Source organism: Juglans microcarpa x Juglans regia, chromosome 2D (genome assembly GCF_004785595.1).
Source record: "Juglans microcarpa x Juglans regia isolate MS1-56 chromosome 2D, Jm3101_v1.0, whole genome shotgun sequence".
NCBI classification, from domain to species: Eukaryota; Viridiplantae; Streptophyta; class Magnoliopsida; order Fagales; family Juglandaceae; genus Juglans; species Juglans microcarpa x Juglans regia.
This window is the reverse complement of record NC_054596.1, coordinates 29158649-29230737: the sequence shown is the minus strand read 5'-3', so window position 1 is coordinate 29230737 and position 72089 is coordinate 29158649. Positions and strand designations below refer to the sequence as shown.

General features: G+C 39.2%; 2 protein-coding genes across 2 annotated transcripts; one reads left to right on the top strand and one right to left on the bottom strand.

The window, feature by feature from the left end:
• The first annotated feature begins 23319 nt into the window (after nt 1-23319).
• LOC121248036 (F-box/LRR-repeat MAX2 homolog A) lies at nt 23320-25890 on the top strand. Its single transcript, XM_041146389.1, has one exon. The coding sequence runs from the start codon at nt 23552-23554 to the stop codon at nt 25670-25672; it is 2121 nt and encodes a 706-aa protein (XP_041002323.1). The 5' UTR covers nt 23320-23551; the 3' UTR covers nt 25673-25890.
• An 82-nt stretch (nt 25891-25972) lies between these two features.
• On the bottom strand, nt 25973-71307 carry LOC121248034 (serine/threonine-protein kinase EDR1-like). The gene is given in 19 exon segments (XM_041146388.1): nt 25973-26186; nt 26296-26368; nt 26482-26770; nt 28139-28295; nt 28457-28476; nt 28572-28695; nt 33553-33853; nt 35271-35385; nt 36752-36844; nt 48761-48856; nt 50446-50535; nt 50694-50813; nt 50962-51218; nt 51346-51534; nt 52065-52084; nt 52087-52203; nt 52206-52266; nt 66011-66422; nt 70896-71307. Coding segments are annotated over 18 exon segments (2454 nt in total). The 5' UTR covers nt 66260-66422; nt 70896-71307; the 3' UTR covers nt 25973-26103.
• Between the last annotated feature and the right edge of the window lie 782 nt (nt 71308-72089).

Here is a 72089-nt window from a genome sequence, read left to right as displayed (position 1 = left end):
ACCTTAAACTCATCCTTAATGGCCGTTACACATTATTAACTCTCGTGTGTTAGGGTTAGCGACTATTGCAATCAATGGTTCTTTTTGTAGCTAGCAAATAAGAACCGAACCACAAGAATGGGCTATCACTATGTGCACTGCCAGTAATACATTCCAACATTGCCATCCATCCCAACCTCATGGTACATTCATCATCCTCATATGGCCCATTCATTAAACCTTATGAATTACATGTAGTCTACCTTTTTATTTTATTTTATTTTTCTCTTCTCTAACCTTTCATTCTTTAAAATAAATAGTCGTACTATATAATATTCAGCCACACATCAGTTGTGCTGTTCTAAATCATATAACATCTTTCATCATAAACCTTTACTACATCCATACATACATACATACATATATATATATATATATATATATTCCTTTAAAGCCTTTACTACATATATACATTTGCAAAAGAGATTTTATTGTTTACCATAAAGCAAGTATAGAAGAATATGATCAGTCACTTACTTCGGTCATTGTGCAAATTAAGCTAATCATACGTGTTGCCAATCTTTGATTGAACCTATAATATTTTAGGCGATAGTATAAGCGCTCTAATCCATTAAATATGACGTGTGATATGCTTTATGCATGAATCCTCAACCTTTGCTTGGGATTTGGTAGTGATTGAAGCTTTGGAACATGCAATACTGGGTTCTATAGCCCTTGTTCATGATAGTTAGCATGCAATGCACCTAACATGTTACTAGCAATATGAATAGGTCGCAACAAAAAAATAACAATCGCTTGAGCAATACATCATAGTACCAAAACTTAATATATTAATCCCAAATCACATTTTAACATCCTTACAAAAGTAGGGTCCCAAAACATTGACCCTTCATGTTTACCAAAATACTATATTGTGATAACTAGTAAAAACATTATCATTCTTTCCGTAAAATTTCGTAGATCTCTGTTAACAGCTTCAAAATGGTCTCTATAAATTTATCAATCCCCTTGAGGGGATTCTCGAACGTAAGACCTTCTTCAACTACTGGCGGCCAATGGGGCTTACATTTTCATATCTTACGTGTTGTCTTCTCTATCTATCACAACTTCTACAATTTCGGAAAAAATAGTAGTGAAACTACTACAATAAGATTTCGAAAAATCTCAGCAAGTTATGCAAAAAACATGTATAGAGATAACATAAATATACATAAAGTAAAGTTGAACATGGATGCATGAGCATGAATGTGAAATTTCACGAACTGTATTTTTCACCCGTTCAAACTTCTTTTTCAAAAACATTTGAACTTGTAAGAATGTAACATTTTGCATGAACTTACCATTTCTTATTCAATCACATACATTCTTATTCGATATAAACAATTAAAGATACCTTACAGTTTTCCCTAAGAACCGCGTGCACCTACTAGTTACCGCACCACATCACAGGCCTTTTGGCTAGCTGTGAATATGACATAGGAAAGACACTCAGGTAGAACAACACGCCTTCACCAAAAGCTTACAATCAATACGAAAATTCGTAACGCCTTCACCATACTTACCATATTTTGTATCCATAAGCGTCAAGCGCTACAATTTCACTCCAAAAACCTTAGGGTCCAATTTGAAGCCTGTTGATTGTACTTCATCAACTCATAGATTACCACTCTATTTTTAGTCACTCCAGAGTGGACATGGGAGTTCCATTAGGACATTTCCCCATCCTAACATTTGGCATGTCAAAACTTACTTTAGTGCACAACCCATCAAACTTTGCATGACATGAGATAGTAACATGTAATCATGATGTGGCATGCGAAATGCATGTAGCAAGACAACATAATGATGAGAATATATCACATGATTATGGCCTTTACATTGGGACATACTATATGGGCACAACTTATGACAATACAATATATCACTTAAGTATGATTTCCAACAATCAAATATGTCACATGAGCAGGATTCCAAGTATTTACAAGATTCGGACATATCACGACAAATTGAACACACACATGATTCAATCATGGCAAAAAACCAAGCATGTGATATATCATTATAAGAATTCAAACATCTATAGATCTGCACAAATAGTACGTATGCATCGTTTACATAAAAATATGAGTACATTATCCAAGAGAAAGTTAGATGCTAATTTACAAACTTTCGATTTAATAACAATGCCGACGAACAAGTAAGCTGAAAAATATATGTTCTAAACATTAGAGCTTGATTCAAAAAGAAATCCTTACACTGTCATACTAACCCGTGTACTTAGTGGATCTAGAAATCCATTTGCTAAAAGTTCATAAATCCACTTATCCATAGTGGCCACTCAACCCTTCCAACCTTAACCTTTAATCATACACTTGGCTTACTCATAACACACACGGGCAAGAACCCTAGTGAGGCCGAGTGATAATAGGTTTGTCACAAAACATTACTTACATGGACAATAACCCTAATAGCGAGAGATGGCAATAAATTCTTCATCTAAATCCTTCCTTGAAAGTCATTAAAACAAAATATTAACACAAAGAACCAAGCCAAACAGATTTGCATGTCCTAACCATGACTTACCTAGCATAGGTGTCTTCCTTCATTCTCTTTCTCGACTTTAAAACAAACGACTTTAAAACAAACAACTCAATATACTTAGAACTTTTTTTTTTATCCCCATCCGAAAACTTTGGATTAAAGGATTCACACCCCACAAAAATGGAAAAGAACATAGAAGAACGAAAGTCTCCTTACCAAGCTATAGTCCTTCACGAGGTTTGACTTCTAAAATCCAAACCTTCAAGTAAGTTGGGCATAAATGATGATTGTGTTGAAGAAAGAAGAAATTAGAGTTTCCTTAGAGTTGGGTGTGAGAAGGGGGAGGAGAAAGTGCGAGAAAAGATATGATGGAGACAAATTGACCTTTCAGTTTCTCCTCTAGGGGTGTATCTGAATGCCGTAAATGCCTCCCCCTAAATACTCTCTCACCCACCAATTCTCTCTCTTCCTCTATCCTCATGATCACTTGCCTTGGAAATACTAAGAGTCAACTAAGCCTCAATGCATGCTTGTCACGTGTCTCTCCCCCTTTCATCCCTCTTATTGTATGAAATTTTCTGAAGGCCTAAGGGACACCACCAAATAAGGGCTTCCAAGTGTCCTTTCCCGTTCCCTCTTCATTTCCTTTTGTTGGAACTCAAAGGATTCAATGCAGGGGTGCAAAGTGGCAAAGTCTAGCCAAAACCGAGCACCACTCTCTTTCTTCCTCGTGATTGCTCTCTTGAAATTCTAAGCAATACATTTCATGTGTGCCAAGTAGCGAAATTTGGCCAAAACTAAGTACCACTCTTCCATCTTCCTCATGATTGCTTTCTTGGAACCCTAAGAGACACATTGCATGGGTGCCAAGTGGCATTGTAGGACTCCCCTCTCTCTCTTCCTTATAATTACCTATCTTGCATTGCCAAGATCTCCCTCTCTCTTCCTCATTATTACTTCTAATCCCTGCAAGTCGATAAAGACATCACACATTCCTTTATCTAAAAGACTTCCCACTATGAGAACTCAAAACGACCATACAACCCTAAATAGTTAGGGCGGTCACTCACTCTAAGTTTTGATGAACACACCTAACATAAATAATTAAATAAATAAATTACTCACCAAGAATTCAAGGCCCAAATTTAGAACAATCAATCTCTTTAGCCAGAGTTAAGAAACACTAACGAGTTGGACTGAAGATTTTCCTTTAAGTATAAGTGACTTGACATGTGCATTCTAAGTTTCCATAGGCCTAAAGTCCACTAATTTTATAATTACTCATGCCCAAAATTGACAGTCGCGACTTCAAAACTCTAGTTTTTTACCAGGGGCATCGCACCTAACCTCGGTCTCTTTATTACGTTGCTCGCCTAACCTTTATCAACTTATTACGCTGCTCACCTGACCTCGGTCTCACACTACCTTGCTAGCCTAACCTTGCTTTCCTTCCTGTGTTACACCACTCCACCTTAACCTTAAGTCCCTCATGTTACAAACCCTAACTTGAGTCATTCTATGGTTTGAGACCACTTATATGGCATGTGAAATACCTACCATCTAAAATCACTAATGGACTATTGTAACGCACTCCCATGCAAGTCGTTCATGAACATTTGTTTTAATCCTAATCCTATGCGAACTCTCTTTCCTTTTAGTTTACGCTAATATGCCATGATATGCTTATGGATTTAATGCATATAGGGAAAGAAAGAGCATTTACCTAGTGCAAATCGGAAACACCCAAGGAAGGTGGTAACCAGAATATTTAAGGTTTTGAAACTCTAATTTTTTGTAGCTTGAAAATTGGTCAAGGGCTACTCCAATGAACCTCAGTGGCTATGACACAGAGTGGATGTGGTTAAGAAGCAAGATACTGTGATGTCAGTGTTGATAGTCCAGGCGGCATAGACGTGTGTGTGAGTGCACGGGCATGCGGTAGCTCAACCTATTGCGTGTGTGTGAGGAGAGGGAGTTTGGGGAACAAAGAGACTTATTAACAATAGGGGTTGTGCACGGCGTGAAGGGGCTGAAGGTATTATGGTAGATGAGAGATGTAGAGTGTTTTTCAGTACAAAAATCTAGGTAGCAAAGTGTGTTTGCAGTGCGACATCCTAAGGTTTTTATAGGCAACCAGGTTAGGTCAAGGGTTAATGGGTCTAGGGTTTTTCCAAAACAAGTCTTGGGCTTTTCTTAGGTTAATGGGTAATAGTTTAGGCCTAAATTCTTGGGTCCTAGTTCTCCTTTTGTCTAATTTCTTATTTCATAAATTTTAGACCTCAAGACTCAACTACCCAAGCATTACTCACAACCGAGTTTTAATGCTTCCTTTTACCCTTACAAAAATTTTCAGGCCTAATGGTTTATCTGACCTGATCTAGGTTATAATAAAATCTATCATACTCATCAAATAATACATGATAGTAATTTAAGTTTGTGCACGATATAATGCAACAAAGAAGCGCCTAAAGCATGTTGGGGGTTACAATCTCCCTTTCTTGTAGAAGCCTCTTCCTTGATATTTGCACGTATCTTAATCGAATAGTGAGGAGTACTTGTCCCTTATGTCCTTCTCACGCTCCGATCTGGCCTCTTGGTGTGAATGATTGTTTTATTGTACTTTCACCATCGAGATTGTTTTGTTGTGAGTGTTTGTTAACTTCGTTCCAAGATCTCTATGGGTATCTCCTCATATGTGAGGTATTCCTAAACTTGAAGCGGAGTCTAACCCAAAACATGCGAAGGATCAGAGATGTATGTCCTCAACATAGAGATGCATAATATATCATCTATCACGGACAGTTGTGGCAGTAATGCCACCATGTAGGCTATGATTTTGACTCTCTCCAATATCTCAAATGGCCCCATATATCTTGGCCTCAACTTGCCCTCCCTATCAAATCTCATCACTCCCTTCATCGGGGCCACTTTGTGGAACGCGTTGTCTTGTGGTTCGAATTGTAGTTCCTTGTATATATGATTTGCATATCTCTTCTATCTCTCTTGTATTGTTGCCAATATTTTTTTGATCACTACTATTTTATCACACATGGTTTGGATAAGCTCTGAGCCTAACATCTTTCTCTCACCTACCTTATCCCAATACAAGGGTGATTGAAGCTTGTGCCCATACAATATCTCATATGGTGTGGCCTCAATGCTCTCCTGGTAGTTAATGTTGTACGCAAACTCGACTAGTGGTAAGTACATGACTAGACTTCCTTTGAAATCCAATATGCAAGCCCGAATCATGTCCTCCAAAATCTGAATGGTCCTCTCAGATTGAACATTTGTTTGGGGATTAAAAACCATAATGTACGTCAATTCCTTCCCCATATCCTTCTGTATGCTCCTCCAAAATGCTAAGGTGAAACGAGCATCTCTATTAGATACTATTTTGGACAGAACCCCATGGAGTCTAACAATATATTGGACATAAAGCTTTACCAACTTCTCCATGGGGCATGTCATCTAAACATGAATGAATAGGTTGATCTTGATAGTCTATCTACAATCACCCATGCTGGGTCCTACCCTTCTGGTGCTCTTGGAAGTCTTGACACATACATTTTGGCACTTCCCGAGTGAACCATATACAATGATTAGTGTGCCTCACATAAAATCTACTCCTGAGTCTCGTTCTTGTCAGGTACACAAATCATGTTACTATATCAATGGACACATCAATATTGTCCACGGTTAGAGCAAAAACGCAAGCTGGGGCCAAGTCTTTCCTTTTTCCGTTGGATGTGGCCTGAGCCATAGGGTTGTGAAGTTGAGGACACTCGCAGGACATGTGGCTTGGCTTCCCACATTTGAAAGACATGCTAGACTTGATTAGACATCTAGCCGCATGCATCTTGCCACAATTGTTGGCATGGTTGGCAGGTACTAACTTCAATTGCAAGGGCCTAATATTCAAAGTATTGTTTTGCGTATTGCCTTTGTAAGGCCTTTTGTTTTGCATGAGTGTCTGTCTTGGTGGTGGTGGTAGCTAGCATTCCTTTGATTACTGGCTTCAATATTTGCATTGATGTCCTCTTACACCACGGTGACCCTTGTGATCAACTTATAGAAGTCTCAAATACGGATGGGTATCACTTGACTACAGGTCCTCGAGTTCAGTCCATGCTCTAGCTTCTTGACCTACTTCTCCTTGTCTGGAATTCTTAGCGCAACGAGACAAATGTAAGAACTTGTTTGTATACTCCTCTACGATAAAATATCCTTGCACCAGATCCATGAATTGTAGCGCCCTTGCCTTGCAGAGAGTCCGTGTAAAGAAGTGCTTGAGGAATGCTCTTTTGAAACTCTCTCAAGGAATAGGAACTCCCTCCCCTGCTCTTGCTGGAGGCAGCGATGAAGCTAGGGGGGCCCAAGGCTTTGGGTTCATGTTTTCTTTCTAACTTTTGTCAATTTTACTCATTTAAGTTTATAAGATGGCTACTCTCTCATAAAAAAATTAAGGAGTGTGTATTATCTATAATTTTCTAAGTAGGTCATTTTTTTCATTATTAAATTAGCTTTTAGTCTTCAATAATTTTTTTCTATTGTATTTAATTTGAAGAAAAATATAATTTGATACTATATTATTTCTCTTTTAAAATTTATAATTATCTGAATGAAATATATTTAATGAAAAAATACATGTTTGTCTCGGTAGCTAGCTACACATTATGCAATTAATGTACTACTTAAAACCTTTTAATATAATTTACTATTATACATTATTTGGAAAACCCAAGACCTAGTTTATCCTTCACATATAGTTTTCTCTCTCAGTCTCAGTCTCTCTCCCTCTCTTTTCCCTTATAATTCATATATAACTTGCTTCCAAAGTCCAACCTCTTTCTTTTAACTACAACAAATAACAAGCGTACAAGTAAAATTTTTGAAATTATTGGGAGAATAAAATTTCAAAATTTATATTTTTCCTTCTTATATTTTTACTCAGCTTATTATATATTGTATCAATTTTTTGATGATATTCCTAAAAATCTTTAATTGAACTATTTATTCTAGTCTAAAAATATTTGGCCCCTCCAAACTTATAATCCTGACTTCGTTCCTGGCTGGAGGAGTCTTAGGGTAGGTCTCCACCACTTGTCTACCATGTCTACAAGTGTGTAGGTGGCAATCTCAACCTTCAGCTCAATAGTGCACAATAGTGCGCTATAAGTCTTCTCCACCCTTTCTATCCAGTTAGTTCTTCACGTCCAGAGCTCCTAATCGGACATCGAACATCGGTGGTTGTTGGTGGGTGAACTATTCTAGCGTTCAGCCTACTTGTGGGTTTTGGGGTGCCATCATTTGCCCGTCCACCATATTCTAGAAGAACCTTGCTATTGTAGCAACTAAAATATTGGGCCGCTCAGGGCTCTTTCCTCTTGCTTGCCTTGCCCGTTAGAGCTCTTAAGAGTAAGCATATTACGTATAGTAGTGGGAGCAATCTATCATATACGAGTTTAATGTACACAACTCAAACATACAATTACTTAACATAAATGATTTTCAACCATACGGAGTAGGATCTGACTTAAGGAGACGTCGACACAACGCTCACCTACACGTTGCTTGCTTGTTACCTTGCACGTCGAGCACTTTGCTTGCCTACTCCTTGCTCGCTCACTACATTGCTCACAGATTGCATTCATCACCTAACCTCAATTTCCTTATTACGTTGCTCACCTAGCCTCAGTGTCCTTATTACATTACTCGCCTAGCTTTGGTCTCTTTATTACATTGCTCGCCTAACCTTGCTCTTCTTATTATGTTGCTTGCCCTCTCACTACCTTCTTGCCTAACCTTGATTTCCTTTTTGTGTTCCACCACTTCACCCGAACCTAAGTTCCTCGTGTTACAAACCCTAACTTGAGTCATTCTAGGGTTCGGGACTACTCCTATGGCATGTGCAATACCTACCATCCAAAATACTAATAACTATGCATAACACGCTCCTATGCATGATTTAACCCTAATCCAACGTGAACACTCTTCCTTTCTGTTTATGCTAATATGACATGATATGCTTATGGATTTAATGCATATAGTGAAAGAAAGAGTATTTACCTAGGGCAAACCAAAAAAACGCAAGGAAGGTGATGACTGAAATAGTTAGGGTTTTGAAATCCTAATTCCCTGCGGCTTGAGAATTGGTTAAGGGGGGCTCCAACAAACCTTGGTGGTTGTGACATAGAGTGGATGTTGTTAAGAAGTATGATGTCATGATAGTGGTGTGGTTGATGGTGCACGTGTGTATTAGAGTACGGGCATGCGGTGGCTCAACTTGTTGCATGTGTGTGTGTGCGTGTAGGGGGCGGGGGGTTGGGGGTTGGGGAACAATAGACTTATCGACGGCAAGGGTCATGCATGGTGTGAAGGGCTTAGAGGTTTGATAGCCAGACGAGAGATGTAGAGAGTGTTTTGGACAAGGATGATTGTGGCACAAAAATCTAGGACAAAGTGTGTTTGCCGTATAGTATCCTAGAGTTTTTGTAGGAAATTAGGTTGGGACAAGGGCTAACAAGTCTAGGGTTTCCCCAAAACCGTTCTTGGGGTTTTTTTGGGGTTAATGAGTCACAACTTAGGCTTGAATTCTTGGGTCCTAGTTTTTCTCTTGGCTTAATTCCCTATTTCACAAGTTTTGGACCTCAAGACTCAGGCCCAGTTTGTATTCGCAAGTCATCTCAACTCATTTCAACTCATCTCACTACTATTCATTATTATTCATCAATTTTAACTCACAAATCTCACTACTATTTACAACTCATCTCACTACTATTTACAATCCATCTCAACTCATTTTAACTCATCTTCAAATCCAAACGATACCTCAATCACCAGCAATACTCCCAACCGAATTTTATTGCTTCCTCTTTACTTCCAAAAAGTTGTTCAAGCCTAATGGTTTATCTGACCTTATCTAAGTTCTAATAAAATCAATGCTACTTCTCAACTAATACATAATAACAGTTTAGGTTGTGCATGAGATATGCTACTGAGAAGCACCTAGAATACGTTGGGGGTCACATTAAAATTCTCCCAAATATCTACGAATCTTCTATTTGTATTTTGCTGCTTTTATAAAAAGGTCCATCCCACTAGAGTCACCCCACGAGTGATGAAAGAGCCTTTTACTAAATTATTGGGTGGATTGCATCCCAATGAGTCGAAAGAAGGGTCACTAAACTCACCACTCCATGCAATGCCTTTGGAATCTGTATGAAGAGAGTTTTCTAAGGAATGGTTGTACCCCTCATTATCATTGTCACCTTGAGAGTCGTGGCCACGGTAGATGACAAGATCCCATTCTCCTTTTTGAAAAAAAAAAGAAAAAAATTATTTTTTTATTACTTAAAGTTTTTAATTATCTAATGCGTTAGTATTGTAAAATGAATTTAAAGTTTGGTTGTTTAAAGATAACTATAGAGTTTTTAATGGATATGATGTTGCTTGAATTTTTTTTTAATCAAAACCATCATTTCTATAACAATCATGTCATACATTTCAGCTCTCTCCTTACAATAGCATCAACCTCATTGGGGCCCTCTTCAATCCATATATGCTCTGCATACATCTGAATAGCTTTCTTTGTAAGAGTATGAGCAGTTTATTCCCTTCCATATAAATAAAGTGCACCTCCCCACTCTTTCTTCATAGAAAGAAGATACTTCAGCTCTTCCACCATATGTCCTAGCCATGAACAGTCTGTCATAAAATCTTTGGTGGCCTGGATTACACTTCTTGCATCACCTTCATAAACAACATTTTTAATATTCAAATCCCTCCATATCTCCATTCCTCTCCAAAGTGCATAACCTTCTGCCAAGCTAACATGACCAACAAAATGTCTTCCTACACACGTTGTAAACATAACTTCACCCATATGATTTCTTGCAATTAGACCAATACCCAGCTTCTGATTTACCTCATCAATCGCAGCATCAAAGTTTACTTTAATCACGCCTTTAGATGGTGGTGACCATACTGTACTAGATCTGCTTATCCCTCGTTTTTCCCCTCTTCATCATTCCTTTTTTGGGCCTTTCTATATTCTGCTAAGTGTGTAAGGGCCATATTAATTACCTTTGCTGGACTGTCAAAGATGTTTTCAAATATATGTATGTTCCTTCGTAGCCAAAGACCTCTAAAGATTACAATTATTTCTTCCATCTGCTCATTCTGAAAACATTTTTGCATCCTCTCCTATAATTCAGTTAGTTCCACTCCATCACAACTCCATTTGTGTACTAGACTTTATTTTTTTGCCAACACATTAGTTACAGCTAGACATGTCCACAAAACATGTTGAATTGTTTATGTTTCCCTACAACAAACTGGACAGATTTCATCTTTAACTAATCCTTTCTTGAATAAATTCTGCTTTGTAGGAATAATTGATTTAAGGGCCCTCCACATAAACTGCTCTATTGGACCTGAAACATTCAGCTTGCATAGTCTCTCCCATACAACTTTTTGTTCATAAAACTGTGATGATTCTCCCTTCTCATCCTTCCTTTTACACATCCCTAGGTGATAGTGTTAGGGACCCCGGTCTTATCCCTAAACATTAAGTTCCCGAACTCGCCTTGGTGATGATGGTGACCGAGTGATCTTGCCAACTTTCTTGGCCTTCACTAATGGGTAGGTGTTTAGGAGTGGAATTGTTGGTGGAATGGGGTAGGCTAAGTGTTTTGGGCTTGCAATTCACTATGGACGACAATGGTTAATTCCTTGAGTTTGGCACCAAGTGATAGGGTTGGAGTGGTGAGAGGAAGTGAGGCTAGGGTTCGGATGGAAGGAACTAGGGTTGCCGAACTCACTAAGGGAAATTAGGGTTGGTGCCCAAGGGAGGAGGAGGCTAGGGTTTCGGATTGGTTAGGCAACTAGAGTTGCCGAAAATAGGTGAGAGTTGGGGTTTGGAAAGATTCCTAGTGGATAAGAATCTTGAGGATTCGGTGGAGCTATTTGGGAAAGTCAAAGTTGACTTGAGTGATTCAAGGGATTTGAATTGATAAGGGTAGGACTCCTAAAAGGAAAATGTTTCCTTATAGAGGAGGGAGAGTTCGGCTAGGGCAACTTGGGATGGAAGAAGGGTATTTGTGGTAATGCCGAATATGGAGGTGGGGATTAGGACAAACATATTAGTGGGTGGCACTATGTGTTAAGATGGATCGAGTGAGGCTATTTGGTGATTTCGGCAATGCACACAAGATGAACACAAAATATTCTCAAAAACAATTCAAGAGCAAGTCATGAACAATTCACAAGAAAAGATAAGATCCATGAAAAGTAAATGGAAGACAAGAGAATGAATGAATAATTCTCATAAGATTGATAAACTGAATCACACTTATTCAAGAATTGCAAAGTGTGATTCTCTCCTTAGGGATTCATGAATTGCACCCCAGAGAGCCCAAGTGCTAAGCACCGATAAATGATCTCAAGAACAAAGCCGTCCAAAAGGAATTTTGTCAAAAGATGTCTAAGAAAAGACTAAGGGTCCTATTTATAAGAGTTACAAGTTGGAAACCCCCACTAGGTCCCTTGAAAGTAAATAATAATAAAATAAATAAAAATCAATAAGATAATGTCATGGACCCATCTTGGCCGTGACATGCATGGCCCATGGTGGGCTAGAATGTTGCATGGTGGTCTTCGGGTTGGTCCATGGTTAGGTGGCCCAACATGGTTTGCTGATGGGCATGGCCTGGTGCCATGCACGGGCCTGCTGATGGGCATGGCCTGGTGCCATGCAAGGCCTGCTGGTGGGAAGCCATGTGTGCGTGCTGCATGGCTCAGGCTGATGACCTGGGCGCTGGACTGCAAGGCATGGGCTGGAGCCACGCGCTGGATGGCATGCTTGGTGGGCATGCCACTGGCCTGCTCCGCAAGGCACAGGCTGGAGCAGTGTGCTGGATGGCATCCCTGGTGGGCATGCCACTATCCTCGCTGGCGTGCGGCACGCGCCTCATGCTGGGGCGCGCGCAGAAGGGCGTGCGCGGGGGTGTGCGCCTAAGGGTGTGCGCAGGGGCGCGCCCAGGCTCATGTGTATGGGGGTGTGCAGGGCTGCGCGCATGTACGTGCGCAGATGCATGGGCGTTCGTTGAGGCGCGTGCAGGGGCGTGCGCTGAGGTGCGTGCAGGGGTGTGCGCGGAAGCAGGGGCGTGCGCGTAAGGATGTGTGATGGCGCACATGCATGGGCGTGCGCAGGGACATGCGCAGGCGCGCGCGCATGGATGTGCGCATAAGCGTGTGTGGAGGCGGGCGGGCACCAGCCTCGCTGGCCTGCATGCTGGGTGCCCCGTGTGTGTCAACGGGCGGGCCAAGGCATGCATGCATGCTTGGCGCCCGGTGCATGTCACGGCACGGGCCAATGCATGTGTGTAGACTAGCCGTGGTGCTATCCTTGCCTTCCAAGGGTAGTGTCGAGGCATGTTCCAAGGCCACTTTTCTAGGGGTTTTAACAGATAGGCACTCGTTATAGTGAATTTTCCATCCTTTGTATAGCCCCATATTTTTTTTTATCTTCCACCTCTCGACTGCTTAAAGGAATACTACAAATCTTTACTGCTTCATCCCTGTTAAAAACCTCATATACAAGGTCATGATTCCAACAGTTCAATTCCTTCACAATCAATTCACTAACTGGTGATGTTTGATTCAGAATCCTAATAGGAGAATAGACTTTTTGAGGATGTGAGGATGGTATCCATTTATGTTTCCATATTGATATATTTTTTCCATTCCCAACTCTCCAAACAACACCTTCTTTTAAGAGATCTTTAGCTGACCATACACTTCTACAAATAGAGGATGGAGAATATCCCAGCTTTGCTTCCCAGAAACTTCAATTCTTGAAATATTTCTCCTTAAAAATCCTGTTGACAAGTGAATTTGGTTCCTGTAAAATTTTCCATCCTTACTTAGATAGCATGACCCTATTGAACATCTGTAAATCTCGAAACCCCAACCCTCCCAACTACTTTGTTTCACTTAATTTTTTCCAGGTGTACTCCATTCCCTTCCTTCTTACTAATCCACCAAAATCTTGCTAACAAAGCATTAATTTCCTTGCACAATGTCTTAGGTAACATAAACACATTCATGGTGTAAGTAAGCATTGATTGAAGTACTACCTTAATTAGTACTTACTTACCTACAGATGAAAGGATTTTTGATTGCCAACAATTTGTCTTTTTCTATATCTTCTCTTTAATCCCTCTTAAGGTTAAATATTTTGATCTTCCAATCATAGTTGGCAATTCTAAGCACTTTCCATAATCACCAAATACCATGGAATTAGCTTCTTGAAGAATCTGTTTCTTAGCTTCTTCATGTGTGTTCGTGCTAAACAAGATTAAAGTCTTCTACTTGTTAAGAGCTTGACCTAAGGCTTCTTCATACAGTTTCAAAATCCCTTGGATTTATGCCATTCTAGCTTAGAAGCCCTGCAAAAAATGACACAATTATCAGCAAAAAGTATGTGAGTAATTTGAGTACCCACTTTAATTGTAGATGTTGTGAAGCCCATCCCATTTGAAGCCTAAGTCTGGAAATGCATGTTTTAGTGTGGTGGAGCCCAAATATGTGGATTAAGTGGGTTTCATTTTAGTGTGAGAGTATTCAAATTTTGGGCCCAATCCTTGTGTGAACCCAAAAGCTGAAACAAGAGCACAACCCCCCTCCCTCTATACAACATCGTTTAGGCCTAAAAGGGTAAACCCCAAAATTTCTTTTTCTCCCTTCTTCTCTCCTTTCCTGCACCGCACCACCCCCAACCCCTTCTCTTCCATTTTCTTCTTCCCGCAACCCCTGAGCCCGCACGCCACTCACGCCCACCATGAGCTCACCGGCCGCACTTCTTCTGCTCTGTTCTGTCTAGCCCTCTTTCTGATTTTTCTTTCTCACACACTCTCCTTCACTCTCTGTTTGTTGTCAATCTAGTAAGCTATGAATTCCATCCACCATGCCTTGACCACGCACCCCGTCGCTAAGCATCTACCAGCCCCTCCCTTCCCACTGAAAGTTCTCTCTCTCTCTCTCTCTCTCTCTCTCTCTCTCTCTCTCTCTCTCTCTCTCTCTCTCTCTCTTTGCAACCCGTTTGCGTTGCCGTCAGTGTCGCCACCTTGTCGTCACCGCGTGTGACGCTTGACTTCCCCCACCGTCCTGGGCCTCCATTCGCAGCCTAGGTTGTGTCCATCGTGCCCTAGCTCGAGGCCTATAAATAGGCCAGATCTCCACCCTTCGAAACCCATCCAGAGCCACTCTCACTCTCAGTCCAATCCCCCATCATCGATCCCTCAAGCTCCCCATCTCTAGTTCTTTATTTTGTGAATTAGGAAAATTTCTCCCTAAGCTCCGCCAGTCACCACTGCATGCCACCCCTTCTAGCAACTTCGTACTGGTTGTCCGACCCTTTTTCCTCTGCTAGACTTCTTCCCCTCTCAGATCCACCCAACCCGAGTTTGGATCCTCATTTAGTGTTCAATGAAGGTCGTCAAAGCATACTCACCCCCTCCAGTTCCCACTCGGCCTCTCTCCTCTAAGATCTTCCCCAATACTGAAACCACATCTCTTAGGGTTTCAAACTACTACCAACCACCACCAGCCACCGCATGTCATTGCGGGTTCCCCCTTCCACACCCTCTATTTTCATCATATTTGCCACCCACTATATTCCCAATTGTAGAGCCCCATGTGCTACCCAGATCTGTAGTTATTCATCGTGCGCCACCTCTGCTACCGCCGTGCTCCGCCACTTTAGGCGCCACCAAATGACGCGCATGTGCACACTCACGGGATACCCTAGGCAATGCAGTTGATCATCTAGAAACTTTCCATCTTGTGTTGTAAGTAAAACCCTACACTCACTCTTGGAATATTGACACTGGAAAATTGTGCTCTTATTGCATTCTAGTTGTGTTGGTTAAGTGGACGAAGGCTTGTGGAGCGTTGGGATAATAACTGTAGTTGGTGATGAATTGTTGGTCTAGGGTCGGGTGAAGTGTTGGGAATCACGTGTAGTTATGAAAATGTGAAAATGTGAAATTTGTGTTGTTATACTATATTTGTTGCCATACTTTGCTATGCCATGTCATCCAATAACTGCTTGTTACACAATTGCATTTTATTTATTGCATATTAATAAATTTTATGAATTGTGCTATGTTTTGTAGGTGTGCATATCACAACCCTAATTTGAGATGGATATTATCTCGGTAGAGCTCTTCTATTCACTCAGGAGCGTGTAAAACTGAGTGACGTCCCTTGGGTTGTTGTCGGGCGACAACGGGCTCGGACGAGACAGTAATGCTCTCGTGCCTACTTTGTGGCCTCTTTGCTGGTGGATGTTAGAGAATGTCTGGTCACGTACGCATCGGGTACGGAGCTGGACATCACTCTTTATGAAGTTACATGCATGGTCGTTACCCGTAGTGTGACGAAGGGAGCTAGGGTGTGCGGATGGTCCTTATGGGAGACCATGGTGCATACAATGATTAAATAGATGAAAATGTGAATTTTTGACGTGTGTGGCATTTTCTATAATTATTGAAAATGAAATTGGTTTGTTAAAGTTTTGGTAAGGTAGAAAGATCTCGAATTTTTCTTTTGCTGTGAAATGTTTATATTTTCTTATTTTTATATTTTTGGGTGTCATTCTATTGGTTTTATTTGCTGAGATTGCAAAATCTCATTGTGGTGTCCCCACCTGCAGAACCGTAGACTTTGATGCCGAAGATGGTTATGAGCTTGAAGGACCGGCCCCACCGGAGGAGTGAAGACCTGGGGACTTTTTCCTTATGTTGTTGCTGTGATGTTGCTTTCTTTTATCTAGTTGGATGACTGTATTAATTTATGGATTATTTTGTTGGAGTTTGTAATTTGAATTTCTGGTACTCTTGTTCAGGCTGCCCCTTTTTAGTTCTCTACTGCGTTTATAACTATGCATTTTTAAGTTGCATGTTTGCACACACTTGCTTTCACGTTGCGCTTGGGGTCTGTGATCTGTGCAATCAGCACCCCGGCATCATGACTCCCTCCACATCACACGTGGGGGTCGAGGGCGCCACATATATACCTCTTAAATTTCTACTATTTCACATCTGCTCAATAAGGTGCTCAGTCCCTCAGCACAAAGAATGAAGAGATAAGGGGATAATGGATTCCATTGTCTTGAGCCATAGTTTAGATGAAATGTTTTCTCAACTTTTCCATTTACTAAAACTGAGTATGAAACTATTCCCACACACTCCATTATTAGCCTTATCCACCTCTCATTAAATTCCAGCTTTTTCATTGTGCCTTCCAAAAACTTCAATTCAATCCTATTATAGGCCTTGGACATATCCAGTTTAAGAGTCAAACTTCCATTCTTACCTTTCTGTCTGCTTTTCATGGAATGCAAAACCTCAAAAGCCACCATCACATTATCAGTTATTAATATTCCTGGTACAAAAGCACACTGATTGCTTGAAATAATCTTAGGCAAAATATACTTAAGCCTATTAGCAAGAACTTTAGCAATCAATTTGTACAAAACATTACAAAGGGAGATACGCCTGTATTCAGTAACTGAACATATGGAGTATCAGTTTTAAGGATAATAGCTATATAAGTGTGATTTGAGTGTCTTGGCATACCTCCACCATTAAGGAATTCGAGAATTCCCTTATATACATTAGCTCCCTCTATATTCCAATGATCTTAAAAAAAAATCCAACTCCAAAACCATTTGGACCATGAGATTTGAAAGGACACATCTTTTTTTTTTTTTTTAATTTTTTTATAAAAGAGATCACATTTTATTCATAACAAAGAACATACAAATTTGACTTAAAAAAGTCAGTTACATACGTTAATAGCTCCCCAGCACACTTCTATGGCTGACATGATCTAGTCCAGACGACAAATCTCTAAAGACCTAAGTCTAAGGGATCCGTCGTGCACATCTCTGTCCTCGATAGAGAAATAGTAATCAGGTGACAAAACCCATACTCCGACTACGCAGAGTAGGGTGCACCAACCCCATACACTGCCTAAGCGGAGAGGGGAGATCACACCGTTCGGACCAAGGTCCGAAGGGACAAAATTTTTAGATTTTTTATTTTTTCAAAAAATGAAAAACAGGACACGAAATAAAATACAATGGAAAAACCACTGTAACAACGGAAAAGGATAATGCTCCAAACGGCTGCGGTGGCGCGTACAGTACACGCGTCCCCTTGGGAGAAATCCGTCGACCGATCATGGAGGTTCCAGACTCACAGACCCCAGTGACGCTGCGTGTGACAACGGCAGAGGGCCTCCTGGCGGCACGAGAAAGCCATTTGTCGAATGTCTCCGATAACTTTTGGTTGCGCGTGTGAGCAACTCACCACTCCGTTTGGCGCCGCGTTCGGTAGACTTGAAGATCGGCGACTAGGCAGCGCCATGGAGAGGCGCGTGCTGATCTATGGTTGCCGGAAATTCCAGATCAACGATTCTCCCTTATTTAGCTTGCAAAACACAACAAACACAAAAAAAGGAGCACTACACAGAGGGGACTGGGAGGGGGGAGAGAGAGAGAGAGAGAGAGAGGGGGGGGGAAGGAGCCGAAGCTCCCACCCCCTTGAGACAGAACTGTAATGAGAGTTTAAAGGGAGACGGGTTCGAGAGAGAGGGACAATATGGCTGATTTAAACCATGGTAAGTTGTGAAATGACACATCTGATTTAGAGTTTCATGAACTTCTTCTGTAGTAAAAGGCATATGTAATCTGTCATTCATCTCCTCTGTAACCCTTTTGTCCATAGCTTGTAAGCAACATTCAACTTTTGAGTCTTCTGGTTCAGATGACGAATAAATTGTTTGAAAATGCTCCTTGAAAGCTATTTCTATTTTTGGCTCCTCAGTCTCATTCTTTCCTTCTGCATCCTTAATCTTTCTTATATAATTCCTCTTTCTTCTCTGTGAAGCACATGCATAAAAAATCTTGTGTTCCTATCTCCCAGTTTATACCAGTGGTTTTTTGCCATTTGCCTCCACTTCAAATCTTCCTTTTGGAGTAACAGCCCCAACTCCTTTTGAAGCTTTAATATTTCCTCGATGTTATTCTCCCCTTCATTGTCTTGTAGCTGTTTAAGCATCCCAAATATCTCCTTAATTTTCTACTCATCTCCTGAATCATGCCTTATACTCCAACTATTCAATTTAGTATTGCATCTAAAAAGATTTCTTTACACTCCACTCAGATGATTGGTATGCGTCTCCCTTCTCTGCCACACTTCCTTAACAATTGCCTTACATTCCTTCTCAACTCTCCAACTACATTCATACTTGAAGGATCTACTACAGTTAGAGTTCTTGTCAAACTCCTTACTGTAAGTTAAAAGTAAAGGCCTATGATCAAAAGAGCTTGCCACTAAGGTCTCCACTCTCACATTCTTGAACATGTCTATCCATTCAGCATTTGCAAAACCCCTATCTACCCTTTCCTTCATGTAAGTCCCATCACTGTGTCTATTACTCCAAGTAAACTTAGAACCATTCCAGCCCAAATCATGCAATCCACCTTCTTGTAAAGCTCTTCTAAATTTGTCCATCTGAATTTCCTGCCTTGGCCTTCCTCCAGTTTTTTCATCTTGAGTAACAATCTTATTAAAATCTCCACAAACCATCCAAGGTATATGATAATCAGGTTTTAAAAGACCTAATAGATCCCATGTCTGTTGCCTTTTAGTGGAATCTGGGTGCCCATAAAAACTAGCAAATTGTCATTCTTCTTGGCCATTCCTTGATTTTATAATCACATTTATATGGTGTTGAAGGTAGGATGTCACTGGAACTCCCACCTCCTATCTCCATAACAATGCCAATCCTCCACTTCTCCCCCTAGAGTCCACCACAAAACAGCCCTCAAAATTGAACTTCCTTTTCAATACCTCCCATCAACTAGCTGCAAGCTTAGTTTCCTCAAGGAAAACTAAGTCGAGTTTCTTTTCCTTCACTAACCAGTGAAGAGTTTGAACTGTACGGGAGTTCCCAAGCCCCCGAAAGTTCTAACATAATGTTTTCATGGCTCTTGGCGAGGCTGCTTAACAGCCACCGCCAACATATTATTGTTATCACACTTCTCCACCTCATAGCCACTTCTACACTTTTTGTGAGGTTCCTTTGCAACAATTTCATCTTCTTCATTAATTAAGCTTCTCTTTTTTGGCACTATTAGAGTCTCAATCAAGGTATTCATACCTCTTACTCTAAAGATTTTCTTCCATCTTCCTCTTAATTGTAATGAATTTTCTGTATACTATGACCTACTTAAATTTCCATGCCCATTCTATTCACTTTGTGAATTGGGCGTGATCCAGCCCATAACCCTTCGACTCCCTTCCCCGTGCCTTTGACACATAACAAGTTCTCCCTCTTCTATTTATCCAGATCACTCTTCTTAATCATTTCCTTGCTTTTCTCACTTGGAGTCCCATTTCCTTGCTATTCTATTATGGCTCCAAGCTTATCTCCACCTAATTTGCTGCTTTCAAAATTCATAAGATTATCACTATCCATAACTGTCCCATGATCCTTTCCTGTTTTTTTCTCTAATTTGTAAATCTATGTCGCCCCAGTGGTTCTTCTCCACCACTAGCTTCCCTGCCGCCCTCTGCGGTGGTATCTCTAGTTCTCTGTTGCTAAAACTCCTAGTGCAACGATATGTTAAAATCTTGTCCCTATTTCTCCAGTCACTCCATCCCGTACTATCAAACCTACCATATTCACCTTGTGATCTTTTTGCCATAGTCATGTCTGCTTGCAACCATGTACCAAACTGATCAATCTTTTCAGCTGATGCCACACTATTTTTCTTCTTTGCACGACACCCTTCATCCCATGCACTAGGCAACCACAATCAAAGCGAATCCTAGGTAGTTTCTCATACTTCACAAGAATCCAAAACTTCTCTACTTTAACATAGATTGTTCTTCCTCTCGCCAATGCAGTTTGGAGAGGCACCTCAATTCTGACCCGAAGAAAAGGGCACCATCCTATTCCATCCTCTTGTAGATCAACTTCAACTATCTCAACAATGGATCTATCAATCTGTTCGCCACATTCCTTATTCATACATGCAAATGTTAAGTTGTGCAATTGAACCCAAAACACTTCGCTTACAAACTGAATTCTACATGGTGGAGTAAACCCATCAAACTGCTTGAGGACAAATAAGCAATTATCAAACAACCAAGGCCTACCCACCAGAACCTTCTCTTTATCCACGTGGGTGGCAAACATTATCACAATCATATTTGACCCACATTCTTGGAAACTTGCAGGTTTGCTTATTTTCCATATTTTGGCCATCGTTGTTGCAACTGTCTCTTTCGCAATAGAACGATCCATACACAACTTGCCAATTAGACTACGATCACCAATCATCTGAGTTTCTTCAACACCCTCCCCTTCCAAATCAATGACTGTGTTTTCTTCTTCTGTCAACGTTAAACACCCCAATTGACTCTCAAGTTCTTCCATCTACACATTCTTTCTATCCAACACACCAAAAATTACTAGCAATATGAACTTGGTGACTAAAACTCTATCTTTGTTGATTGCAAGAAACAAGGAACAGAGAAGAGACTAAAATTTGAAATTAGATGAGTTAAGAGTGTAGTCATGGTCATATTGCACAACTTAATGTTGGGATGCATTTTAGATTGCATATTGAGGGAGAAACCCCTTTTTCTTAAATAAAAAACTCAAATACCAACTATAATACCTTTTGAGTTTCCTAGAGTTTTCTTAAAAAGTTCTAGAACCGAAGAACTAATTAGGTAATTAATTTATTAACCCATTTTAAAATGAATAAGAATTACAATTTAGGGGAAAGAATAGCCAAGAAACGCAACAAAATAATGCAATTATCCTACAATTCTTTCACGTGGATGTATTTCAGGTTTTACCATATTAGACACAAATTTTTTTTTTTCAACGGCTATAAGGTCTAATTTCATAATCGGCTCTTTACTTTTTTAATATTTATTTATATATAAATAAAGAGTAGTGTTATATGTACTTATAATTTTATTTATAAGACTCATTTTTATTATTTTTTAAAATTTAAAATTTAAAATTTTATAATTTTCAGCATATCAATAATTGTACATTAGTATGTATTGTTATATAAATAAAAATAATTTAATACAAATAACATTTTCTATAAATAAATACAACTAATAAGTAATAACAAGCATGAACCGGCTACGGCTCCGGCTCGGTCAGGCATAAGTCAAAAGTCAAGACTACAGATCGTTTCAATTTTCAAACCCGTCAAAAATCACCTCCAAAAGTCAACGGTTTTTGCCCTTTTAAGATACTCTAATCTGATAGGATTAGGTACCAAGTTCTTTTGCGTTGAGAAAATAAAAGAGGGCTCTTTTTCTACGGTAAAGAAGATAAATACAGGGGTAAAGTGGGCCCATAGGAATAACTTATTTTTTTTTTATAAATAAAAATTCTATATACTATATTATTATCTTATTTAATAATGATAAATATGCCACATTTTATAGAGTAAAATATAAATAAGATGAGAATGTAATGTATAATATTACTCATTTATAAATGTGACAAGTGTCCATTAAATATGTAGCAATCATATGTTTTTTTAAAAGTATAACTTCAAAAATTGACATGTCTCTTCGTTAAAAAAATGTGTCGTATGCTCAACGTCAGTGTAGATTAACATTTAAATAATTCTATTTAAAAGCGTTTACACCAACAAACAATCTACATAGCATAAAATATAGGTCGACTTCCATATTTAAATCTACACAAAATATAAAGAGTATTGCCATTTTATATAGATCTAGTGATTGTATAGATAGTCGAACAATAGGATGTATTACCCGCCTGCCCGCTCGCGTTGGACAAGGTCTTAACTAGGGTGTAAGTTTATCGGTTTGGATCGAAAAATCTGACCAGACCGAATGCTTCGGTTCAAACTAGAACAGACCTATATCGATCAGATTTCAATCCATATAACCTTAGAATCGGTTTTTGGTCCAGTCCCGGTGTGTGGATTTTTTAGATCAGACCAACTAAAGTATATAATAATTTTCTAAAATAGTTTTAATTTATATTATTTTATATAGTAGTTGTATGAATTAATAATTTAATTTTCATCTATCACCATTGACCATATGTATTTGGAGTTTAGAGGATATTGCATTTTTCAATTTCATTTTCTCTATTTTTTATTTTTAACTTTATTGTAATGATTGCTAATTCCCATGGATATGGATAATTTTAATACTTTTTTCAACTTAGTTTAGACAATTTTCAAGTAAAAAAGGTGCAAATAAAATTAAATAATTGATATTAAAAAATATAAAATTTGTTGACTTTTTTGAATAATTGAGTGGAAAATACACATTAAAAATTATTTTGAACATTTTATATATTTGGCCCATTTTATACTAGCCACTGAATTGGATTGATAACAGTCCAGTATGATCAAGAGTAAAGTCTAAGTTTGGAAAAAGAATAGATCAAAATTTTCAATCCGATCAAAAAATTTTCTTATAAACCTATTGAATTGAACGGATTTCATCTATAATCAAGAACAAGAGGCTTGGGCAAGAATATATAAAGTAAAATGAAAAAAAAAATTAACTCACTTTATCTTATCTAATTTTAATTAAATTAAATTTATTATTATTCATAAATCATTTTAACTCGTCTCTGTATTTTATCTCACTATGCAGTCGGCCATATATATTGGGGAAGACAGGTAGGTGGGCGTACTTTGCCCAGTCTCTCTCCCAAATCCTAATACATCGTATTCACGTGGGTCTCCAGAGAAAACCCCCGACACACCCACACACCCACCCTCCCTCATCTCTCTATCTCTCTCTCCAATCCCCAAAACTAATGTCTGTCTGGGGATCAGACCTTCTTCATCATCATCGTCGTCCAAGCAAAGCCTAACCAGCATCTCCAACTCCCAATACCATTACCAAAGTCTCCGGCCATGGCCACCACCATCAACGACCTTCCCGACGCTATTCTCAGCAACATCATCGCTTTGATCTCCGACAGTCGTACCCGCAACTCCATCTCCCTCGTCTCCCACAAGTTCCTCCAACTCGAGAGGCCAACCCGCACCACCCTCGTCCTCCGCGGCAACGCCCGCGACCTCTTCATGATCCCCCGCTGTTTCCGCTCCGTCACCCATCTCGACCTCTCCCTTCTCTCTCCCTGGGGTCATTCCCTTCTCTCCTCTTCATCATCTTCCTACGATCCCCACCTTCTCGCTTACCTTCTCCGCCAAGCCTTTCCCTCCGTCACATCCCTCACCGTCTATGCCCGTTCTCCCTCCGTTCTCCAGGTCCTCCTTTCACCCCAATGGCCCGCCTTGCGCCATCTCAAGCTCGTCCGCTGGCATCAACGCCCTCATCTCCCCGTCGGGTCCGACTTCTTTCCTGTCTTTGACAAATGCCCCTCCCTTTCCTCCCTGGACCTATCCGAATTCTACTACTGGTCCGAGGATCTCCCCCCAGTTCTCCGAGCCTATCCGGCTATTTCGGCTTCCCTCACCAAACTCGACCTCCTCACCACGTCGTTTGCAGAGGGCTTCAAATCCCTCGAGATCCAAGACATCGTGGCTGCTTGCCCCAACCTTAAACACCTCCTCTTAGCCTGCGTGTTCGATCCGAGGTACAATGGGTTCGTCGGCGACGAGGCTTTGTTGTCGATATCCAGAAACTGCCCAAAGCTCACGCTTCTTCACCTGGCAGACACTACGTCCTTGTCGAACACCCGCGGGGACCCAAACGAAGACGGGTATAGTTCCGAGGACGCGAGAATCAGCCGTGCGACGTTAGTGGACCTCTTCTCTTGCCTGCCTCTGCTAGAGGAGCTGGTCCTGGATGTGTGCAAGAACGTGAGAGATAGTGGGTTAGCGCTGGAAGCGCTTGGCTCCAATCGTTCGAAGCTGAAGGTGCTGAAGCTGGGACAGTTTCATGGTGTGTGCATGGCGATTGGGTCGCAATTGGATGGGATTGCCTTGTGTCGAGGGCTGGAGTCGCTGTCGATAAAGAACTCGGCAGACTTGGAGGATATGGGCTTGATCGAGATCGCGAGGGGGTGTGGTAAATTAAAGAAGTTTGAGGTTGTTGGGTGCAAGAAGATTACTGGGAAGGGACTGAGGACTTTGGCTTCTTTGCTGCGGAAGACTTTGGTTGAGGTCGGGATTTCTGCTTGTATAAATCTCGATGCGGCGGCGTCTTTGAAAGCGCTGGAGCCAGTTCGCGATCGGATCGAGCGGCTTCACATAGATTGCGTGTGGGAAAACTTGGGAGAGGAGGATACTCAGGAAGGTGTTTATGATTTCGATATCCACGACGTGGATGAGGAGGAGTTCGAGAATGGACGGGTTGAAATGGATGGGATGGGCAAAAGGAAGAAATGCAAGTACTCATCGGAAGCTTCAGCCAAGGCGGATTGCTCGTATATGGCAAGCAATGGAAATGGGTTTTGGTTCAAGACCTGGGAGCGACTCAGGTATCTGTCTCTGTGGATTGGTGTTGGTGAGCTTCTGACTCCATTGCCAATGGCGGGTCTTGAGGATTGTCCAAACTTGGAGGAGATTCGGATAAAGGTCGAGGGAGATTGCCGGGGAAGGCACAAGCCGGCAGAGCTGGCGTTCGGGCTGAGCACACTCGCAAGGTACAACCAGCTGTCGAAGATGCAGTTGGATTGCGGAGACACATTAGGTTTTGCACTGACTGCACCGTCGGGGCAAATGGACTTGAGCCTGTGGGAGAGGTTTTTCCTGAATGGAATTGGGGATTTGATGAGTTTGGAAGAGCTTGATTATTGGCCACCTCAGGACAGGGATGTTAATCAGAGGAGTCTAACACTTCCGGGAGCTGGTTTACTTGGAGGATGTTTTGCCCTGAGGAAGCTTTTCATACACGGTACGGCTCATGAGCATTTCTTGACGTTCCTGCTAAGAATACCAAATCTGAGAGATGTGCAGCTAAGAGAGGATTACTATCCGGCACCGGAGAACGACATGAGTACAGAGATGAGGGTGGACTCTTGCAGTCGGTTTGAGGATGCATTGAACAGCCGCCCCATCCTTGATTGAAAGGAGTTTTAGGAATGGATTGACACTTTTTTGATCAAGAGAGAACCAAATTGTACTGGATGTTGTAACATGTATGAGTTTCAAACCCATGTTTTTGTTGTCAGACAACTTTTGTATCTACTCTTTTTATCCGGCCATGTAACACGTTGGGTGCAATAACGGAGATTTGCTGTTTTCAACAGATATAATAGAAATAAACCCATTTCATTCGCTGAGCAGAATCTGATCTTTGATTTGATTGCACAAAAATGAAATAAAGCATGGAGAATTTTGAGCTAGTCAAAAATGAAAAAAAAAAATAAAAAAAAAATCATGTTATCAAAGTGACTGGAAAAAACATTTACGTTTGCAACTTATGCCGGAAACACCTCTACCATCTCTCTCTCTCTCTCTCTCTCTCTCTTCCTGTACACGAGCAAACACAGGTTGTATCAGCAGAGCGAGTAGTCGCAGTTGGGCAAGCGGGAAAGTATTTCCTCACAACTTGGTCGCTCATGCGGTTCCGCCCAACAATCTGCAAACAAACAGAAACACGAGCCTGTTAGGATTAAATACAAATTGAGTGGTGCTCTTTTTAGACAGTTCGAGTTTTTTTTTTTTTTTTTCTTTTCTTCATACTGGACCTGAAATAAGCCTGCCAAGGGGACCTTCAGGGATATCCAGTCGGGAACCCTCATTAGCAACAGAATACACAACCTGAAGACACAGTACAAGGGGGTCCATGCCTTAATAATTCTACATATATCTGTATATCGCGATGAAAATCACTCTAAACATAAAATGGAAAAATCATCATATAAGAAAATTACCCTCTCTGGTGGTACGCCTTCCCACGGCCTACTTAGAGTGCAGAGCTCCCACATCACCACTCCCAGGCTAAAAATATCACATTTTTCGGTGAAGGATTCATTTCGAATAAGTTCGGGTGCCATCCATTCTGGAGTTCCTGCAGATGAAGCATCTTTCATTGGTGATTCTGTTACTATCCTTGAGAGCCCGAAATCACAGATCTTGACAGTCCAATTCTTATTCACAAGGCAGTTTGCACTCTTTATATCACGATGAACAATCTTCATCCTATGTATGCACATCAAAGCCCTACATTGACAGCAGGAAGCTCAACTCAACATGAAATCAATATTTTTCATCACTTTAAAGTCATATCTAACAAATGGAATTTTCAATTTTGATAACGATCATGGCTCCAATCATAGAAAGTGATTAAATAATAATAACAGCAGCAAGAAGTAGTTGTAATATAATGTATACATCCAGCCAACTTCACATTGTCTTGCAAGATGACAAATTTTCCAAGGTTTTTTTTTTTTTTTCGATGTTGGGGAACCTCTCTCCAAGGCAAGGGCCCTTCGGACCCACCCCTACAAAGTAAACTTCGGTCCCGTGCACCGCACCCTCGGAAGGTATCGCCTCTCTCTGATCCCCTCTTAGCCTCGTAATGGTCTTAGTGCAATAAATACAATTTATCACAGCCAACTATCTCATGTGACGCCATCTTTGTTCCACTAGATGTAACAGTACCATCTTTCCCAAAGTTTGTCACCAACTCATCCAATTCTGTAACTACCTTCCCTTATCAGGCCACTAGTCTGTGCCATAATAAAATTATCAATTCCACCAAAGCACATTCCATAGGCTTGCTTCATGACTGACATGCAATTCCAGTGAAGCAAGATGATCCTATAATTTGTCCTGAGGAAGTTTTTCTGCAATACATAGTTATAAACTTATATGCCAACCACAACAGTTTTAAAAGGCCTCTGCTGCACTTTGACTTAACTCCTCCCAGCAAAATTGCATTAAGTATTTCCCTAAATTGCTAACTGCAAAAGAATTCTCTCCTGGACCCATCAAAGATCTGTATCCCTCCACCCATAGTCTCTATTAGGCTTCGTTTGGGAGTTCATAGGGGAATGAATGGATGGAACAGAAAAGAATGGAAAGGAAATGAATGGAACGAGTATAATGGATGGAAGGGAAAGAAATAGAATGAGTGTATCTTTCTTGTTTGGATGTTTTAAAAGAAGAGAATGGAAAGCAAATAACCCTGTTTGGAAGCATACAATAAAAATGAATATATTGTAACAACATTACTATTATGCCATTTTCTTAAATTCCTTTTTCATTGCCTCCGAAATTGGTAAGAATTAAGAGCTACTTTCCATTCATTCCATTCCCTCTTAATTGAACTTCTAAACGACAGAATGCACATTCCATTCCTTCCAAATTAAACTCCCAAACAAGGAAAGAATGGAATATTCTAAAAATTTCTATTTTCCCATTCCATTCCCTCCTCCCAAACAAGCTGTTAAAGGAGGGTCATGTAAAAATTATTGATTTTGCGGACAACAAATATCGCAGCAAATGATGATAGGGCATACACTTTTGAGCATCCAGGCAGAGCAAGAGGACGGAACTTCATTTAAATTATAGGTAGACTGAGTATACCTGCAGATATCACGCAACATTTTTAATCTCCTCCGCCAACTAAGCTTCTTCTTCTGACCGCTCAAGTGAATCAAATAATACAAGGATCCCAATTCCATGTATTCAGTAACCATTGACAACCGTGGAGGCTTCATGCATGCACCAAGAAATAAAATAACTGCAAAGCCAGCATCACTCAAGTCATCAATATTCGATACTCTTTGATACTTGCTAGTAACACCAGAGGTTTCAAACAGCCTTAAACAACACATTGAGCTAAGAAAGAACAACAAAAGATGAAAAGACATATTTCGAACAATAGCAGGTGAATGAACGTACCATTAGGATGTCGAAGACGGCTGGAGAGAAACCCCACATGGACACAAGCACAAGAAGCACGTAAGTAAAAAAGACAGATGAAAAGTTTGACCATAACATATTGACTAATATATACCTGAGAATGGATATCTCATTGCAGAAGTCTTCCATGTTTTCAGCAGTTAGATCTTGCTCTAGGAAAACCTTAATTGCGACCTCAGTTCCGTTCCATATGCCACGAAAAACTTCTCCAAAGAAGCCTAGATATGGAAAATACAACAAGTCTCAACTCCATGAAGTAGGTTCGAGAAATTGGAGCAATATACAAAGTGTATTATTGTTTCATCTTTTTTCTTAACAGAACCTCCAATGCCTTGACATGCTCTTTGATACTTTATTGTGTTACTTGCTAATATATTGGAAAATACAATTCTGGTTTCAGAACAATTACAAGACGTGAGAAATATGGGATGCTCAACAAGCCATAAAATACTATTCCAAAGAAAGATAAGCCTTATGCAAACTTGCTGAGGCCAGCCACAAGTATCGAATCATTCCATCTTGAGGAAAGCTTTCTCAAAAGAATCTATTGGGTAAAGTTTCATTTCCAGTGGATTCTTTTTATTTATCTATTCAGTTATCTTTTTATGGAAGTAAAATTCCAGTTGGACAGAAGCAGCTGATACAAATTGATACGCTTTTATTTTTCAATCTTTGAAAAGCAGTCCTTTGTGTTGATCCTTCACAAGCCCTATCCTCCAACACAAATGAGAGAGAGAGAGAGAGAGAGAGAGAGAGAGAGAGCTTTAACTCATTATATCCAAAACAACACTGTGCAGACTTATGAGGTGAAATCCCAGACAAGACTCATGAGGACATTGTGTGCAGAAATGCTCCTGGTTCGTGTATAGCCTATTATAAGGGAGGTGTATGGAGTATGTGGTGCCAAGAAATTTTAGTAAAGCAAGTTCACTGAAACCAGACAACAAGCAATATATACGAAAATGGAATCTTCTATTAAACTTGGGTAACAAAATGTTAGTCAATCAATAAGGTTGACAAAAAGAGAATACAAGGATGAATATTAATAGTGGTAGAGTGGCCTTTTTGTTTTGCAGCCCTTGGGAAGATCCTTACTTTGGACAACCTAAGAAAGAGAAATGCTACGGTGGTAAAGTGATGTATGCGCAAGCGGAATAGCGAATCCATAGATTATCACTTACTCTTATTGCAAGGTAGCTACCACTTTATAGCAACCTGTAACGAGTATCTTTTGATTGAGTTGGGTGATACCTAAATAGGTGGTGGAGATGTTAGCATGTTGTTTGAAAGACAGCATAGTGAGATCTTATGGAAAATTATACTAGTTTGTTTGATGTGATGTATATGGACAGAAAGAAATCGCTAACATTTCAAAGGACTACAGAAGACCTTAAGACTTTCTTCTTCGACACACTCTTATCAGTTTATGGTAGCTCACCTATGCTTTCTAACTTTCTAGGATTTTCTTGCTCCTCTTCACCCTCTCTCACTAGGTGTATCTGTTTTATAACCCCAGTGTACCTGATGCATGAGGATCTGAGTTTGATGATGCTGCTGGCAGATGATTTGATGTTAATAGCACTGGACTAACTCGAGAAGGTAGATCAGAGCAAAATCGGGGGGAAAAGATGAGGACAGTTGGGCGAGAAACGACATTCCTCAGTTGGTGAGAAAAGGGGAGCCTGTATTCAGACGGGTAGAGCTAGCTTGGGTTATGCTGTAACAGTGGTCGAACTTCTAGCATGTTGGACGAACCTAGGTGGTATTCCACAAATCTCAACTGCATGGTAAATGAATCCTATATGTATTCTTTGGTACATTTGGCAGGAACGAAATGACCGGATGTTTGAAGAGACGGAGCGTTCATTGGAGGAGATTTGTTAAAACTTTATTTTTTTTGGGCCAAAGTGGTAGATTTTGATGGCCTCAACTTACATGATTTTCTTGTTTCTATTTATTCTTCCTAAATAGGTGTTACCTCTTGTATACCCACTTGCGTACTTGGGCTTTGCCTATTCGTATTAATATTAATATAATCATTTACCTGTAAAAAAAAAAAAGCATTCCAGTGGTCCGAGGAAGCAAAGACCAGTTTCCGACTAGTCAAGAAGAATATGACAGAAGCACCAATTCTGGCATTCCCTGTTTTTAATAAAATCTTCAAGGTGAATTGCGATGCTTCCAGAGTGGGTATTGGCAGTGTTTTGAGTCAAGAAGGACGACCTATTGCATTTTTTAGTGAAAAGCTATCAGAATCAAAGAAAAACTACTCCACGCACGACTTGGAATTCTACACCATTGTACAATCCCTGAAGCACTAACAACACTATTTGGTGCAAAATGAGTTCATTTTGATTACTGACCATGAGGCGTTGAGGCAACAGAAGCTGAGCAGACGACATGCCAAGTGGGTCATCTATCTGCAGGAGTTCACTTTCTCGCTGAGACACCAATCTGGGGAGCTTGAACCAGGTTGCGGATGCTCTAAGTCAACGGGTGTCACTCCTCACTACCATGAGTGCCAAAGTGGCAAGCTTTGACGCTTTTAGGGATCTATATGCAGAGAGAAATAATAGTTGCAGTCGTGAGTGTGCAAGCGTCGTGCAATCATTTTGAAAAAAAATGAATAAATAGGAGACATGAAAAAAAATTAATTTTTTTAATAGTAGACTCCACTCTTTTTCAAAGCGACTGCACGGCACTTGCGCACTCCACAACTGTATGTAGCATTACTCATATGCAGAAGATCCTTCATGGAAGATTTTTATGGAGGTAACTAAAGGTAAGCGGAGTGACTTTCTTTTACGCAACGATTTTTGTTTCGTCGCCTACGGTTGTGTATTTCAGACCGTTCTTTGAGAGAACACATTATATGGGAATTACATGGCGAGGGGCACTTTGGTCAAGAAAAGACTTTGGCTTTGATCGTTGCAGATTACTACTGACCCAAATTGACTAGTGAAGTGGCACATTACGTGACAAGATGTTTTGTGTGCCAGCGAGCGAAGGGGACCCTCACCGATGCTGGGCTTTACACTCCGTTACTTGTACCTGAGGGTCCATGGCTTGACGTCAGCATGGATTTTGTCTTGGGTTTACCCAGAACCCAACGCACCATGGATTTAATCTTCATTGTGGTTGATCGATTTTCCAATATGGCCCATTTTGTAGCTTGCAAAAAGACCATGGACGCCACACGGATTTCCCATTTTATTTCAAGGAGATGGCTCGCTTGCATGGTGTTCCTCAGTCCATCACCTCAAATCGGGATACGAAGTTTATGAGTAATTTTTGGAAGAGTTTGCGGGAAAAAAGGGGAACGAAGCTGAACTTTAGTAGTGTCTACCACCCCCAAACAGACAAACAGACCGAGGTGGTGAATCGTAGTTTGGGCAACCTTCTGAGGAGCTTGGCCAGTACTAAGCCAAAACAGTGGGATCTCACCTTATCTCAAGCAATGTTTGCTTACAACCGATTCAAGAACCAAACTACACACCTGAGCCCATTTGAGGTTGTGTACAGATAGAATCTGCCAGGCATCCTCGACTTGGAAACTATTCCGTGGATTAGTCGCCTAAGCATTAAGGCCGAGGAGATGACAGTTCCGGGCAAGCAATGCAAAGTACAAGGCTCAAGTTGACAATCATTGTCGCCAGGTAGTTTTTGATGTTGGGAATTTTGTTTGGGCTATGCCAACCCGTGATCATTATCCTATTGGTGAGTACAATAAGTTGAAGGACAGGAAGATTGGACCTTGTGAAATTCTCCAGAAGATCAATGATAATACCTATAGGTTATGTCTTCCCAGTCATAAGAAGACTTCAGTTGTGTTCAATGTCAAACACCTTAGTCCATGCTTTAACCGACGATGGTGTGAACTGGAGGGCGAGTTCTTTCCAGCCCGAGGAGACTGATGCAGGAGGATCCGAGCCTATAAATGATCTGACGTTAATAGCATTGGACTACTTCGAGAAGGTAGATCAGTACAAAACTGGCCGGAAAAGATGAAGACTCATCCGTTGGGCGAGAAACGACATTCCTCGGTTGGCAAGAAAAGGGGAGCAATATTGCGCACGTGAAAGTGTTTTGGCCATAACTTTAGCTACGGGTATCAAAATCATGCACATGACCCCAATTTAGAAAGCTCTCTTCGGTGCGCATGTCATGGTCCCCGTTTCGAGCCCAAAATCAGCCGTTTTCCCCTCCTAATAGTCATTTTTAGTTATTTCTTCATTTTTTGTTAATTTTCTTTTATGGTAATGTTTATTTTGAGAAATGATTTTATTCCAAATTTTCGGCTAGATTTTAGCAAGATACTTATTTTATTCTGTATTTTATTATTTGGTCATAATTGTAATTTTGCCTCTTTCCTTAGCCATTTAAGCCCAACTTGTGGGCTTCAGAAGATATATTTGATTTTTATAAGCAAACCCTAATCTCATAGTTTATCTCAGAGTTTTCTCTTTGTTTGGGTTGTTCTCAATCTCAATCTCAATCTCAATCTCAATCTCTAGCTTCCGTTGTTTAGCTAATTGTCAGAATAGTCCTTATTTTGCATCCGGTGTCAGTACCCCAAGCATGCCCAAGTCTATTTTCATCATCAATAAAATTATCTTATCTATCAAAAAAGGAAATTTATTATTATATTTCAAATTGTCAATTGCACCCCACATATATACTTCCTGGCTCTGCCACTTATACCTAGATGTGACAATGCACGAAAGATTATGAACAACTTGAAATTTGAAGTCATTGATTTTTCGATATAAGTGTGTCGGCAAAGTAGAACAAGGCAAAATAACTCGTGTTAAAAGATATGATTTTTAAAATTTGGTAATGAGCAGTTGAGGACCATACTCTTCATTAGTCCTTTCCTTTTCTTGGGCAAGTAAGAAAACAGAAAGGCAACATAGTGGGAGTGCAACCCTAGTAAAAGTACTATGAAAAACACAGTCACATTCACTGTAGCAAAAGGCAGAAGGGGGGGGGGGGGAATAAAACTGTTTTTTTAAGAGAACATGAAACAGGAAGCATAAACTAATAATGCATAGAATGTTAAAAATAATAGTGCTTACCTATCCCAACACGCGTTCCAACAGTCAATTCGGAAAAATCAATATTCCATTCTTCAAAAGGTAAGAGAGGTTTATTTTGAAACATGGGAGAGTCAAGAACTTTATTCCATGCTGAGACCAATTCATCGTTTCCACCATATTCTGGATGCTCACTTCTCTCAGAAGTTTGTCTCCTATATTCATTTGGCGATGAGGGCAACGAGACTGCCCCTTGAGAACTTATCTGATCCCGGGGAAGTGAAAATAGAGCAGACCTTTCACTAGATATGTCATGATGACCATCACGATGGAAACTAGAGGCCTAAAGTAGAGTGAAAAAAGTAATTAACAACCATGCAGAGACCTAGGAAGATTATTTATTAACCACACTTCAGAATAAAAAAGCATGTGTTGATTGCAAGTCCTATAATCAATGTGAATTTTAACACTGGTAATAAAGAGGTTCCCAAGTAACCTGACTACTCCTATAACAGTCAGTATATGGTAGGATTGTACTAAGCATGTACAAGCTCTTTCTAATAGAAACTAAGCACACCTTTTTTCTTTTGATGAAACTTCAATTTCTAGAACAAGTGATGTACCATTCTTGCCAAAAAGACGATAAACTTGTTCTATTCTATTTTATCATAGATCTTGTTTCCGATTCAACTGTTTACTGTTCAAGCATCAACTTTTACTTTGCATCCTAGTGAAGTCCACAGAATGACAGGAGCACAGGGGTATGAAAGGGAGATTCTTTAAGAGCAGTATCAAAGAATATTTGTAAAGTCAATGTGGACAGCTTGAGTTAAAGAATGAGGTGTGGTGACAGTAAAATGTGCAAAGATCTATAGCAATAGTAGGGGGAAGCAAACAGAACTTATTTACAGGAGCTTGTAAAGCAAACCTTTACATGCATAATAGAAAAATCGATCTTTTGTAAAAACCAGTTCATGACTTAGAATGAGTATAGAAAGACAAAATCTCTCAGAATTTCATACTACAAATGCCAGCCATATGTTAGCATTATTTTTTTTTTTTGATAAGTTTTTAAAATTTTTTTTTTTATAAGAAGCCATATGTTAGCATTTTAAGACCATGCTTTGAAACAGTTTTAGAAAAGTGTATTTTTACTTTTTGCCACTTTAGCCCCCCAAAAAGAATATTTTGTGGGTTTTTTGCCACTTCAGCACCACAAAAAAAAAAAAAAATGCTCCCACCACACAAGATGAAGGGGAACTCCACCACTCTGCAGTGGAGATTCCCCATCCCATTCCACCCCGCAAGGTGGACTGCAAGGTTCCTGGGGGCATGCAGTGTTTTTTTTTTTGCCTTCTCATTTGTGATTTTAATTGTTTTTTGGTTTTGGTACAGCACAATTAGAACAAAGGACGTTAATACATTGACCACCTCAAATTAAAAAAAAAAAAAAAAGAAAAAGAAAGAAAGAAAGAAAAGGAAAGAGGACAGTGATAAAAACAATACCAAACAAAAACAGGTGACAAACAAACCCAAAATTAAATAACATAAAAATTTCTGTCCGAGATAATAAATACAGCCCTTCTCATAAAAAAAGTATGAAGTATGGCGGCACTCTTATATAACCATAAATGGAAGATCATAGCCATCTATCTTATGATCTAAACATGATATTATTGTAATAAGAATCATGACTGATGCTAATGAAGAAAACAATGTTACGTACAAATATGGTCCTCTGTTCATGAACCAAGACATACATTTTTCTGAAGATCTGAATTTCTGTCACTTGAAGAAGGGGAGAATGACTTGTCATCGCCTTGCTCTCTCAAGAGACGATTTTGCTTCAATGTTTCATTCATTGCACGGACAGCCCTGAGGATTTAATTGGATACCAAGTTATTTCACCACATAGAACAAATTCCTATTATCCAAAAGTTCAAAAAAAAAAAAAAAAGGCACACGCTTATTCAAATAAAAGCCATGCCTTATCCAAAAATAGGATTAGCGAAGCACTTGACTACTATAGAACAACCTAGGTGGTGAAGTGCCCAAGTTGATATGCCAATTTCTTGAAAACCAAATAGAGCTAAACAGCTCAACTTGTCCACACATTATAAAAACAAATTATTGTTGAGTTTGATGTTTCACACAAGTGCACAGCATCCAACCTGCTGCACCAAAAATGATAACACAGATTTAATGAAAAGCAAAGTTATAGAAAACCGTTCTTTCAGCCTGTAAACTGCCTCAACATGAGTGAATACCGAAGCAGGAAAATACATATCCTTGACACATGCATTATCTGACTTCAATGGTCACAAAGTAAGAGATCTTAGATATATATTAAAAAAAAAAAAAACTCGGCTTAAAGTATTTTCTTCTCCTCCCTAATCGAGCACATTCTCTTGTATATGCCACTTTGCACTTTTAATAAAATCAATTTTCCAAAAACAAAAAATTCATTGTCATTAGCCCAAAGACGAAGCACTTGCATGAACTCTTGGTTCTTCCTACATGTGTTGGCGATTTACTCTTAAATGGACTTTTCATGAAAAGAAAAAATATATAGAAAGAGATTATTGTATAATCAAACAATGCACAAGGCCTCAGATTTTCTCAACTTTTTCCTGTACCTTATTTTCTTACATTGTTGTCATGCTGTCAATTTTACGTCGTAGAATAAAAATAGACTGTATCAAGATAGTATTTGGTGTTCTATCTCTTTTTTTTTTTTTTTTTTTTGAGATCAAATAAAATAACATTCACTTATCAAAAAATGCATTCTATATTTCTAAGTATCCAAAATAGCTTTAACACTCCCTTTCTTTCGATTTCTACTTTAAAGTAACCAATTATGGCAAGTGTGAGAGGTTCAGAATTTGATAAATCTCAAAAACATGCAGCACAATCTTTCCTCTTACTTCATACTAATGCTATGGACTTCATAAAGATGTAATTGACTAGAGAAAAATCTGATTTAGGAAGAAAAGAATGAAAAACGACCAAGAAATAAACAAAAAAAAAAAAAAAATCAAATTGCTTGGTCTATGCAACCCCAAAACTTTTGCAAATGACACTAAAATATATAAATTTTATAATAGAGTTATCTTTATATAATTTTTCTGACCCTTGATACCAAACGGGCCATGTATCAATGAGCAAACACATCAGTAATAAACATAAGGTCAGCTCAAGTGAGCAACCATTCTTTTCGAACAATAATGAAACAAACATCAACCTTACGATATCATCACCAATCTCTGGAGTAATGCTAATACTTCTTCTTCTTATCCTACGAGTTTCTGATGTTGACGCACCATCTGACCTGTAGCTTAATAGGAAGATAGGATATATGAACAGTTATTAGTCCACAATTGTACACAAACAAGATGCAAATGTAACTCATCAATTTATGCCCCTATAATCCTCATAAACAATTTAGAAACATAAAAAAATAATATTAAAAGAGCTTTGCTTCAGAGTCAGAAAAAAGTAACATAAGTATATACTTGCACTCATAGATGACAGTATAAACTATAAAAGAAAATCTACCCAGATATAGACAAGTGATCTCAACAATAGCATTCACAACTCTATTAGGTAAGAATAATCAAGTAATATATTAATTAAAAGGTAGATAAGTAATAATCATTTCATTAACAACGCAATAGAGTTGCTTTAAGTCAAGATGCAGAAAGCTATTTCTAGCATATATTAAATACAACCATACATTTTCTATAGTGGAACTCACACAACCGATATCCTGTTTCCAAAGGTATAAGCGTTTGGTTTAAACTTCATTTTCTTTCCCCTTTTAGAGATATGTACTATTATCACAAAGGATGTTCCAAAGCGAAGGAAAATCATAACAAGAAACTGATTCCCAATTCCATGAAGGAACATTGCAACAATGTGTTCTTTTAATTTTCTTTTAACATTATCAAATCTCACAATTGCAGGATGCATGAGAAATCAGGACTTCATATTATTCTATAATGCTACAAAACAACTAGAGATTGACCAAAATGTAATTGCACCAAAGGTCGAGCCTAATACAAAAGAGAATTTTCCCAAATTAATAGCTTTACCACATCTCTTAGGAAAAGAAAGGTTCATTACTGACCCTCCCTATACTTGGAATCTACCTTAAGTCACCAGCAGAAAGTTTAACTACAGATTTACAGGTACCAAAAATCAGGAATCATCCAGTTCAGATTCAATGAGAAGTTTTCCTCATATTATACTTCCTAAATCCAATTAATATAGATTTAGCCAAGGACCTTTACAGCGCATTTGCCTCCTCGTTTTGAGGGAAAAGACTAGGTTTCAGACTGGGACTTGCACCCCCAATGAAGATTTAGCTTAAAAAAAGTATTCTCAACTGTGTCTCAGGGACAGTAATACCACTTCCAACTAAACTTAAAATATTTAGATATAGTGATAACACATTCACAATGCACAGTGTGGGGAATCCCAAAGGACCAAAACTACTCAGTCAACCTCAAAATCAAATCTTACATAAGATTATCTTTTAGTGTGTCTCATTGAAATGGGACAGAAACTTAATCCAGCTTACATCTTTCTCAATGTTTTTGGACTTAATGATTACCTATTATATATTTCAAGACGGGGGAATACCATGGGTTTCTCAAAACAAATACTAGTGAAGTCCAAGATCTTTGAGATTCCGGTGGTAGAGTTATTTCGATTTGCATAGTGTAGAGAAGCAAAAAGGTGACGAAAGAATTGGTTCTTGGAGTTCCAATTGCAAAGTGGTTGATGAACACTCTAGAAGAGTGTATTTCCTCGGCAGAATGGAAGGGTTTTTATGCAACATCCAGCGCCGGTAGTAGTGCTTCCATGCCTAGAAGTACTCAAAGTCTTATGGAAGATATGTGGCAGTAGGAGGGGTGGTGGGAGAAGAGGCTTCATTGTTATCCCCGAAGAAGTGAAGGGCAGGGGATGGAAGAGTTAGCATCAAAGCTCCAAAAGGCATGCTTCAGCATAGCAAATGGAGGCAAATGTGACTCAAAACAAATCGAGAATTGCAAACAGATGAAGTTGGGCTTTGAGAACGAAGTCGCAGTCATACATGGAGGCACTATTATCTTCGAACCAGCTTCAGCCATTAGAGATGTTTATAACAGCAGGAAGGAGATGTCGGTGAGGGTTAGCTTAGGAGTTGAAGGGGCATCATAGCAGAGAGACAAGTAGAAAAGGCCTTGGTCTTGGTGGTATGCTCCCTCCAAGTCTAATGTTCAAATCCTCTTGGGTGCAAACAATTTCTACTGGCCATCGGACTGGGGAACTTCCCCTGGAATTACCAGAGATGCACTTGTGGGAAACTCCTTGTCGAGGGCCTGTGCAATGGTGTCTTGTACACTTGAAACTTGGAAGTGTAAAATTGTAACTGCTGAACATAAGGCAAGCGGTCAATGGGTTATTACAAAAGGTGGAATCGGATTTGGGCTCGTGTTTGAAGGAAAAGGGTTTTGGATCAAAGGTGGGTACGAAAATGAAATATGGGCCCGCGAAACAAAAGACTGGCCTAGGTGCAAAGATTCTCTTGGGCTAAGAAAGGAAAAATGAAAGCTCAGCCCAAAGACCTTCAGCCATTTGGCAAGTCAAGAAAGTTGGGTCTGTCTCGTTTGAAACAGACTTCGCCTCTGGAACTGCTATTCAACTACTGTTGTCGTTGATCCACCTACCAAAAGTCACATAGAAACCATCACCGAAAGTCAGCGACCTAAGGGTTGGGTCTCGGCCAATGGGGTGTTGACCTCTACTCCAACGACAGTGGAAGAAGCCGAGGAATAGGGCTGTGAATGTGAAAAATGCTATTGGGCAATCAAAGTCAGGGAGAACGAGGAAGAGATCCTCACAGCGACTTCTCTGGAAGTGGCTAAGATCACTACAGACGTTGAGATGGTGGAAAATGGTGAAGATAAGTAATGGGGTGGCGCCATATGGGAAGGGATAGGGACAGAACACACCATAGCTCTTGTTGGGTATACTCTTTGTGAGTTTAAGGAACGAGGAGATAGAGAGCCCATTTCAATGTCTGATGTGGTATTGAAAGAGACCAAAGCTCAGATGGACAATGATGCATTAATGTGGGGGGCCTATGCCACTACCAGTGAATACAGCATTAGGCAGGCATTGGAGTGGGTATTAAAAAAAGCCATGGGGCCCAAAGGTGAGTAGGGCTCTCATGTGAGGGTTCTGAAGATCAATTTACAGCTCTTCTTATGGCCATTGAAGTTGGAGAGTCTCTATTGTACTCAACCCTTGACTTTACCTCAACCAAGAAAAGGGAGAGAGTTGAAAAGGCATACATAGTCAGTGAACTACAAAACAAGAGAAAGGAGCATTAGACGGGAAAGAAGGTGGTTTTGTGAAATTCAAGATCGTCTCATGGAATGTACGGAGGCTGAACGAGTTGAAAAGGTGACTCAAAATTCGAGATCAACTTCATGATTGGAAAGTTGACGTGGGATGTTTACAAGAGCCGAAGTTGGAGTTTATTTCCTTAAGAATTATAAGGAGTTTGTGGGGTTGTCACCAAGTGGGTTGGCAATACTTTCCTTTCCATTAGGGATCCAGGGGGCATCTTGATGACATTTGACAAATGGCTGGGGAAAAGATGGAAGATTGCTTGGGGAAATTGACGATGGCTTACCCATTCAAGAATATTGAGGATGGGTATCAGTAGGCCTTTGTAGCTGTTTGTGGTCCTAATCTAGATAAAGCAAGAAGGTTATTATGTGATGAATTGGAAGGACTATGTAGCATATGGGATTTACCTTGGTGCATTCGTCACGATTTCAACGTAACTCGATTTTTGAGTGAATGATTGGGTGCTTCCGGTTCCAATTCGGAAATAGCAGACTTCCCTGACTTCATCTCTAAGCAAGATTTACTAGATTTCCTCTTGCAAGTGACACCTTCACTCGGTCAAGTCATCGAGAGCACCCTTATTAATTGAGGATCAATAGATTTTTGGCATCCTTTAATTGGGAAGCTCACTATCCGGACCTCAATAAAAGAAGACTCCCCAAGTTGTGTTCAAATCACTTTCCCACCCTCGTTAATCGTAGAGGCATTCAAGGAGGCCAAAGGTACTTTAAATTTGAGAATATGTGGTTTTAATCAGAGGGCTTTATTGACGGAGTCAAGCATTGGTGGTCTTCCTATCAATTCCAAGGAAATCCAAGCTATAGCATGGCATACAAGCTGAAGGCATTGAAGAAAGACTTGAAGGCTTGGAATGAGCAGGGAAATGTATAATTCCCTTAGAATTCTCCCTTGGAGGAGCTCAAGGGATTGGACGATGTGGAGGAGGAGAGGGGCTAGTCTGAAGTGGAGAGGGCTCATAAAATCCAAGTGACCTCGAAACTTGGAAAGGTTCCTTTACTAGAAGAAGTAGCTTGGAGAAAAAAATTGAGAGCCTTACAATTGGAGGGGGACAAATGCACCAAAGTTCTTCCACTGGATGGTTAACTTGCATCAGAGAAACAATGCTATAGAGACGTTGATGGAGGATGCAGTGACTACCACAAATCATCCCGAGAGCACAGGTCACATAGTAAACTACTATGAGAAGTTTCTTTCGGAAGAATCCTCTTGGAGACTGAATTTAGATGGACGATCTCAATTCAAAAGAAGCAAGGTGGCTCGAGAGGCCTTTCAAAGAGGTGGAGATTCAGAAAGTGTCAAAAAGTATGGTAGGTGACAAAGCCCCGGATGGCTTCTAGTTTTTACCCATAACTTGTCTCTATAGTCTATGGCTTCTTTCAAACATGTTGGGAAGTGATAAAAAATGTCTTCCATGAATTCCATGAAAATGGAAAACTTGAAAAAAAAAAAGTTTAAATGCAACCTTCATTGCTCTCATTAAAAGAAAACGTGCGGTAAAGGTAAAAGATTACCGTCCCATTAGCGCTTGGTGAGTGGATGTATTGAATCATCTCAAAAGTCTTGGTGAATAGATAGAGCCTGGTTGTGAAGAAGAAGACATGTGAAGAAGAATGTATCAAAGTCCCAAAATGCCTTTGTAAGGGTAGACAAATTCTGAACCTGGTGCTTATTGCTAATAAATGCTTGGAGAGTATACGTAAGTCAGAAGAGTCAAGGCTTCTATGCAAGCCTATGATCGAGTCAATTGGAGATTCTTGCCTAATATGCTTGAAAGATGTGGTTTTGGTGTGAAATGGTGTTCATATATCAAACATTGAATATTTACCTCATGCTTCTCTATTTATGTGATTGAGCTGTATTTTTTGATTTTTTCCGTCATTGTTTTTCTCTCCGTACACCTTCTTTCATTTCCTTGGAACTTGTGATCATACTCCATGGATGGGATTTCCCTTCACAATTAGCATTATTCTGGAAGATATTAGGAGGCGTACTTGTTAAGGATGGGGTACACAAGGGCAGTTCTTATAGAGACAAAGTTAATCGAGATTTCGCATGCTGGAAGTCGACCATTTCGCATCATAGAGAGGGGAAGGAAGGTGACTAAAGAGTTGGTATTAAGCTCTACAACAGTGTCCTAGGTTGTGCAGACTTTGAAGGAATGTTCTCGAGCGGATGATAATAAGGAGTTCATCAAAACTTTCATCTTCGGTAGCAGTACTTATATTGCTCAACGGTCCTCTAATGCTTATGGAAGGCATATGACCATATTAGAGTATAGAGGTGCTGGCAGGAGAAGCATAGTCATCATCCCTAACGAAGTGGAAGGTCAAGGTTGGAGAAAGATGGGTGTGGAGCTCCATGAGATGTGTCGTTGTGTGGGTAAAGTTGTTGGGAAGAAATATGAGTATTGAGTCTTTGAAGAAAGCCACATGTGGTGTAACTGCTGCCAAGACATATGCAGAGGCCGTCGTGGGTTCTGTTCCAGCCATAAGAGGTGACGTCAATAGAACAGAGGCGATACTGAGAAGAGCAACGTCAAACCAAACACTAGAGGGCAATATTGGGATATTGAAGGAGAAAGAAGTGAACATTAGAGAGAAGGGAAGAGAGCAGAGGACTGCTGCACCGCCAGCCAGGAGTGTTTACGCCAAAAGGGATGGCGGCTTTCTGTTCAAGGGGCGTGGTGTAGAGAAGACTTCCATACTTGGCATAAAGGAGGAACATATAGGCTTAAGGGAGAGGCTCACAGATTTAATAAATAAAATTGACAAAGATATGGGCCTGGGCTAGGGTTCTGAAGTGGCCCGATTTGTTTCTGTCACTGGGTTTACATGTGGGCTTGGGGGAAACAAAAAAGTCTTAGACCAAGAAGGTAAAACAGAAGGCCCACAAACCCACAAGGCATTAGGCCCGACAATGGAGGGTCAAGCATGTGGGTTGATCCACCTTCGAACTTGGGTTGACCTTTGGAGCTGCTCAACATTCATCGGGGGCTATCAATCACCAGACAGGGACACCACAGAACCGACCGATGGAGGAAGGCGAGCCAGAGGCCGGTATCTCGGCCGAGAGTGGGCCAACTGACATGGGGCTGGTTTTTTACACACAAAAAGTCGGTCGTACTGTCCAAACCGACGGGAACACTTCTGTTTTACCCCTAGAGAGTGCCGTCGTCGGAAATGGGTGAGCTTTTGAGCTTGGGAAATTACCTAGCAGAGGAGTGGGATTGTGAAAAGGATACAGAGGTTACAGGAACATCAAACACCGCGATGGTTGTGTTTCAGACGAGTGGGACTGAGGGAGGAGAGTATTGGAAGAGGTTAGGCCTGGCCTCACACAGTGTGGGTGTGGTAACAGCAAGCCCATCTACATGAGAAGATGCTTGCTGGGAACAACCAACTCCTTTGGTTTCTCTACATCCAAGTAAAAACAGCAACATCCAGGCTTCAGATCGGGTTCTACACAAGGCAAAGGAGATTCAGCACTGTGTGGGGATTTAGTGTGATGGTTTCAAGGAACATAGCTCTCCTTACAGCTATAGAGGCTGAAAAGAGTCATTCTGCATCACCCAAGGAGCTCACATCAGCTAAAAAGAGAGCAAGAGTTAAAAAGATTTGACAAGACAGTAAATAATAGAGCAAGAGAAAAAAGCTCCAACCGTGGAAGATCGAAGGGAAGGGCAGTGGAGGTGGTTTTATGGAACCAAAACTTGTTTCTTGGAATGCAAGGGGGCTGAATGAGAAGGAAAAATGCCTCAAAGTCAAAAACCATCTTCGTAAATGGAAGGTAGACATTGCATGTTTGTAAGAAACGAAATTGGCATTTATCCCCCTTCGCATTATTAGGAGTCTGGGGGTTGTTATCAAGTGGGGCAGCATTAATTACCATCCAATGGAGCGTTAGGAGGCATCTTAGTGATGTGGGATAAAAGAGTGGTAGAAAAGATAGATGATTGCTTGGGGGACTTTATGGAACCTTGCTCGTTTAAGAATGTCATGGATGGATATCAATGGGTTTTTGCAAGAGTTTATGGACCTAATCTAGATCACAAAGAAGCTTATTATGGGATGAGCTGGATGGTCTAAGCAGCATATAGGACCTACCATGGTGTATTGGCGGCGATTTCAACGTCACTCGATTCCCGAGTGAAAGATCGGATGGTTCTAGCTTTAACCCACCAATGGTAGACTTCTCTAACTTTATCTCTAAATAAAATTTACTAGATATTCCTCTTGCAAGCGGTTCATTCACTTGGTTAAGCAATCGAGAACACTCTTCTTGGTCAAGGCTTGATAGATTTTTAATTTCACTGGATTGGGAGGCAACTATCCGGACCTTCTTCAAAAGAAACTCCCCAGGTTGTGTTCGGATCACTTTCCCTTCCTCCTGGATAGTGGAGGTCTTCGTAGAGGCCTAAGGTACTTCAAGTTTGAGAACATGTGGTTGAAGTTAGAGGGATTTCTTGACAGAGTCCAAAAATGGTGGTCTTCTTACCATTTATATGGAAATCCCAACTATATCTTGGCTTGCAAATTGAAATCCTTGAAGAAAGGTTTGAAGATGTGGAATGAACAAGTGTTTGGTGATGTGGAAGGACAAAAAAATACTCTTTTGGAGGAACTGAAGAGATGGGAGGGAGTGGAAGAGGAGTGGGAACTATTTGAAGCTGAGAAGGCTCGTAAAACCCTAGCGATTGTGGATATTGAACGGGTTTCTCTTTTGGAAGAAACATCTTGGAGACAAAAATCACAAGCATTATGGTTGAAGGAAGGGGATAGATGCATCAAGTTTTTCCACCGGGTGGCTAACTCACATAGGAGAAACAATGCTATAGAGATGTTGATAGATGGGGTGGCTTCTACCAGCCAAACCGAGATCACAAATTACATTGTCACTTACTATGAGATCGTGCTTTCAGAAATATTTTCTTGGAGACGAGACTAGATTGGGATTGCTTTTGATGTTCTTGATTCACAGGAAATGGAACTCGAAAGAACGTTTGAAAAGTTAAGAGGTCAGGCAAGTTTTAAAATGCATGGCGGGTGACAAAGCTACAGAACCAGATGGCTTCTCTATGGCTTTTTTTCAAACATGTTGGGAACTGCTCAAAGAAGATATCATGGGGGTCTTCCATGAATTCCATGAGAATGGAATGTTTGAAAAAAGCCTAAATGCAACTTTTATAGCGCTCATTCCTAAAAAGCCTAGCGTTGTAGAGGTAAAAGATTATCGTCCCATCAACTTGGTGGGCGGGTTATAGAAAATTTTGTTCAAAGTATTGGCGAATAGGTTGAGCAAAGTGTTGGAGAAATAATATCAAAGCCTCAAAATGCTTTTGTTAAAGATAGGCAAATTCTCGACTCAGTACTTATTGCCAATCTGGATAGTCGAATCAAATTAGGAGAGCCGGGGCTTTTGTGCAAACTGGATATGGAAAAAGCCTATGATCATGTCAATTGGAGATTTTTACTTTATCGAGAGATGTGGCTTTGGTATGAAGTGGCGTACATGGATCCATCATTGTATCTCTACGCCTTGTTTCTCTATATTGGTGAATGGCACACCAAAAGGCTTCTTTAAAAGCTCCTGAGGATTGAGACAAGGTGACCCTCTATCTCCACTACTTTTTGTCTGTGATGGAAGCTTTTAGTAAGATGATTTCAAGTATCGTGGAGGGTGGATTCATATATGGATTCTTAGTGGGGAAGGCAATCACTAGTTCGCTCAACATATCTCATTTATTATTCGTCGATGATACCTTAATCTTTTGTGGGGCCAGACATGATCAAATTCAAGCCTTGAGGGCTCTCCTATTATGCTTTGAAGTTGTATCAGGGTTGAAGGTGAACTTGGCCAAGTCAGAAGTAGTGTCAATGGAGAATGTTCCTAATGTGGAGAGTATGGCGTCCATTTTGGGGTGTAAGATATCTCAACTACCCATGAAATATCTTGGCCCCTCGTTGGGTGCTACGCTCAAATCGAAATCTATTTGAAACGATGTTCTAGAAAAAATGGAGAGATGAAATTAGCTACTTGGAAGAGAATGTATTTATCTAAAGGGGGTAGGGTGACCCTAACCAAAAGCACTCTTTCCAGTTTACCAACTTACTTCCTCCTCTCATTATTTCCACTCCCTGCCAAAGTGGCTCATTTTGCAAGGAGAAACTTCAACATGATTTCTTTTTTTTTCTTTTTTTTTTTTTTTTGGGGGGGGGGGGGGGGGGGGGGGGGGGGGGGGGGGAGCTTAAATTCCACTTGGTAAAATGGACCGCAACTTCCTCTCCCATTATAGAAGAAGGTTTTGGAAATCCAAAACCTGAAATCTTTCAACAAAGTCTTGCTTGGCAAATAGTTATGGAGATATCACTATGAACGGAGGGACCTTGTCGAGAACCATCATCACGTTGAAGCATGGGGAACCATGGGGAGGGTGGTGTTCTAATGATGTGAGTGGGCCTTATGGAATGGGGTTATGGAAGCGCATAAAAGAGGTTGGGACACATATGCAGTAAATACTCGCTTTACTGTGGGTAACAGATTGAAGGTCAAATTTTGGCATGATGTTTGGTGCGGCGATAGGACATTCAAGCAAGTTTATCCACAAGTTTATAGCTTAGCAAGAATGAAATAAGCCTCGATTGCGGATCTATTAATCATCCCCAATGGCCTTCCCCAATGGAATGTTACATTCCTTAGAGATGCACAAGATTGAAAAATTGATATTTTTTCGGCGTTCTTTGATCTTGTGTACTCCACCCATTTGCAGGGGGATGGGAAGACAAGATATTTTGGTGCCCTTCTAAGAAAGGGATATTCACAGTCCGATCTTTCTACCACACCTTGACCAAGCACAAATAAATACATTTAAATGGAAGAGCATTTGGAAGACAAAGGCACCTCTAAAGGCAACATTTTTTGTATGGACGGCTTCTCTGGGGAAGATTCTCACTCCAGATAACTTGCGGAAATGTCGAATCATAGTCATGGATTGGTGTTGTATGTGCAAGAAGAGCGGAAGTCTGTTAATCATCTACTACTTCATTGTGAGATTGTCATGACTTTGTGGAATGAAGTTTTTGCTCGTTTGGGATTAGCTTGGGTGATTCCGAGAAGGGTAAGTGACCTCCTAGCTTCTCGGAGAGGCATTTGGGGCAACTCTCAATTACATCCATATGGAAGATGGTACCAATATGCCTATGGTGGTGCATTTGGAGTGAGAGAAATGATAGAAGCTTTAAAGACCAAGAGCTGTCAATGGATGAGCTTAGAACTTTGTTTTTTAATACTTTACTCCATTGGTCGATTGTAATTAATTTTCATGGCATGACCTTCCATGATTTCCTTGTATCACTAAATTAGCACACTTAGGCATTGCTCTTGTATATATCCTGTATACTTGGACTTTTTCCTACTCTTTTGATCAATAAAAATTTTGTTTGCCAATTAAAAAAAAAAATTATGCAAATGACACACGAATGGGATTTTTTAAAAGCTATTGGGGCTTGAGACAAGGGACAAGGTGACCTTCTATCCCCATTATTATTAGATTTCTTTATGGAAGCTTTTAGCAAAATGATCTCAGGTGTTGTGGTTGGTGGATTTCTATCTAGATTCTCTGTGGGCTCTCAAGTCTCAACATATCTCATCTTTTATTCACCAATGGCACCCTCATCTTTCATGGGGCCAGCCATGATGATATTTGAGCGTAGCGAGCTCTCCTGATTTGTTTTGAAGCCATTTCTGAATTGAAAGTGAACCTGGCCAAGTCAGAAGTTGTTCTGGCGGGTTATGTTTCTCATGTGGAGTATGGCTTCCATCCTACAATGCAAGATGTCTTCATTGCCGATGAAATATCTTGGCCTCCCTTTGGGCGCTCCTTTTAAAATCGAAATCTATTTGGGACAAAAATGGAGTGGAAATTGGCTAGTTAGAAGAAGATGTATTTATCTAAAGGTGGTAGGGTTGCATTTATTAAAGTACTCTATCCAACTTGTTGACCTACTTTTTATCTCTATTCCTGCTTCCCACTAAGATGGTCCATCGTATGGAGAAACTTCAGAGAGATTTCTTAAGGGGAGATGGATGATGAGTCTAAAGTTCACCTAGTACAATGGGCCACAATATGTTCACCGTCTACTCTGAGAAAGGGAAGTTCACCATCCGCTCATTCTACAAATCCCTTAGTATGCATAATGCAAGCCCATTCCCATGAAAGAGCCTTTGGAAGACAAAGGCTCCCTTAAGAGCAATCTTCTTTGAATGGATTGCATCCTTAGAGAAGATCCTTACATTAGGCAATTTAAGGAAATGCCGAATCATTGTCATGGATTTGTGTTTCATGTCTAATAAAAGTGGGGAGCCCATTATCATCGACTACTTCACTATAAGATTGCCATGACCTTATGGAATGAATTATTTGCCAAGGTGGGATGAGCTTGAGTATGCCAAGAAGAGCGATTGATCGCATAGCATCATGGAGAGGCCTTCAAGGCAATTCACAGGTTGTAGCAATCTAGAAGATGAGCTTAGAAGCTTTGAAGATCATGAGCAGTCCATGGATGAGTTTAGAACTTTCTTTTTTAATACTTTACTCCATTTGTCGATTGTAAACGATTTTAACAACATGAACTTTCTTGAGTTTCTTGTATCACTAGATTATCATGCATAGGTGATTCTCTTGTATGTGTCTCATGTACTTGGGCTCTTATCTACTCTTATTATCAATAAAATTATGTTTACCAATGAAAAACCAATACCCAAGAAATTCATTAGAAGAATTACTAGTGATCCTTGTTCATATGATAAAATGAGATCATAGAGAGGTAAGAACCTTGATGAAGCCATGTCATCAGCATAGTCTCTAAATAATTTTCTATCACCACTAAGCATAGACCGTCCACGTGCTCGAAATGAAGGATGCTCGGGACTGCAAACCAAAAGCATTTGAAATATAGAAACATACAAAATTTGTTATTAGTATATTCATTTTTATTAAGTATATTTATAATATGTTCATACACATAAATATCTAAATATATAAACTCATACACTGCAAATACCAAACATTAGCTTTTCACATTAGGTAAAAAGTAGACCTTCTGGACCACCTACATATGCCTGAGCAATAATTTCACATAACCAGCAGATCATGTGGAGAACCTAAGGAGAAAAAAATTGGAGTGTCTGGGTTTGTCTGCATTTGCATGCATGCTAGCACTTGTGCGCGAGAACTTCCACAGGTGTCTGCGTGAGCATGTGACATTTTGCAGGAACAATAAAGCTGACTCTTGACAATCAATAACAACAACCTATAACCCAGACAGATTTATATTTCCCTTAAAAAAAAAAGAGAGAGAGAGAGAGAGAGAGGAAATTGACAATTTTAGGTGGTGAACAGAATTTACAAGACCAAGAATCCAGAAATTAAACTAATCCAACTTCAACCAAAATTTTGACCACATATATGAGACTACAATTTTTCAACTTTGACCATTGCAAGTTTGAGAAGTAACTTGTGAATATTATTCTTGTACTTCAATCATCTAGTAAAGTAATTGAAAATCTATCCATGTCTTACAAAGGGCAAAATACATGATTAACTTCTGGATTACTCTAATATCCAACCACATTCTGTACGAGTAACAAAAGATTGCACCTAATTTTTGTAGGACTAGCACAAAAATCTTTCGGCCCCGTTTGGATTGAGAGATGAGATGGTTTTAGATTAGTTGAATAAAATATTGTTAGAATATTATTTTTTAATATTATTATTGTTTTGGGATTTGAAAAAGTTGAATTGTTTATTATATTTTGTATGAAAATTTGGAAAAGTTGTAATGATGAGATGAGTTGAGATCACTTCTGAATCCAAATGGGGCCGAAAGAGTAGCATATTTATTTTTCGACAACTGCAAGTTTGAGATGTAATTTGGTGAATGTTATTATTGTATATCATTTATCTAGTCAAGAATTGAAAACTGATCCATGCCTTAGAAAAGGAAAATACATTAATTACTTCTGGAGCACCCTAATATCCACCTAGATTCTGTAAGAGTAACAAAAAACTCCACCTGATTTTTTTCGTACGCACAAAAATTCTTTCAAGATGATGTATTTATTTTTATCCCTTAAGAATAAATCGCTGATGAGGCCAACTCCAACTAGCATGATGATCCATCAGCTCCACAGCCACTGGGCCATCCATCAAAAGGTGGTTAACTGACTAATTATCCCGTGGAATAACCACACCGATTAATATATATATATATATATTATATATGTTCCCTCTTAATCAAATTCTTACTGATCAAACACTTTTCTGATGCACTCAGGAAAATAGAGATTTTAATGTCAAGATACGCTCCAATTAAGTTCATCATCCCGTCCTTGCACTCTAACTTCACACAGCTTTGCTAAGAACTCAATCATCAACAAAGGCTATTGGACTTTTGCACACAAAATAAAACCAAAGAATTGGCAAATAACGAGTTAATCCTAAAAAGGGGATTAAAAAACCTGGAACTAGCAGTTCGCTGTTCAGCAATGGCCTTTCGGCGGCTGCGTCGCCAAAATGCATTCGCAATGTTGGGTTCACTATGCGACAAACTGATAGAATTGACCAAAACAAGATTTAATGGCAAACGTCTCATGGTACACTTTATAATGGCTTTTAATCAAACAGATATTCTAACAAATAATAAGATTTTGAATGGAAAAAAGAAAGTCATTGCAGAAGCCATTCATTAATCTGTAACTACCAGTACCTCAATGTACTCTCAATAGACTTATTTGATTGCAAAATCATATTTCTCAATGAAGGACCAGTTAAATTTGACGACGCTTCAAATTTCCGATGGAACAGAAGGCTATCCTCTTTTTCAGCACTGTGGCACAAGAAACAAGAATAATAATGACCCAACCAGCTTTAGAGAGCATGTATGGAGCAAAACATTTTTTTTATATGCAAGAAGCAACGCATCATGTGGGCATTACATAAGTGCAAAATCTAGACATCAAACAACATCAACTAACCTGTCAGGATCTACTCTCTCTGAAACATAAAGTGGACTATTTGGTTCAAGTGGTGAATCACAGGAGTCGTTTTCTGCTGAATCACTCTCCCCTGTTGCAGATATATGGGTCATAAAAATTGCCTTGGTAGATCGTGGTATCAGCTTCCCAGGAAACCGCATAAGATCAACCAATAGTTCCACAGAATTCAGCACAACTATAACAGACATATGCTTATAGGAATCTGCACACTCAACAACCCCTTCATTTGGCAAACCCTGATCAAAATAATGAAAAAAACAGACAAGGGCTTCCAGATATTAGAAATGATGATCAGCAATCAAACATACTTTCACATTATCTGCACAGAACAGTTTAACAAACCAAAAGAAACTAAAAGCTTACCACCATCAGCCTACTTTTGAGACCTACAGTATCTGCTAGAACTTTAAATAAGATTGCTCTAGGACGGCATGAACCTTGCTTTATTTGCCCCAGCATCTGAATGCCTCGATTCTCAAACATGTGAGAGGTTTCTTCTAGCGCAGCTTTTGCTGGACTTTCCAAATTTGGCCGTTCATAAACATCAGCTACCTGTGTTGTCAAAATATATTCTTTTTGGTGAAACAAAATAATAATTACATTGTCACATAATAGTGGTTGATCTTACCACATATCATCAATCCAAAAATTGGGATCAGGAATAATTTGTCCAATCAAAGAGAAATAAACGCTTATGGTATATGGTGATCCCAGTGATGGCTGAGAAACAAAATCCTTTACCAAATTAGTGTATTGAGATTATATAACAATATGAACAATGCAGCTTGTTATAAGAAGTCCACACCTTGACACCCACACATGAACAAAATATTCAACTCAATCAGCAAATACAAACAATATGAATTATTTGGAATAAAAGAATAAGTAGCACACATCCACAACCAAGCAACTATGCTTGCCATCAAATCTAAGTTCCCATCATCAAAAACATCAAGTGTTTGACACTTTAAGTGCTACCAGAAAACATAAGAATGAATGGCTTAGGAAAGTGTAAAACATAAGAATGAATAAATTGTTAAACACTTAGTGATTCTTGGCACAAGAGTTGAGAAAATTCTCACCAATCCGGATATCTTTTTATCATTGCAGGCGGATTTGAGTTCAGCCCTTTCACCAGTGTCACAATCAGATGCTTCAGCAGAGATAGCTTTCTATCTTTCTCACTATCTACAAGAATGATATCAGCTTTAAAACCCTCTCCCCCAAAGCGTGGAGCTCATCCAGAGTAGGGATAGCATCAAAAAGCACCTTCAGCCTTTTCTCCTGTACATGGTTTTAAACCAACAACTTATACCAAATTTTGAAACTAGACTTTCAGTGTAAAACCAGACAAATCAAGCACTGGTTTCATCTGAAAGATAGCCAAAATATGCAGATACACAGAATAGGGTCATCATCCAATGCTAGAATAAAAGTGAAAATGCCATATTACTAGCGAAAATTAATACATGGGAAGATTTTCACGTCATCATTCATTGACAATGAATATACATGTCTTTGACAAATTTTAATAATAGACGTTAACTCTAGAATAGTCCTCTGCCCCTCCAATGAAGAGATCATTAATAGCTTACGTAGGGATGTATATGATAAAATATTTTCCTGATAAATAATAGAATTAACTAAAAATAAATGGACACCATAGTACTAGAAGACAAAATATAGAAATGCAAAGGGAAAAGGAAAGAAAGAAAAGGCCTTAATTTACATAGTTTTTAATCTCCAATAAAGAAATTGAAGACTTTTCTTCCATAAGTAAAAAGATTTCATTAAAAAGCACTGAGGAGCACAACCCTAGTACACAAGAAATATATAAGAGAATACCTATCTAGGAGAGAGAGAAAAATAGAAATTCGGAAATTTTTAAAAGCTAGAAAAAAAAAAAAAATCAAACTATCATGAGCTTCTATCCATGTATAAAGAGTTTTAAAGACGTTCTTTTTCAGCTCTACCACTGGATCTTCCCTACCTTCAAAGGTCCATGCATTCTATTCTCTTGAAACACGCCACATTAAACATAAAGGAGCCAGCCTCCACACCACCAAAATATTACCATGCCCCTGCCGTCCTCCCCAACTCACCTATGCCTCACATGCCCTCTAAGGCATTAACCCAATCAAAACCAAACGTCTCAAAAATCAAACACCATAAATCTCTCACTACATCAAAATGTAGAAGAAGATAATCAATAGACTCCTCGTTCCTCTTACACATACAGCACCAACTCACCACAATCATGTACTGCTTCCTCAGATTATCTAACGTCCTTACAAAATTCCTAATATCGCCATCCACACACACATACACAAACACTCTTGAAGGAGCCTTCACTCTCAAAATGCTCTTCCACGTAAATGGGGAGCCCATTGGTAATATTATGACCTCATAGTAAGACTTCACTTGAAACTTATGACTTATAGATGTGATCCAACAAATACCATCCACATCCCCTCGTCGTACTCTAAAATTATACTTCTTAATAAAAGGAAGACACACGAAATATTGGATTTCCTGAATCACAAGTCTTATATGCTGTGTTATGATCACCTCATACTGATAAAAAGTAACCAAATCCACTGCTGAATCTTGTACAGGTCTAGTAAAAAGAATAACCCAATGAGTACTTCCATTTCAAATTTGCATATTTTCCGCTACCCACGCATCCTTACAAGGATACCGTACAACTCCAGGTGAGGTATCTTCAGAGGTTGACCCTCACACCAAACATCACACGCCAGAAACTAACCTTTGTTAAACACCCACCAAAAATTTAATAAATGTTGACAAAGAGTCCCACCCCCTCCTGATATGTTTCCACAACCCGACACCAAATGGCCCACCCCACTACCTCTTTTGAACGACGATCATCTCCACAAACTCCCATAGTTGGTATCTATCCCACAATCTCCATAAAGCATCTCCCTCGCCACATAACACCATAACCATTTACCCAATAAAGCATGATTAAAGAAAGATAATTTTCGAACCCCCAAACCACCCAATTTCTTGGGAGTGTGAATAGTCATCCAATTCATTAATTGAGACTTAAACTCATCGCCCATTAATCAACCACCATTAGATAAATAAAGTCTTTTCCAGACCGCGAACTGTTCTTCCACTTTTTGAGTATGCCAATCGAAATAGATGTAGCCTTATAGGAAGCACCCAAAGGCAAACCCAACATATTTCTTTGGAAAAGAAGAAACCTCACAGCCCAGAGAATTGGCCAAGCTTTCCACTTCTCCCACCTGAACAACAGGAATGATCTCATATTTTGCCAAATTGATCATCAGACTTGAAACCGCTGCAAAACATAAGAAAAGACACCTCAAGTCTTGTAATTGTTCAGCATTTGCATCACAAAAATAGAGTGTCATTAGAAAAATGTCAGATAACAATCCCTTATCCACTGTAGCGTTCATCATCCTACTCTGCCATAACAATAACAAATACCAATGGCGATAGTGGATTCCCTTGTCTCAAACCACGAGGAACTACTAATCTAGACAGAGAACAATTACTTATAATATAAAACCGCACCAAGGAAATACAATGTGATATACAGTCCTTCCATATCTCTCCAAAAAGTCATATATATTCAACAAATATAGCAAAAGGTCTCTGTTTGCATGGTCATATACTTTCTCCAAGTCTAGTTTAGAAAAAGAAAAAATCACAACTGCAATCCCTGATCCAACTATCAAAACATTCATAAGCAATCAAAGTTGTTCAACGATCTTGAACAGTCACAAAGTTTCTCCTTTCATCTCTCTTTTGCAACCATAAATTAAGCCCTACTCTATACCTACCAAAACCGTAAAGCCTCATATATTCCCAAATAGCCACCAAACAACCCATCTAACCAGCCATATATACCCTCTATTGTCCAGAAGTTTCCCTAACCCATTCAAAATCCTAGAACCACAACATATCTTGACTGTAACTCACCATGATCACAGATTCCCTATTTTATCCTATGTCACAATCCTAACTTATTTTGCCATCTTTCCAGTTTGACGATTCTTTTCAAATCCTTTACATAGCAATAAACCAGTTGTGTGTGTAAAAGAGGTGATTCCTAGTAAGGTCCGTTTATCTTACAAATACAATTTCCTTTTGCACAGTTATCAAACATTAAGTAACTTGAGAACAGAAAAAAAAAAATGAATAAGCTTTCGAGTCACTCAAAGTAGAGCTGGGTGGTGGGCCCCAGCAATCCGGCCCTCCCAACCAATCTGCCAGCCAGAAAATCCACCGGTTACCCAAGGCGGGTGGGCGGATTCATTTAAAGATAAAAGCATACGGGCGGGTGGCAGGCATGGGTAGCCCCCCACCTGCCTATATATAACCCAACCGACCGCCTAAATATATAACATTGAAAAAAACCCTAATTCTATTCTCTTTTTACTCTCGGTCTCAACTCTCTCTCCCACCACTCACTCCTTCCTTCTCTCCTCTCTCTTCTTCTCCTCCTTCTTCCCACCTTCTTCTACCTATCTTATTGCAGGTCCTGGGTCGTGGATCACTCGAGCTAGTTGTAGCCAAGAGACCCACAACCATTGGATCTCTCAAGCTAGTTGTAGCTGAGAGACCCAATGGCCATGGGTCTCTCGATCTGGTTGTAGTTGAGAGACCCATGGCCATCGGTAGGGGTGCGCAAAAATCCAACCCACCAACTTCGAGTTCAACTCCACATCATCAGAGTCGGAATCGAAGCTCTGACAAAATTAAGTCGGAGTCAAATTTTTCATGTTAAATATAGCATATACCTATATTTAAGTCTATAACTTATGCTCAATACTATGCTAGTAGAAGTGCTAATAATCATGGCATAATATATTTATAGTATCACATATATATATATAAATACTATAAATTCACTGCTAAATATAAGCCATGTACCATTACGAATCTATACTATGTATATAGTAGTCTACTATGTGTACTCCTAGATTAATATTAGATGTATGCTATATAATTTATATTAAGGGTATACTATTATTTTATACGTACATATACTATAAATAGGCTTGAAATTATAATAATTGATATAGGGTAAACTTTATATCATAAACCTTAGCGTATACATATATTCAATAGTAGCATATTTACTTGTATAAATCTTAGAGTAATTGTTAATGGTTATATCATGAAAAATTATAAATAGATTTTACATATACGTAATACTAGTACATGCACTAGTGTATATCATAGAGCAATTTTTATTTTTTATTTGGCACTAGGTATCCAAGAATAAAGCTCCGACTAATCCCGGGGGTACACAAACCCTTAGCAAGGAGTTTCCCACAAGTTCACCTCGGGTAATTCAATGGGAAGTTGCCCCAATCCGATGGCCCTCAGAAATTGTTTGCACCCAAGAAGATTTGAACCTTAGATTTGGATATCATAGAGTAATTGTTAATGGTTCTATCGTGACATACTTAAATATAACTTATACCAATATATGTACTAGTTTCACAACCATGTTCCAATTATAGCATATACTCATAAAATTTTAATTTCAATCATCCTGGATTATATCATTATAGCTTATAACCGTAATACTATATTTGTTTTATAACCATGATTTAACTATCAACTTAATATTTTACTCATATTGATACTATGATATATATTACTTAATTTCTATGTCTATCCACTTTCATATTGTAGTATAATTTATATTATGATTTTGTGACTTATACAATAGTACCATTACAATTTACAATCATCTTGACCACCAATTATGCATTCATTTTTTGTTGTGAATATCACAATCTTGTGATAGCGTTGGTGGGTCTGAAATGAGAGAAAAAAAAATCTTGCATGTTGAAATTCTACTTCAACATCCACTTTGATTTATGGAGTCGGAGGCGGAGCAAATTCTAAGGGTATCGGAGGCCGGATTTGGCCTCCAATTAAGTTGTCGTCAGAGTCGGAATTTTGGATTCCAACTCCAACAATGTTGATGCTCAACCCTAGCCGCGGGTCTCTCGATCTTGTTGTAGCCGAGAAACCCATGGCCATGGCCGTTGGTTTCTTGAGTTGGGTTTCCCGGCCGTGGGTAAGTTGTTTTTCACTATTTTTTTTAAATTTATAGTTCGATCTACGTATTTGAAGTTTGATCTATATTTTGGGATTTGAATATGAAGATTTGGGGTATGGATGTGATTCTATGAGGTTGTCTCTGTATGTGTTTCTGGAAGAGGGTTGGGGCAAATCGAGTGACCGACAGCCATGATGGGATTTTGCTGAGCAAAGCATACAGGCAGTGGGTTCAAAAATCTGCCTGTCCATTAGATGGGGGGCAGATGGTCAGCGGCTTAAGGTGGCGCTCAGGGCAGGGTGGAAAATAACCACCTCCCATGCGGGTGCAGGGGCCAAGGGAGGGTGCTCCGTGAGAACTTTTCTTCAAACTTAAGAGGAAAGGTAGTTTCAAATGTTGTCCCCTTTCCAGCTTTCCAGTAATTTGCAACAAGTATTTTTTTAATAAGTGGAGTGGAGCAACCAGCTTTTAATGGAGTTTTCATACAAAACTTGGCACATCAACTTGAACTGGAAAACCACACCTGCTCAAAGAAGAAATCACCTAAGTAAAGGATCAGCTAATTCTCCTTCATAACCACAGTCTGCAAGTTGACTCAACCATAAGCTTGCTTGAATTAGGAGCTTCAACAAACAGTAACACAAGCATTTCCAAAAATACCAAACTTCACTTAGAATTAGCGTTGTCCTAATTGCCTTCTATAGTACTTTGTTGGAGTCCAAATCATTGCCTTGACCACCTCTCCTCTTGGGTTAAGCACTGACAGCATCAGCAGTTGTTCGCCAGAGTCCAACAATCAAGCAGGCAGTGTAGCCAGAATCTGACTACCGAGCAAAACAGATTCCATGGAATCAGACCAACCATACTGCCTGCTTTCAGAAGGTTTCTGATAGGCTAGTCAATCGGATCATGTTTTGGCTTTCTTTTAACACGCTTGAGCCCATGAGGTCAATGGCCTGTTTCAGGCTTTATGAACTTCCCATTCGGCCCATATGTAGCCAACCATACGCACCACACACCATCATTTGGCCCCATCTCCCATATCATCATCTCATTGGGAAAACTCATTCAGCCATCCCATGGCCTTAAAAATCTCATAACCTCATTGCCAACCACAAATCAATGCCACCTCATCCATCCTTGTGATTTTGATGAAGTGCTTACAGTCCCCACTTCCAACCCCGATAGTGGGTTTCTTTCAGGCTCATCTATATCCTTCTCAAAAAATGTCCCAATGGGTAAAGGTGCTATTATGGTTACACCTGAATAGATAATTTCCCTTTTGGTCTCCCCCTCCTTACCGAATTAGTTTAGAAAAAAGAAAAGAATATACACCCAATCGACACCTCCACCAAAACACCAAAGCCAACATAAATCAAGTCAATCAGCCCATAACAATAGAGCAATCAAGAAATCTTTTAAGAAAAATGGAGGCCTTAGAAGTTTGCCCAATAGTGGCAGTGTGACCACCAACACCTAATCTGCACCAAAACAACTAGCAAGGCATTGCCTTTACCAGCCCACCACCGCCATAGCCTTCTCTGTTTATCCCTTCCTCTCTTCATACCTGAATACTAACCTATAAAGAAAACCAGAGAGAAATCCAAGGCTGACAGTTAAAGAGATACAAGAACTGGCCAAACAGTAATATAGGTTACGAATTTTGATTTTATATATAGGCATCAATCATGTTGGCTATGGTTGGACCACTAACACCCAAAACTCACAACTGATTTGACACAGTTGGCCTCCCACTTCCAACCCCGATAGTGGGTTTCTTGCAAGCTCATCTATATCCTTCTCAGGTAAAGGTGCTATTATGGTTACACCCAAATAGAAAATTTACTTTTTGGAGTCCCCCTCCTTACCGATGGTTTCGAAAAAAGAAAAGAATATACACCAAATTGACACCTCCAACAACCAAAACACCAAAGCCAACATAAATCAAAGTCAATCCGCCCAGCAATCATATAAGACCCCGTACTTTTGAGGTTTCTAATTTAGGAAAGTGAGGGTTTACATTATATAATTTGGGTTTCTATTTTTAAAGAATGAATTAGGGTTAGATCGAAAATTAGGCCCTTGAGCCCGCATTCATTCCTTGAGGTTAACTGTTGGGATCCTAGGATTAGACCCAAGGATTATGGATGATTAATTTTATGAAGATTTAGAAACCCACGAAGCCCACTAGGCCCAAGTGAGCCCACATATGTTATACCCGAAACCTACTTGCACTACACTTCTAGTTACAAGCACATGTCTAGTTCTACTCCAACCACAAGTCACCTATTCCTACTCCAACCACAACTCCTAGGTCAACTATGACTCCAAATCACATTTAAACACTCCACTAAACCCATAACACTAGGACTACCACACCCCTTGGACTCTACACCCTCCAAACTCTATTTATAGACACCATATGATAGCCTACCTACCATTACATGAGCCCTAAGCATGGCCCCCTCCAAGGCCACGAAATTCTCTTTAATTTTGTGGTAAAACCAAAAGCCCTATGCCCATAACCTTGCTACGACATTCACACCCTAGGCAATCAAGTTCCAAACCACGTAGCTAAGCCATGTACTCCAACCCAACCTTTGAATCAAGCTCTTCCTTTAGGTAACTATCACTCTCATCACTTAAAAAAAAAAACTATCACCTTCTCTCTTCTTCTTTCTTTTATGATAGTTATGTTAGACAAATGCCATGAGATCATATGAAATGAGTGAAATTTCGATTTCGGGCTAGGAAATACACATGCTAGAGTTAAGTTTCATGGCATTAGAATACATCTTTATACACAAGATTGGACAAGCATACATATAGGATGATTACTTGAATGAAATCATGCATATTTGAGGATCTAGACCCATGATTTTGATGGTTTAAACATTGGGAAAGATTTTACAAAGAGAGACCAGGAGCAATTCGGGTGACATGTAGTGTAGGCTTGAATATGGTGGATGCATAAGGTTCAGATTATATGAACTCACATGACTAATTGTAAATAGCATGAATAATTATAGGTTTGCTAGACAAGATTAGGTTTAAAGATCCAAGAGTACATAGGTATGAATTGTGATGAAGGATGATGGACTAAAATGATTAAAGTGATCTACCAAAAGTTACGGGCTAATTGACTATTTGGAACCTCAATAGGTATTTGAGTAGTCCAATTGGAGAAGCTTTAGTCTTTAAAGTGATGACATACGAGATTATAAATTGATGCGATTACATCTATATTGAATAGGTGATTGTCGATGTGCTAATTGATGTCCAGAGTTGCAAGATAAGTAATATAATTGTGCCATTCATTGTCACGCATATTTTCTAAATTATGTAAGTAGCATGATCATATCCTTTAAAGTATGGTAAACAATGTTTTAGAAGTATATGTATTTATGACCCTTTATTGAAAGCCCCTTTTTACATACCCAATTATGATATGATGAAAGTGAGTTTCAATGTCATGTTATTATATGTTTTACATGCATCATGATATGTTTTCATTTATAATTACGATAAGCTATCCATTATGTGTTCTACACGCATCATGGTAAGAAAGATAAAAGACAAATTATGAAAGAAGTTATGGTTGGAGAGGAATGAATGAAATCTCATTCAATTATCAATTAGATATGGTAGATTAAAAAATGGGATCCAAAACTTGAGATAGTGGGTGTAATCCGAAAAAAGATTCATAAGTGGTTGTTAATGGAGTTGAAGTTACCAAATTCGGAGGAGTCGGTATTAATTTTTGCCCAGATCGTTACGCCTTTCGTGCGGGTCGGAACTTACCCGACAAGGAATTTCGCTACCTTGAGGATCGTGACCGGACAATGGACAAGATTAGAACTTTTTTCCTTCATACTTTATTCCAATGGTCGATTTTTATAGACTTTAATGGCATGAACATATGATTTCCTTGTATCTTTAGACACTCATGCATAGCTACTGCTCTTGTTTATGTCCCATGTACTTGGCTTCACCTTTTTTAATAAAATTCTTATTTACTACTAAAAGAAATGGCCACTAGAGATGCATGGTACCAATGCAATTATGAGTGGATGTGCAAGTCACAAACCTAAGCGTGGTCCACCATAGTATGTTATGATAAGTTAAGAGGTTCCCCTTGTGGCCACAGGCAATGGAGCCGGTGCACAACCTTGCACATGGGGGTTAAGGTGTGCTGGTCATTAAAGAAAGGGAAGAACAAATTTAATGAGTTATGCATAGTACATGTTACATGTTTATGTTAGTATAAGTATTAACTATGCACGTTTTTCAATGAAACCCTAGGTTTATATTATTTTTACTGCATGGTGTATTGCTTATTGAATATTCAACTCTTTTTTTGTATGTTACAAATGTTTTAACCATCCTAGGTTATGGTCAATGTGAGAAAGGTGTTGCAGGATGGACTTGACTCAAGGAGATGAAACATAGGCCTAGGTAGTTTTTGAGATATTTAGTTATATGTTTTCGATCATTAAGTTTATTTTGTTAAGCACATGAGACTTGAATGATTTTCAATAAGTACTTCAGCATACTCTCTTTTAAATTTTAATGAAAGTATGTTTTATTTTAAATTATGGAATCTTTTATACCGGGCTTCTAGGTAAATGGTTTTAAAGGTTAGTAGCATTATGGGTCTCTTAGATTTCTAAGAAAAATGTTATTCTTAAACCTTACGTGAGAAATGCACCAAAAGTGGCAGTAACACATCACGCAACTTAACCGTATCGAACCTTGCAACCTCGAGCATAAGGGAAGGTCATGCTGATGGACAACACGAGCAAAGCCAAAGGCAAGCAAAGACCTGATGAGCACGACACTGGGCAAGCAAAGACTTGGGTGAGCAAGAGTAAGCAATCGCAACATTTGGGCAAGCAATGACAAAGGCGACGGGCGAGATTAGCACTTGGCGAGCAATGATCGAAAGCGAGCAACAAGATGGACAAGCAAAGTAATAGATAAACCGGGCAATGGACAAGTAACAAGCAAAGCAATACGAGTCCAAGCAAGTACTCGTAATGTATTCCCCATACCTCTCATAAAGACCCAAGCAAATGCTCAAAAGTAGTTTAGATGTGCTCGGAGGTAACCCAACCCAATCAAGTGCTCAAAAGCGTGCAAGCACTCTCACGGAACCCTCAATCCCCACCAATACAACACCCGTTACAAAGGAGATTTATGGACTCACATGCCACCTGACCATGCGCAGCTAGCGTCAGAGGCTTTTTCACTACGTGTACGACATTCACAAGCGGTAGACTAGAGGACCAACCCCACCTGAGGAGCTCATCTCTCCTTGGTCGAGCTTCTGGAATGCGGTAGGGCTGACATCATTATGGTCTTTGCCACCATCTCAATCCAACATACACCTGGACAATTGGGAGTTCGACGACCAATCAGACCAATCCCCCACGACTCGTGAGAGATAGCCTATGACAACTCTTTTCCTTTTATCCCTCTCGTCGGCCATCACTTCTCTTTCACTCCTTGTCTCCGAAGCTCTCTCTCTCTCGAAGCTACTCTGAGCTCTCTCCCTATCTCATTCTCCCCCTCATATATTCTAACTTCTTCTCTAGAAAAAGTGTACCCTGGCTCTCTTAAGCCTAAGCTCGCACGCACTTGGACACTTGAGGTCATCATTTGCTGGAAAGACAACCCGCCAACAACCAAGCTCGGTAAACCTTCACTATACGAGGTAAGTGACTTCTTTAACAGTACTTACAATGTGTGTGGATGAGTGTGGATTATGCTGTTGTTTCAAGTTCATGACCCTATGTTTCTATGTTACACCAAACGAAAGTCGACGGTGCTATATGATGAATGACCAATAGTCATTCTCTCTTTTCTCAGATTTAGCTCTGCGTAGTTAAGGATAACTGGGAGTTGATCTAAGTATTGCCTCGTTCCTCTCTATTTCACTATGTTTTACAAGTGGACTAACGGTTTCTAAATCCCTTACCTTGCTTTATCATATCTTGTGGTTAGTTTGCCTCATATATGTTGTACGTTATTTTCTGGTGTCGAGTTTCAGTTATATTTTGCCCTTTGAATGGGTTCACTTCATGTATTTCACTGCAACATTAGATCTTTTGCAATATTTACTTCTCGGTTTCAAACCTAGTACGATGACCATTATGTGGTTTTATGGTTTCCACCTAGCACGTGTTGTGTAATTTATTCACACTTTGATGTTGATTGTATAAATGTCCTTGTTCCTGGATCTTGCCTTATATATATACGGGTTGGTTTTTTCTGGCTTTAATAAAAATGAGTGTGTGCGTGGGTAACTCACGATCCTGAGTCGAGATGGGGTCTTATCTCGGTAAAGCTCCCATGGTCACTTAGGAGCATGTAATAATGGAGTGACATCCCCTAAGTTGACGTTAGGTGATCAACGGACTCGAGCAAGACAGTAATGCTCTCAAGTCGAAGTCGTTGCCTCTCTCTTCTAGAGAAGGCTAGAGGATGTTGTGGTGAAGGACAAGACGTGAAACCAAGCATTACTTGTAACAAAGTCATACACACGATCGTTACGCGCGGTGTGGCGAATGGAGCTAGGGTGTGTGCACGACCATTATAAGGGAGGTCGTGGTGCCCACGTTAAAAAGGAGAAAGGGTTTAACAAGATTATTAAGGAAATGGGAGGGCCTGGGGTTCTCAGATGAGTTTTTGGTTATTGAAGAGCTTGGGGCTCTCGAATGAAGAACCTTATATTTGACGTTGGAGCATCGGATGCTCGGAATGGTTACTGTATTAAAGAATATATATATATATATATATGTTGTTCGGGTTGCTGCAGCTCTAAACTCACGAGCATTATTGGGTTGCTCAGGACATCTTTGTGATATTTTTAAAGGATTTGTGTTCAAAATACTCACAATTTTAAGGTTAATTGCTGCTTGGTTTCCTGACATTTGCTTTCATGCTTTTGCCCATTGCTCAGGATGATGTTAGTTTGAAATCCTATATATATATAAGTTGCTCGGGATTTGTTTGAGCATGCGGTATTGTATTTCTTCTACTTCATCATTGTTTGGATACAAGAAGCCTCTCAACTCATCTCATCTCATCTAATCTAATCTAATTATTACAATTTTCCCAAATTCCCACGCAAAATACAATAAACAATTCAACTTTTTCAAATTCCAAAACAAAAATAATATTCTAACAATATTTTATTCAACTTTCATCTCATCTCAACTCACTATCCAAACCTCTCCTAAATATTATGTTTATATTTGCATATTCACTGTCTCTACAAGCAATGTATAAATAGTCATTGCTTTAAACTTACTAAGATTTCTTGGAATCTCATCATGGTAGTCTCACTATGGTTTTGCCCCTTGAACCCGTAGACCTTGATGCAAATATAGGTGATGAGGGCGTGTACAATCATGAAGACCCAGTACAGCCCAAGGAGTAAGACAGTGGCCCATCCCCCCCGTTTGGGTTATTATTCTGTAATGGACTATGTTTGTCTAATTTAGGTGAATTAATGGATAGTTTATGGTCTATAATACCTTAACAATTGTGGAGTTGTGACTTATGGATGGTTTATGATGCCCAGTTTGATGTTCTAAAATAACTTCTCTAAAACCGATGTCTTTAGTTCTACATATACCTTATTCATTTCAGCTGCGAATATCTATACACACGTATGCCAAGCATACAAGCACACAAAATTGCACACATCGCAAGGGGTGTAGCCCATGCATTCCAAATCCTGATGTCACGAATTTCCGCCAAATCATAAGTGGGGGGCTGAGAGCATCACACTTTATGGGACGTGGTGTAATCAATAAATTTTTTAAGAAATATGGAGGCCTTAGAAGATAGCCCTAGTGGAAGAGTGACCACCACCACCATAGCCTTCTCTGTTTATCCCTTTCTCTCTTAACTCCCCAAAGCCATACCCTAATACTAACCTATAGAAAAAACTAGAGAGAAATCCAAGGCTGACGGTTAAAGAGATAGGAGAAATGGCCAAACGGTAAATTAGGTTACGAATTTTACCAACACCCGAACACTCACAACTAATTTGACAAGGTTTTTTGGATTTCAAACCACCTACCCACGGAACTGTCATAATCCAACCAATATCCATTGACTTGCACTCAAAACCATCATGTAGTTCAGACTCTTTAACACCATGCTTACCCTAGTTTAGCACATCCAACAGTTCATATGAGGCGACAACTTAGTGCTGCTATTCCCCATCCCATTTTGCATGTGCAAAACCCACTAAAATCCGAAACCCAACAAGGAGAAAAATTTGCAAACTATGCTCTTCATAATCATATACGAAACTTGATTGAAAGAGGGATACTGTTCATCCATCTACTCAGAAGATCAAACCCTGCCTCTTTCCACAACTTGAAAACTTACAATCACTTGAATATTCAAACCAGAGATCCTGATGAAACATCAATGAATCTGACTCAAGAATATTTCAATTAGCCCAGTTTCTATATTGCGTCCTATACACAACAACCATTGAGACAAACATGGGCTGTCAAGTCCATTCAGGCATTCACCAATTCAATTAAGGGTCTCCAGTAGATTTGCAAAGGAAGATAAAACAAGAATATATAGGCGATGCAGAAAACATTAATCAGATATATTTTCAAAAACCACCAGAGAATTGAATATGAAGCAACCAGAACAACTCCAATTTCAGAATGCTAAGAACCCCTTCATCCAGAACAGTAAAAAAATTCAAAAAAAAACACACTCAAAAATTAAAAGCAAGAGAGGGAAAATTTTAGCATCTAAAGATAAAAAAGAAATGAAACTGAAAAGGGAACTCAGTCCCCTTACGGTCATGTCACAAGCACATCTCTCGGCTAACTCAGCTTCCAGCAAAAGTCAGGCAAAGAATAAATCAGAAGTAGTCATAGCATAAAAATAATTGTCTACACTAGCAAAATTGAACTTCAAACTCACTGGAATGACAGAATAGAAACCATTTGGAATCTGTTGAGAAAGTATTCCCGTGCGCCAGAGAATTTGAGATGCTCTTTGAGGTGACAACCTATCTTCCTCGGAACTTATAGGCGATTCTTTATTACTTAAGGTCTCTTCTGGAGAACCCAAAGAAACTGATCCAAGCTTTTCCATAAAATCTGAAGGCCACCATGAAGCATTTGAAGGCCCTTGCTCTGCTGGCCATGCATCATCTCTTGTCTCCTCCATGTCTTTAAATATTTGGAATGTAAAACCATTTCGCCCCACGTTTTACCCCATAAAAGACGCTTTCAATCTAAGAATAATCCTTAGACAAAAGAAACATTGGATTGCACACTCTAATTGCTCTGAATTCTTAAAGCTGGAGGCCATAGGACCTGCAGAACACAGACTGAAGGCAAAATATCACATGTTTGACAAGCAAACAAGCTAGAATAATATTAGAAACAAGGTGTCCTTCCAGACACAAGCACAAGCAGAAAGAATAAATCAAGAGAACTAAATTTAAAAGTAACATATAATATAAATTCTGCAGTCTCTATAGAGTTGGTGATCCTCTACTAATTAATTAGCCAAAACCAAGAAACAGCCACTTAAGTAATGCATAAGAACTTATTCTATAAGTATGAATTATTTCCAAGGAATTTAAGAGCCGAAAACAGCCCAACCTAACTGTGAAAAAAAGCCTACGCAAGCTAAAACACTATTCACAGGTCAATACCAGTCTCACCAGATCACAGCCCTTCCATATAAAAGATACTGTCAATACCTAACAAAAAAGTTTATGAGGGAAAAATTGGTTCAACTCTAAGGATGCAGAGTCTTACCTATGCAAATATTGAGGTTCAGAAAACAATGAACAAACAAAGCAATTCGTAAACACAATTTTGATATATTGACTAGAGAAAAATAAGAAGAATATAAGCATGCATAGGCGATGCTCAGGTATATGTCGCATATACCTGGGCTTTTGCATATTTTTATTATCAATAAGATTTTGTTTAACTATCAAAAAAAAGAAATATATAAGCAGTTTCCAAAGTTAAACCTATAAAAACTCTCACTATATCCAAAAATCTCGATAGAGAAACAAGGAAGAAAAGAAATTTGAATACATGCATATACCTGAATTTCAGTAAATAAATACAAATAAAAATAAATTGATGACAAGGAACTTGGATACTGTACAAACACAAAATGTCTTTTACACAGTTAAACCCCGGACCCGTGTAACATGCCCACATTACGCATATCAAGTAAATCATCGGCCTTTTCCCAATGGGATGTGGCCCCAAAAAATCATTTGCACCCAAGGGTACAAACCTTAGACCCAGGGGAAATAATTATATCCCCAAAGCAAGACCAGGGGTGTACATAAACCAGCCGCTGCTGACGTAGACTGACCGAAACCGGCAGAGAAGAACCGGTCGGCCGGCGGTAACAATTTAACAAAACCGATGTCGGCCGGTTCGGTCTACGGTTCAGGCCCGGTCTAAACCGAAGAGCCGACTGACATTAATAAGTATATTTTTTTTAATATATTTCTTATACAAAACGACGCCATTTCAGTTTGTAACCCATTTAAAAAAAAAAAAGAACGAAAACGAAGCCATTTGTTCTAAACCAAACGGCGTCGTTTTTGGGTAGGGTTAGGAGTTTTGAATCCCCCTCCCCCGGTTTCACTTTCTCCTTCCTTCTTGATTCTTCGCACTTCGCAGCCGTCATTCTCTTCTCAGACTCCCTCTCCCTCTGACTCTCTCCCTCTCCCCGGACCTCACGTCTCACGGACTCACTCTCAGAATCTCCTCTCTCGTCGCCGACGACCCACATGCCCCACAGCCCTCTCTCCTCTCTCGTCATCGACGAACCACACGGCCCACATTCCCCCTGTATTGGGGGTCATTAGACAAGCTGAACTTGTTCATGTTAATTGCAGTTGTGCTTGATCCACGAAGCAAGTTAGGACTTCTTACTTTCCACTTGAGGAAAGTTCATGATGAGTTTCGTGCTGAGGAGTTGGTGTCGAGTGTGAAAAATGTATTGAGAGATTTGTATGAGGAATTCGGCTCCACCACGAGTACCCAAGAACGTGAACAACCCCCTCCAATATCTAGAACCATGAATGTTGGTGATGGCAAGCATAAGACCAAATGGTTCTACGAGTGGTATAAAGCATCTTCCGCCATGGGATCTAATATTGCCAAAACAAAAGGGGATTGATATTTATCGGATGGTTGTGACGCACTCTCCACATCGTTTGACTTGTTGACTTGGTGGAAAATTAATGAGGCTAACTATCCTATACTCGCGAGGATTGCACGGGACTTATTAGTCATGCCTGTTTCCACGATTGCGTCCGAGTCAGCATTTAGTACGGAAGGTCGTGTGTTTGATCCTTTTCGGAGTTCATTGGCTCCGAGAACCATTGAGGCACTTATTTGTACTCAAAATTGGTTAAGGCATCCGGCAACAACCATTGATATCCGGGAGGCTATGGATAATGTGGAGAGCTTCATAGTAGAATCAGGTAATATTTTTTTGTTTTCATTGTAATTTAATTTTAGTATTTTTTATAATCCAAACTCACTAACATTTGATGTTTTATTCTTATTATTAATATTTTTTAATGTTTGTATATAGAGTTGGGCACATCTTCAAATGTGACAACTATTGAAGATTGAAGGTTGAAGGCTTGAAGTTGAAGTAGCAAATATGAAGATCATTCTCAATTTCCCAATTTGTTGTTATTTAATTATGTTATATTTATTAGTTGCATTTTGTTATGCTTAAACAATTTGTTTTTGTTTTTTTTTTTTTTTTTTGGTAATATGTATTATGTAATACTAAACATCTAGTGAAGTTTTTATTTTTTTTTAATTATGTAATAAGTAGTAAGTAATAATTAATATAGTTAGTTACTTAGCAATAGTAGAAAATTATAACTTATAAAAAAAAATAGTAGAAGATTATAAATGACATTACTATAAAAATGAAATTAACTCAAAAAAGGCTCAAAAAGAACTTGGATAATGAATTGAAGAAAAAAAAAAAGGCCCAAAATAGATGCTGAATTGGTCCAAATAGGGCAAGAAAAAAGGCCCAAAAAGGGCCCAAGAAAGGGGCCCAAACCGATCAAACCGACCGGTAACCGGCCGGACCGATTCCGGTCGGTTTCGATCGGTTTTTATGACTACATTTTGATGGTCGGTCGGTTTCGGTTTTCCCACAAAACCAAACCGACCTAGTCGGTTTTCAGCCCTAAGCAAGACCCTTACCACTTGATTAAAAAAACAAAGAATAGAAGAATAACTAATTATTGATATATTAATTATTTTCTACTTTTAAAAATAATTTTGGTACATATATTAGAATTCCTAGAATTATCAGTTATAAGCAAAAATGTGGTGATTGAAATATCATTTACTAAAGCCTAACGAAACAATATCTTGTTTTCAATAAAAATTGTTTAATACATATAATTGAATAGAAATCCAGTTTATATTATAGTAATTTGTAACGAACTAAAAGTCAATATATGTATCCATATGAGCTATTTACATATCCACAATCCCTGCACCCTACCTACCGCACATTCTCACACATACTAGAGATACATACTAGCAATGTTTCACATGCACTCAACACAAGTGTCCATGAAATGCAAAAATGTACATAAGTCAACTGGCTGGACCACTAAGAATTCTTTCACCTACACATTTTAACAAAAAGTCGCATGCAAAACTTAGAAGGTGAATCAGCAATGATATAGTTTTCAACCCAAAGTTATACACTAAAGAGAATGTAGTGTGGCAAATCAAAATGATTGTAAACATATCTAAATGTGTTAAATCTCGATGGTCTAAAACTTCTCTTAAGCATACACTTATCAAAAAAAAACTTCTCTTAAGCATACATTAACACTAATCCCAAAAATCAATCTCTAGCATGAGAATTCTTTCATGAGTAGTGCTATTTGAAGGCCTTTACACCATATGCCCATACACAATCCACATGGCATAATTTGATTTATAAGATTCAAATTTTAAAATTTATCTTCCAAATCAAATTATGTCATATGGATAGTGTGTGGTGTAAAGGCCTTCAAATAGAATTATTCTTCTTTCACATTACCTTCAACATGGTCCTCACATCTCTCACCAAGATAAAGAGGTGTACTTTCAAAGGCAGAACTAATGTCTCCAAGAACATAATCATTGAAAAACATATAATTTGAAGTCATCATTGGAAAAAAAGGAAGAATTACTAACCCAAGAACAATTTTTTTATACACCCAAATACTTAAAATCCTTCATACAATGATAAACCCACTAATCACTGTTCCACAACTCAATTCATGACAAACAACCATATCATCATTTAAATTCAAGTATATCTTTTAGGAAATAGCGTAATTCCCAACTTCAGTCACTCCCAGACATCAGATTTTCAGGATCAAAACCAAAAGCCAAAGAACTGAAAACAAATAACATATAAACAAAATTTCAATCAGATTCCAAATTCTTCAGAAGATGCCCATCACTCCAAAAAAGCCCAAATGACACAATACTTCACCTCAGTCCCTTCAAATCACACACATTCCTAACAGACACACTTGCAATCCACCTTTCGTTGAACAGATATATCGAAAAAACAACCCCGTACCATCACAAACACCCAAAGAAACAAGTCCACACCGTCACTATATTTCCACCAATAAAATACACTTCTCTATCAAAATCAGCTCAGGATTCAGTTACATAAATAAAATTGAACAAGAATATAAAAATGTTACCTAAAGACGAATAAATAGAATAACAAAAGGGATCAAATTACATATGTAAATTTAAAAAAGGAAAATTTTTACCACCGGCAGATCCGAGCATTTGAATCCGAGTCTCCTTCATTATACACCAACATTCGAATGTCAAACAATCCGCATCCAAATCCTCATCCCCACCTTCCTACGACGAGGCGCCGAAAATATCTACCGACAAATATAACTACATATAAATGTGTGTGTATATGGAAATACAGAGAGAGAGATTGATGTAAACCAGGAAAAGAAGATGACGGAGGTTTGATTGATACAATTGATCGCTGAGGAAAGCGATGGGCTTTTCCTTTTCAGAGAGGGTGAGAGAGGGAGAGAGAATTGGAAGGGGAGAGAGGAGATCAGTAGAGTGAGGTGGTGAGTCACGTGCAGAAGGAGAGCCGGAATCGATCTGGATCTTTGGGGACCTCTCCCCGACAGCCAGCTGTCACTACTGGGTGGCTCACCAACATTCGTACCTTCTCGTTTGCCTGAATTATTCTGCAATATATTAAGTAAAAAAACTTAAAAGTCTCATTTGGTTATACAATAAAATTAAATTATTTTATTTTATATAATTATTATAAATTTTTTAAATTTTTATATAAAATATAATAAATAATTTAATTTTTTTAAATTTTAAAATAAAAATAATATTATAATTTTATATTATAATAATATTTTATTTAATTTTTAAAAAAATATCTCATCCCATCTGAATGAACTGTATAATTAAACGAGACCTTACTTATAAACATACTCAGCACTTATGTCTTTTACCTCACTTAAGTTAATAAAATATGTATTTTAGGTCTCGTTTAGTTACACAAATAAAAGAAGATAAAAATTAAAAGTTAAATAAAATATTGTTAGAATATAATTTTTAAATATTAAAAATTTAAAAAAATTGAATTGTTTATTATATTTTGTGTGGGAGTTTGAAAAAATTGTAAGAATTATATGAGATGAGATGGCTTGTATAATCAAACGAGAACTTTATTTTATTTTATTTTTTATAGAAAACGAACTTCATTAACAGACATCAATCTTAGAACTGTAAATTACATGTGGAAAGATCCCACCACAAGCAAATGTCATTGACATTCCAAGCAAGTCTGTAAGCCTATGCGCAACTTCATTACACATTCTTCCTATATGTCGAACTTCACAACTGATGGACCTTGCCATCAACTCATTTACATCCTTTATGACATTGCCTAACATAGACATGGATGGCTCAGGCTATTG

Bases quoted from the DNA above. Each gene is read 5' to 3' on its own strand.
- LOC121248036 (XM_041146389.1), top strand. From the start codon at position 23,552: ATGGCCACCACCATCAACGACCTTCCCGACGCTATTCTCAGCAACATC.